The 72089-nt window shown below is 46.4% G+C and overlaps 1 protein-coding gene across 3 annotated transcripts; it reads left to right on the forward strand.

The window, feature by feature from the left end:
- Nucleotides 1–52208: 52208 nt before the first annotated feature.
- LOC123069463 (uncharacterized) lies at nucleotides 52209–57226 on the forward strand. Of its 3 annotated transcripts, none has more exons than XR_006432564.1 (4): nucleotides 52209–52629; nucleotides 52715–52821; nucleotides 56719–56777; nucleotides 56876–57226. XR_006432564.1 is itself a non-coding variant. In XM_044492330.1 (4 exons), exons 1-4 carry the CDS (start codon nucleotides 52567–52569, stop codon nucleotides 57129–57131), a joined length of 435 nt encoding a protein of 144 aa, XP_044348265.1. In that variant the 5' UTR covers nucleotides 52209–52566; the 3' UTR covers nucleotides 57132–57226. The 3 variants fall into 3 exon arrangements, 2 of the variants coding, with proteins under 2 accessions (XP_044348265.1, XP_044348266.1); XM_044492330.1 differs by having other exon boundaries at nucleotides 52715–52771; XM_044492331.1 differs by having other exon boundaries at nucleotides 52715–52771; nucleotides 56719–57226.
- Nucleotides 57227–72089: the final 14863 nt, after the last annotated feature.

Raw genomic sequence — 72089 nt, forward strand, 5'->3', positions numbered from 1 at the left:
GTCTTTGTATAGATTCCACCATGGACTACATATGGAGCAAAATGAGTGAATCTACACTCTAAAATGTATCTAGATACATCTGTATATGATCCATAGTGGAAATCTCTACCAAGACTTATATTTTGGAACGGAGGGAGTATGCTAGTAGTACAGTATGTTCCTTGTACTGAAGATGAGCAGGGACATTTGCAGTGTAGAGGTCTATATGGTCGGTTGTGATGGACACTTTGAGCCTCTTTCATTCGTAGGATCTTGTAAACAGAGGAATAGGATTTGTAGTGGCCTGCCCACTTGAATCCTATAAGAATAGCAAGGAAATGCGCAGAGCTGTGTCGCCATTGAGAGTTATACTGATATGAACAGTACCGCACCTTCACTTGAAGAGAGTTGGTATCCGAAGCCTTTCTAGCCGTACCGGCAATACTAGCACATATATTCCAGCAAGTTCCACTTTGCTGATTTTACTCTGATGCTTAAGGTTTTCCCGTTATATCTACACTATGATCTGTGTAGCTGCTTTGTGTCACACTAGCAGCAGTCCACTCTTGAAACTAAACACTGCAATGACTTACAAAATTGGCACCAAGGCATTGAGTGTCATTGTGGATGCAATGAAACTCATACGCTCCCCACCTATTGACTCTTGTTCAGAATATGATCCTAATGACTATTCTAACCTCGAGGAGTCAAAGGCAGATGGCCTGTCCTGTTCACCCATCAAGGTGCCTGTTCTAATTTGGCAATGTTTTATTAATTGCGGGTATCTTGCATATGTTGTCTTGCATTTCTTCTACTTTGTTGCACCACCATTTGCTTAGTTTACTCATCATATATGTCGAGATGCCATGCCATCCATTATCAATACATATTCCATCTGTCATCATACCATGTTTTTCCACTCAAATGCAGTTCGTGTGCATCAGACATCAAAAACGAAGTGGGTGATTGCTGAACCTGAAGGAGCACCATCAAAGTCCTTGCAAAACGTGGTGGTGCCGGAGAAATCAGACAGCACCCCACTTATATTGGTTGTACAACCAGTGACACAAAACATAGGACCGACTCCAGCAGACTGTACCCAGACTTCACTGGCCACACCACTAGCCCCACCACACAGGACCTGCACTCCAGCAAAAGGTATACCGATTTCATTTGCCATAGCACCAGCTATACAACAGAAAAATCCCACTCCAGCAAAAAGTACAGCAAGTCCACCGGCCGAAGACCTATCCCAACTGCAGAGACGGCCAATTCCTGCAGATTGGAACCTCATTCCATTTATTCCCAGTTTAAAAGACAATGCTTTCAATGTTGTTAGGGACTACGTGCATATACCATCATGGGAAGATTATTGTGAAGACAAACACCATTTTCACATCTTCCTGTCCAACTTACGTGTAAGTGCTATTATTCATGGTTATTATTTTCCTGTTTTCTGCTGATTGAATGCATCAATGATTTACATTACATTGTTGTAACTAGGCGAGGGTCAATCTGGATAGTCATGACGAGCAAAGCTTGCTTGTGCTTTTCAAGGAAGCATTGCAGCAGTATCGGTGTTACCCGAGGAAATCACACTTTGGTGACAAATCTATAAACGAATTTCCGGTGAAGTCTCCTGTGCTAAATTTAGAAGACATTGAATGGAAAAACCTTGTTATGCACTGGTCTCGTTCCCAGGATGAGGTACTGTCTATGAAATCACATGACAATTTGAACTTCTACTTTTCCGCATGTGCCTTACGGATCTTATTTGCAGGAAATCTGCTCGAAGAAGAATTCTGGTTTGAAAAGAACGACAGGATATCGCAAATATGCTGCCCGTTGCTTGGCTCTTGTTAGTACCTGTTGTCTTGTATCACTATACTTGCATACATACCTGGTTCATTATGTGACAGCAGTATGCATGATAGCTTGCTTATCAATTGTTCGCTCCAAATTATCTGATCTGTATGAATGGTTACATTAGTGTAGAATATATCCAATGCCAATGTTTTTTTAGCTCTCAATTGTTCTTGTAAGTACATGCTGTCCTTTATCAGTGTACTTATAATGACAGGTAGTTGTTCATGTACCATCACTCTGCAGCTTATTTTCCTTTGCCCTCCATTTTCTACACATCACATCTATATTTACTCTTACCATAAGGTTGGTACTGAAGAAGTTTAGCTGTGCATTGCTCTTGGCTGTACCTTTTGCCTGTATTGCTGCACTTACATTTATAGCTACTTGGTTATGTAGCATCACTCTTCATCTTATCTTCAATATTCTCCATTTTTTCGTATATTATCACATCTATATTTACTCTTAACAAAATGTAGAATAAAGGCAATGCTTATGAAGAAGATTCTGTGGTAAACTTCTTGAATTGCCCCCCCCCCATCAGCATGGACAAGGCCTTTATAGAGCCTGTCTTCACCAATATTGTAAGTTTGTCCATCTCAAGCCTTCAAACTTTGTTGTATATATTTGGTTAGGCATGACTGCAACAACTGTTTATTTTTGGTGTTTGCATCAAATTGCATATTTAAAGTTTATTATGTAGTTCATCAACAAAAGTTTGTCCTTTCTCATTTTAAGTTTTCAGTTGTACAACCAAGTTCCTTATTCATACCATGTAAATTAAACTATACAGAGCAAGTTATCTTCTTTTGCACTGCATGTATGCTTCTGTTCTTCATCCGTAATCCAGTGGTGTGGTGAATCTACCCACTACAGCACAATGTCATATTTTGCAATGTCTTAACTATGAACAATGTCATATCATTCTACTACATTATTTAAACCGTCTCTTTATTTGCCAATCTGAAATGGGATAAATTGATAGCACGCTAACCATTGATACTTATGAGTTCTTGATCTGTAATCCAGTGGTGTCGTGAAGCTGCCAACTCCTTCACAATGTCATTTCCTGCCATGCCTTGACCTGAACAATACCATATTATGTTAATGCAATTTTAAACTATATCACTTTATTCGTCAGTAAGAAATGTGATGAATTGTCAGCATTGATACTTTTATGTGCAAAACCTGTCATCTGTCTGCTTGTTTATCTTTCAGAGTGAGCAAGATTTAAGTGTTGAACAAGCGCAGTCTCATCATCTTGCTCAGCTGCTTGCGCTGTAGCTCCCCAGTAGGGCTAACCTTTCTTGAACTCTATTGAAGTGCTGTTGGTTTTGTATATTATTTTGTCGGCGTGTTTATTTGCACTGGTGGCGATCTTTGATGCCCAGTGTATGTAATCTGTTGTCTGCTTGTGCTTTATTATCATAGTGGCGAACTTTGATGCCCAATGGATGTAATATGCTATAATTTCTTTATTGTATAGTCTAGGTTTTTTCTTATTCATGATGCTGCAGTTATTTTACTGTATATATATCATGTCTTCGCAGTAAACCGGCCAAACCGTAAAATTACGGTACATAATCGGGTCGTCATGCAATCACGATGTAGGTTGGGCCTGAAACGTGTCGAACAGCTAACGGGCCGGTAGCAGCCCGAAATGAACCCCGGCCCATTATTGTGCGAATCAAATCACGGGCTTTTAACAGGCCAAAATTGTCTTGGTCCTTGTTTGGCCCAATCAGATATCGGCTACGAGCAGGCCGGATGCAAACCGAGCCGTAGTTAGGCCCAACTATATGACGGGCATTTAACAGGCCGAAATTAATATATGGCTGAAATGTTAAACGGGTCCTTAAGAGGCCAAAACTAATGTCAGGACGAATTACTAAGTGGGCCTCTAGCAAGTGGGCCCAAAAGCATAGTGTCCAGTTGACGGGCCGAATCTGATATAGGCCATAATTGAGCCCATAGCCTCTTAAAGGGCTGTACCTGATCTGGGCCGTAATTTGGCCCAGAACGTGGTAGGCTTTTAACGGGTCGGATCTCATATGGGCCACTATTAGGCCCGGAATGTGGCAGGCCATTAATGGACCGGGTCAAATCTGGGCCGGGATTTGGCCCAAAACATGGCAGCCAGTTAATGGGCCAGCCTACTAGGGACCTCAAATTCTTGTGGGCCTAAATCTGGGCCGGCCCATTAATGTTGGCGAAATCTCGTGGGCCTTTAGCCGGGCCGGCCCATTATGATCCGCAAGAATCTTGTGGGCCTTTACCTGGGCCGGCCCATTATGGCACACAAAAATCTTGTGGGCCTTTACCTGGGCCGGCCCATTATGGCCCGCAAAATCTTATGGGCCGTTAGCTGGGCCAGCCCATTATGGTCCGCAAAATCTCATGGGCCTTTAGCTGGGCCAGCCAATTATGGTCCGCAAAATCTTGTGGGCCTTTAGTTGGGTCGGCCCATTTAAACTTGATGGGCCGGTCCATGTGTCAACATATCATAGGCGCGTCTCGCCCATTGGATGAGTGACACCTGTGCCAGCGCGGACCTAACACGTGTCTCCTCCAGCCAATGATGATTTTACATGTGGAAAATCCCCATTACACGTGGAAAATCTCCAAAACCCGACCCGATAGCTTAACGGCGTTCCATTACAGTGGATGCCACGTGTTGGTCACCCTTGATGAAAGCACTTCTGTGACGCGCGATTTATAGTCATGGAAGTGGACACTTCCGTGATGATAATTTTGGTAATGTCATGGAACACTTCTACGACAGCACAGGTATGACCATCTTGATTCTATCATAAATTTGTCATGGATGTACATGCATGACAAAAATCGCGACCTACTATGACAAACACGTATCATCACGGAAGTGTATTTTTTTGTAGTGTGTATGGAGGTGGTCAGGAATCGGGAGACTCACGCCGGTCGTAGCGCCGCAGTTAAAATGATAATGGCAAGTCAAATCACAGGGCCCCACCTATCCAGCAGTAACTCGCTGTCAAATCACACAGCCCTACATTTGCAGCAGCCTACTCCCTTGTCTTCTCACGTCCCTGTCAAACTGACTAGGCGGAACTGCCCACCTACCGCGCAGGAAAAGCCCCGTTGTCGACTTTTAAATACAACTACTCCCTCCGTCTAGGTGTGTAAGTCATCTTACTAAAATCAAATAATCTCAAAATACTAAGGCGCGGTGCATTAACTTCTACCTTGTTTCTTGTTTCTTCACATATCAACCAATAGTAATCCAATGATATACTTTTTGTGACATAGTAACTCATATTTAGTTAGTCAAATGGATGACCTAGAACTATGTGCAGGCCCTATAAACCGAGACGCCTACAAATAAAAAACCGAGACGGAGAGGGTAGTTTAGCATGTATCTTTTTAGAACAATATAGTCGGGATTCACCAAGGAGAAAACCAAAGTGGTAGGCTGCTCCTGTCGTGTTGGCGTAGCAACTCAAGCAGGGTCAATCCGCACATGAAATGGCAACACACTTAACAGGACCCCTTTGGCAGACATGTGGCTCATCCACCGTCTTGTTCCACGTGCGATGCACCAAATTACAGTTCGGAGCAGCGGTTGGAATTGGAGGCACCCCGGTCGTAGCGCCGTAGTAGTAGAAAATGAGCGATGAGGGGTCAAATCACAAAGCCCCACCTTTCCCGCATTAAGCTGGACAGACGAAGCAACCATCATTTCACTCTAGGGCACAAGAGCATAAAGAAAAGAGAAAACAATGATACGTGCGGCACCTACCTATGGCACCCTAGGGTAGGGGTCTCCACTACATATCCTTTTTTTATAGCGCCTCCACTACAAATCATCTTCTCCGTCGTCCTCTTGAAGAAAACCGATGATGAGTGCGGTGGTAGGGTTTGTAGGAGTACTACGGTATGCGGGGCCACGTTGTAGTAAACGGGTTCGAGTCGATGCCTTAAATATGTGTGGGCCGCTTGGGTTTACGGGAACAAGGTAGCATTTTGGATTCGGGGACCAGTGGAGATATAGTACGTACAAAAAATTGTGGACGTAGGTTCGACCGAAAGGCAATGATGCATGGGCCCTGCATTTTGATATACCCGGGGCCGCGTGAAATTTGCTACTCTACTCAAAACTAGTAAGGTACACATGTATTGAACGCATGAGATTTTGAAACCAAATTATGAATAAATACACACTATAACATGTAGAGCTTTGAGTCATATATGCATGATGTAGATGTTCGTTTAGTTCTTATAGTTCATCTCATTCAAAATCAATTAGTTTTATAAAAATGTTAAGATTCATGGGGTTGTGCATTGTAAATCATAAAGTAAAAAACAAATAATGGCAATTCATTTAGAAAAAAATAATCAATTATGATACAGAAGATTCTAGAACAAAGGAGAAGTTCTTGTGTTTTGAGGTTTGTGCATTATGCTTAAGTTCAACCATGGAGTCTTCTAAATTGTACATGTGGCAGATCTAGTGGAATGTTGATGATATCCAACGGCCAGTAGTGCTCGGATTTGCCCATCTCTGCACTGTCGGGTTAGCTTCATCCAGCGACCATCTTTCAAAGTTATTGGCACACTATATAGTTCTTGTGCCATAGTTGCATGTTTTCGAATAAAGCTACTAGTGGGTTGTACTATCTATTTAGGAATAGAAGATGTATACATGGAAGTTGTAGGGAAAGAGATGACATGGAGCATCTCAATTCCTATGAGTAGGGATTGGAAAAGAGAGGTCATTTGGTTCACATCATAGGAACTTTTCTATTGAATCTAGAGATGACATGTATCTCAATTCCTATGAGGAGGGATTAGAAAAGAGATGTAATTTGGTTCATATCATAGGAACTTTTCTATTGAATATACGCTAATGTTTATTTTCCTTTGAAATTAAGGGAGTATAGGAATCCATTCATATGAACCAAGTGGCTCTAAAGCTATAGAAATGATATCGTTTTTATTTCCTTTGAAATGTAGAGTATATGAATCTATTCCTATGAACCAATTGGCTCTAAAGGAAAAAATCCTATAAAAATCATATCATATAGATTTCCTATGATATTACTCAACACTAAAGGATGGTTGAAATTGCTACGGGTGATACGATGGTCTTTCTTTGTAGACTCCTCACCCATCTTTATAGTTACCTCTTGAAGATGAATGAAATGATATATATACAGGGTATTCTACATGTGCAATTTGGTACACGAAAACTCGGTAAAAGTTCGCGAGGTTCACGTTTTCAATAAAGCTATATGCATTGCATTTCGAAGCGGAGGGAGCATACGACAGTTGCTAACACTCACGTGGAAGATTTGTGTGTAGGAGGAGTGGCTGTTCTGTTAAATGACATGGCAAAACTGACAATGTCGGATGCCGATCTAACGGTTGTTATGGCGTTCGTCAGGAAAAGGCTTGTGGCGAACGTTTGTCGGATAATGATTATGGACACATGCATTGCATTGATACGCGCCCCCCTCTCTCTCACGCACACGCACCCTCACGAGTCACGACTCTCCCGAGTCCTCTCGCAGACTCGCACGTCGCACCCACCGTCTATCTACAGGTAGACGTCACGCACATATGGTGCTCTTCACACCCTACCCTCAGAACTTCTAAAAAACAAAAGACGGCGCGCACATTGTATTTTAGCTCACACGTCACACACTTATACTATTACTCTTGTGGCGAACGTTCTTTGGGCATAGTATATTGTACTCTCATGAAGAGAAGCGGTGCACGCATGCACTAGTTCTCTCACACCCACTCGCGGGTACACGTAGGAGCACATTTTTTTGAAGCTGGTACAACAAAATCACTCCACTATATATAAAAGCAGGAGCCTTAGCGCTTGCTTTACTAGGGTTTCCTCTCGTTCACTCTCTCATGCTCTCCAGATCTAAGCAAGACATAGGTGGCCACACTTTCTCTCTCTCAGCTCACGGCTGGTTACAAATCCGGCCAGACAACCTCGACCGGGGCAGGGGTGTAGGTGCATCGTTCACACTCTCGTCAGCAGCGAGGGAGAAGACCAATGGCTGCCCGTGTGTCCCGATCGGCGGCCGTGCCGTTCTCTCCGAGAGAGCGCCGGCTCGGGAGAGCCTCCGACCCCTTCTTCCTCCCTGCGGTATTGTGGCCAAGATGCGACCTCCCGACGCCGTATTTGCCACATGCCGATGACCCTTAGGTATATATTCCTTCGAAACCTGCCATGCTCTACTGCCCTAGCTCTTCTCCCTTCGTGTGGATCCTTTTCTACTTCCGTCCGCTGTTCCAAAGCCACCTAGACTTCTACTATTATTAGAAGTAAAGCTAGTTCATACAGTCGACTCAAAGCGTCGGCTCAAACAGGGAAGAAAGTGGGAAAGTTGTAGCATGAATCTAGGACTTGGTTCTAAGAGGAAACGGGGGGAAGTAGTAATATCTGTCACTGTTTAAATAACCGTATTTGGTATTGGTGCAAACAGGGATGTCTGTCTCCATATCATTTCGGGATGTCTATCTCTGTATCGTTTCTATCCGCGCAATCAAAAGCACTCACCTCAGTTTTAGTACAACTGCGCAAAATGAGATGGCTATCCCTTGTTGCCGTCGTCTAACCTCCCGTCTTCAAGGTATCCCTACATTGGTAGTAACTAAGGTAGAATGACCAACCCAATCTAAAAGAAGCTGATTCGTACATTTTACTTCCTGATTGCAGTGTAGGGACGAGCGAAAACAGCTGCATCCTAGTCCGGAATGCACTTTCTACCAGTTCATCCATGGACCAAGGACTAGCTGGCACGAATGCATGGCGGTTTTTTGGACAGGTGCACGGACAAGAGGCATTGTGATCTGCTTATTTTTGCAAATAATGGTGCTTAAATTTAGTGGAATGAACGAGCATTTCAGCTGGTCAGTACACTGCATGGTTCAGTTCAGCATTCCAGCTGAGACCACAATTATAATTGGTTATTCTGGAATGAGAGAACCTAACCCTGGATGGTGGCAACAAGAAAAAACCAGAGTGAACTCCAGGAAATTTAAGCCTACCGGGAGGCCCTTTGCTCAGAGAAGCCTTGCTTGTTTTTTCCTGATTTGTAAACCTTCTCACAACTTTGTCTTTTGATGTGAACTAGTATATATTTGTTATGTTCTACGAATCATTGAGATGTATGAAATTTCTTAACTTATGCTTTTCAAGTTTTTTATGAAGACGAGTTTAATGTGAGTGTTCCACATGAGCGCTGGACTAGCGTGTGAACGTTTGGAATTTATTAAATTTTGGCCTCAATTAACTGCATGAACCACTGTAACAAGATACATAGTTGCTTATATGTTAGATAACAGATTGTTGATTGTTAGCTGGTCGATAGCCTAGTGTTGAAGCGAGCTGAGCCAATGTGCAGTGTTTTGCACAACTGCTTACAAGTGGGGTAGCACCAACAGTGTTTACAAGTACTTATGTATACGTCGGCGCACGGTTCTCAAAATATTGTAACAAATCCCAACCAAGGGAAATAACATCACACTCACCGGCTGCTTGAGCTCACTGTGCATTACAGAAGCCAAGTGATTAGCCCCCACCAGCACCCACAAACTTATTTCGAACTAGCACATCAAATGGGCTATAAATTTTCATAGGAAAGGTTGCATGACCGTGACAGATTTGGATTCTGACATTTGGGACCCGCGAGGAAATAGCCTATCCAAGGTGGTGTCGACTTACTAGCCAGTCAACAAACGATTCAGCCTACCAGCCGTTGGATTGACATCCAACATCTGTCGTGTATCTTCTATCTCTTGTCTTCTTCTTCCTCCAGCCACCCAAACCAAACCAACCCGTCGGCTCTGCCTGCTCCCGCCTCCCATGGCTGGCTGTGCCTCCGCCGCCCTACCGTATGTACCCTCCAACGTTGGCCAATCCCTCCCTCTATTCCCCCACACATCCTGTTATTCTCCGGCGATGTCAGCCCCAACACGCACCCACGCCCGAACCAGTCAACCCTCGTACTCCCCTCCGCCTGCGACTGGACCGGCGCATCTTCAACGGCTCCTGTTCGTTCCGTCCGAGGCCTCTCCGTCATCCTCCGCCTTGCGGCCTTGGTTCGCTCGCCGTGCGCCACCCTCTTGCGTTGTCAACGTCGTCAACAACCGAGAGGAACAAGGAGATGACTGTACGTGGAGAGGATGACAGTAGGGACCCACCAGCATCATGGCCGTACGCAAGCAAGTGCCTCTATAGTACAAGCCCAAAAATATGGTTCCTCCTAATGGTTGGACATCTGGGGCTCACGCCATTGTCAACATAGTCAATAAACGAGAGAATTAAACTACGAGCGGCTGACACCAGGGACCCAGCAAGTCGTGAAGTTTTTTTTTGAGGAACAAGCAGTTATTATTTATACTAGTTTTAGCGACGGATCAGGGTAACAATGGGGCTGTGCGGGGGCTGTGGCCCGTCTAGCCAGGGTTTTATTTATGTTTACCACATCATGAGCCCAGTTGTGTTTTTTTCTTGCTGAAAATGGCTCGCCCAGTTCTATTTTTTTAAAGAAATACCCAAACAAGGCCTACTTGCTTTATCGGCCCTGCTGGGCTGCAAATCTTTCAAGATGAGGAGAGTTTCATTCGGTTTGCCCAGAAATGGGCTGTACATTTTCAAAACACATCAAACCGGGAATTAGTTTCAATTTTTTTTCATTACAAGATCTTAAATTCCATTGATTTTTATGTGTGGACAATTATTTGGATTTTATATTTATATAAATTATTTTTCAAAATAGTTTGAATGTGAATCGATATTTCTGGATTAAAAACAGTTGAGCACATTAAAATATGCAAAATTTCGTATACTTTTTAACCGTGGCCACAATATGGGGTGTAATGCTCACAAAAAGAAGATGGGTTCCAAAAAAATTCTTAAGAATTAGCAAATGGGCTGTACATTATTAGAAATAATGGCAGATGGGATGTATGCTGTTTTCCACAGATTTGAGGCTGACTTGTGCACCTACTACAGGTTGACGCGTATGCTTTCATAAAAAAAAAGGTTGACGCACACGCAACGCCCTGCTAACTTAGTCAACACACGAGTCGTGCTTCTTCAATCTCTGCTCTTCATGCTCCAGCCGCTCAAACAAGCGCCGGCGAGACTGCCTGCTCCCTCCTCCCGCAATCGGCTATGCTGCCGCGCAGGCCTCACGGCCCACCATGCTCCCATCGTTGGCCTAGCCATCCCTCTACTCACCCACACATGTTGTTATTCTCCGGCAACGGCAGACGAACCAGTAAACCCTCGTACTTCTCCGCGTGGGAAACAACTGCTGAGCATTCCCTGGCTCCGTGTCGTTCCCTTCCTAGGCCTCGCCGTCGTCCACCGCCCTGGTGCTCTCGGTGCGGCCTAGTCAACGTGGTCAATGAACGACATCCATCGGAAGTGAACTGTACGTGGAGAGGTTGACAGCTGGGTCCACGTCCACACGCAAGGAAATGCCTCCTTATTACGCGCAAAATAATGATTCCTCCACCTGACAGCTAGGACCCACAGGAAGGGCCTTTGTATTTTGTGAAAAAATGTTCCCCCCACTGACAGGTCAGACCCACCAGCTATATCTTTGCATGCAAGGAAGTGCCTCCTTATTACGCCCAAAAAAATGAATACCCCCTGCTAGCTGGGACCCAGCATATTGTTGGGATGACTTGTGGGCCTACTAAGTTGATGGGGACGGAGGGCTTTGTCAACTTAGTCAATACTCCAGTGACCGTATGATGTCCATCCAATGGCCATAGTGCTTCTTCAACCTCTGGTCTTCTTGCTCCAGCCGCCCAAAGCAGCGCCGGTCATGCCGCCTGCTCCTGCCTCCCGTGGCCCGGCTCCGCGTCGTCCCCTTCCTAGGCCTTGCCGTCGTCCACCACCATGGTGCTCTCGGCGCGGCCTGGTCAATGTGGTCAACGACCGACTTCCATCGAAGAGTACTGTACGTGGAGAGGCTGACAGCTGGGTCCATGGAACCCGCAAGGAAGTGCCTCCTTATTACGCGAAAAATAATTATTCCTCCTCCTAACAGCGGGGACCCACCGGACGGGCCACCAGTATTTTGCGAAAAAAATTGTTTCCCCTGACTGCTAGGACCCACCAGACGGGCCACCGTATTTCGTGAAAAAAACGTTCCCCCCGCTGTCTGCTCGGACCCACCGGAAGTGCCTCCTTATTACGCACAAAAAAATGAATACTCCCCTGGCTAGCTGGGACCCACCTTGGTGGGAGGCTGACTTGTGGGCCTACTAAGTTGATGGGGACGAAGGGCTTTGTCAACTTAGTCAATATGAACGATTCTAGCTCCAGTGACTGTACGATGTCCATCCAACGGCCATAGTGCTTCTTCAACCTCTGGTCTTCTTGCGCCAGCCGCCCAAAGCAGCGTCGGTCATGCCGCATGCTCCTGCCTCCCGTGGCCGGCTGTGCTGCCGCAGAGGCCTCACCGCCCCCTACTATTCCCACCGCTGGCCAGGCCCTGCGGCGACGGCAGCCTCACACTGCACCCGAACCAGTGAATCCGCGCGGGTTTCCACTGCCGCATCTTCCCCGGCTCCGCGTCGTCCCCTTCCTAGGCCTGGCCGTCGTCCACCACCGTGGTGCTCTCCGCGCGGCGTGGTCAACGTGGTCAAGGAACGACTTCCATCGGAAAAGTACTGTACGTGGAGAGGCTGACAGCTGGGTCCACGGTCACAGCCCAGTTTTTTTGTGATTTGCCAAGTAAGTCGCTTTGTCTGGCCTGTTGGGCTGCAAATCTTTCAAGACGAGGAGAGCTTTCATTCAGCTGGCCGAGAAAATGGCCCAACAGTAATGAGAAATGGGTTGTACATTTTTAAAACACATCAAACCGGCAATTACTTTCAAATTTCTTTTTTTTTCATTTCAAGATTTTAAATTACATTAATTTTTATGCGTGGAGAATTTGTTGGATTTTATATTGATATACATTAATATTTAAAATCAGTTTGAATGTGAATCGAAATTTCAGGATTAAAAACAGTTCAGACCGCACCGAAATATGCAAAATTTCATATAATTTTTTAACCATGGGCACAATATGGGCTGTAATGCTAACAAAAAGAATATGGGCTCCAAAAAACCTTAAGAATTAGCAAATGGGCTGTAAATTATTAGAAACAATGGCAAATGGGTTGTATGCTGTTTTCCACAGATTTGAGGCTTTCCTAAAAAAGAAGGTTGACGCACAAGAAGTGATTATTGGATGTCCATCCAACGGCCGTCGTGCTTCTTCAATCTTTGCTCTTCCTGCTCCAGCCGCTCAAACAAGCGCCAGCGGGACTGCCTGCTCCCTCCTCTCCGCGGCCGATTGTGCTGCCGCGCAGGCCTCACCACCCCACCGTACTCCCATCGCTGGCCTAGCCATCCCTCTACTCACCCACACCTGCTGTTATTCTCCGGCGACGGCAGACGAACCAGTAAACCCTCGTATAATCGTACTCCCCTCCGCGTGGGAAACAACCTCTGAGTCTTCCCTGCCTCCGTGTCGTCCCCTTCCAAGGCGTCGCCGTCGTCCACCGCCGTGGTGTTCTTGGTGCGGTGTGGTCAATGTGGTCAACGACCGACTTCCATCAGAAGAGTACTGTGCATGGAGACGTTGACAGCTGGGTCCACGGCCGCAGCAAGGAAGTGCCTCCTTATTACGCGCAAAATAATTATTCCTCCACCTGACAGCGGGGACCCACCAGACGGGCCATCGTATTTCACGAAAAAAACATTTCCCCCCTCTACTGGGACCCACCAACTACACCTTCGCACACAAGGAAGTGCGTCCGGGCAAAAAAAATGATTCGCCCCCTGACTACTGGGACCCACCAGCTACATCTTCGCACGGAAGGAAGTGCGTTCGGGCAAAAAAAATGATTCGCCCCCCTGACTGCTGGGACCCACCAGCTACATCTTCGCAGGCAAGGAAGTGCCTGACAGTCGGGACCCACCTGGTCGAAGCATACGTAGCCTTGTCATTCTGGTCGCGAACGTGTACGTACATACTAGTCGATGTAGAGGCGCACACGTGTCGTAGTAGAGGCGCGCACGTAGCATGTACACGTACGAACAATGGCGAGGGTGCAAGAAATAAAATACGGCCACGTATGTACATACGGGCAGGGTCTCGAACGCCTACTCGCGCATACGTACATGGCTCGGTCGAAGCGGAGAAACAGCGTTGTCGTCGTGTTCATGGGGAGCCAACCGGCTGGGTCGAAACGGAATGCGTGGTCGTGTTCATCGAGAGGGCTTGGACGGAACAGGCAATGGAAACGAGGCCTGGCGGACCTCCTACATTCGGAACGAGGTCCTGTTGATCGGGAGGGGTGTGGCGTATCGCAAAACAGAGGAAACAGACCTCCTATGGTCGAACAGGAGTCCTATTGATCGGGAGGGGTGTGGCGCACCGCAAAACGGAGGAAATGGACCTCCTACGGTCGAAACGGGGGTCCTGTTGATTGGGAGGGGTGTGGCGTACCGCAAAACGAACGAAACGGACTTGTGTTGGAGCGCTACGGTCGAAACGGGGGTCCTATTCATCGGGAGGGGTGTGGCGTACCGCAAAACGGGACTCCACGGGATACTGTTCGTCTCCACCGTCGACCATCTCCAGCCTCCACGGGCTACCGTCGACCTCCTCCAGCCTCCACGGGCTCCTGTTCATCTAGCCTCCACCGTGCGCTACTCCACCGGCTCCTGTTCAACCACCCCTCCACGGGCACCCCTCCACCGTCTACTGTTCATCCAGCCCTCCACACCACGGGGTCCTGTTCAACCACCCCTCCACAGGCACCCCTCCACCGTCTACTGTTAATCCAGCCCTCCACACCACGGGGTCCTGTTCATCCAGAGGCAACGCCACTGCTCACTTGTTCATCCAACCCCCCCCCCCCCCCCACACACACACACACAATGCTCACTGTTCATCCGTGAGGCAGCATCGATCGGCTTAAGTTAGCAGCAGTAGCGAAGGAATCGCTCGATCGGGTTCAGTTAACAGCCATCGATCGATCGCTCGAGTTCAGTAATGCGTAGCCTGCAGTGCAATCGCTCGAGTTCAGTTAGAGCCCAACGCCTCACTCAGGTTCAGTTAGAGCCAACGCCTCGCACACACGCGCGTACGTGTATGAGAGAAACGTGCATCGCTCGGCCCCCGACCTCCCACCGTAACCGGCAACTCCTCGAAATTCCCCCCAGGACGGTTTTTTCCGTCATGGATCACAAATAATGTCATGCAGCTGTGTCTCCGGCCCGCCAGGACGAAAAGCCCATTTTCTATCATGATATTTTGTCACAGAAGTAGGAGCCCACGACATTTATGATGATACCGGGTTTTGTCACAATTATCGTCATAGAAGTGTCATATGTATGACAGAAAAAAAATTCGTTCGGCCCAAAATTTCACGGATGTGTCTTTTTTTGTAGTGTTTGGGCAGCTCAGGAGGCCAGGCACCACGTGGTCCTGGCAGAGATGGAGATGGTCCTCAAGGAACCTCCTGGACCCCCAGAGCCTCCCAAGGCTCAGGGCTCCGGTGGCTCATGAGGATCGGCCTCTTCACCGCGCACCTTCAGCTACTCCAACATCCCCTCTACAATGGTATCAGGTGACATCTTTCGAGTTCATTTCAACTGGGAGCGCCCTCAGGGCTGCATCATTCCCAGGTCGTGTGGGTCTGTCCCTGCGGCATGTATCCCTTTTTCTTATGTCTTTAGTTTACCTTGTTGGGGGTGCCCCTCGGGCTGCATCATCCCCAAGCTGCTCAAGCCTGGCCCAGTGGAATGTATCCTTCCTGCATCTATCTAAGCCGATTTGCCTTTCATGCTTAACCTGTCTGTGATAATCGCCTGCCAGATTGACACCTACCTTTGGAGCCCCTTGCGCTGGCACGTCGCTTGTGCATGGGTTCATCCCTGCAACGTCGATAAATCTGAGTGGTCGAGCTTTGGCCCACGGCAGCCCCGCAAGTGCCACCTCACCAGGTCCTCAGTGCCCTCACCACACTCTCGGAGCAAACAATGGCCGGCTGGCAATCGTAATGGCAACCCGTACTCTTCTCGTGTTGGTTTACAGGACTTCCTGAGGAGTAAAACGGGAGGCATCGCGAGCTCTCTCTCTCTCTCTCTTGACCGCATGATCCGCTTGCACGTTAAAAGGGGGGCTCCTGAGCATCGTGACTTAGGAGCTCTTACTGGCTCTCCAGCCCTCACCCCTGGCCTTGTTAACGGCATCGCGACCTAGCATACCAGTGGCAGCTGAGCTCGCTCGAGGGCCAGGACCTAAGGACGTAGAGCACTAAGGAGAGCGTAGGGAAGATAAGGGAAGCTCACGAGGGCTTAACCCAGCTGCATCCCAGTCGCTGACATCCAAGTTCGGCGTAGCACGAGGAAACAACTCCATGCTTTCGAGATAAGTCTCGCCCCTGGAATAGCTAATTGGCGTGACACAAAATCTCCACCTGATGCGACTCTGTGACGGCAACGTTGCCTTCCTTTCTCATCTTTCGACGGCTGCTTGACCGCTAAAGGGTACCTCCTGAGCATCGCGCCTCAAGGGCTCTTACTAGACCTCGAGTCGCTCACCTCCTAGGCTTGACCACGGCATTGCGACCTGGCATACCAGCGACGGCCAAAGCCTGCCTGGGGACCAGGACCTGTCAGCGTAGAGCACCAAGTCGTCACGAGATTAGAAAGGGGGAACCGAGCCAGGACAAGACAAGCATTTTCATCGCCTCATAATAAGGATAATATCTACAAAAGACATCGCGGACCCTTTACATGCCCCCACGGGGTGTTTTCTCGATTCCTCGCAGGGAACTAAAGACGCGAATCCTAAGGAGCCCTAACTATGGGTGCCTCCACGGCCAACGCCATCATCAACAGTGGGCCATGGCAGGCCGGCGCCAACCCCATCCAGATCAGCCACGCCGGCGTCTGGATGCAGCTGCCTTGCTCCGAGCACGGCGCGAGCTCGAGGGCACGTAGCTGTCGTCGCTCGTCTCCGGAGTCGCAAAGAGCTCGGGAGATTCCCTGGACTCCCAAGCATCACCACTGCTGCTAGAGGAGCCGTTGGGGAAGCGAGTGGCAGGCCCAGCCCTTGCCACATTGATGTCCTGGCTGCCTCCTCCGAGGCAGCACTCCAGCCAGCGGCCTTCTGCATCGAAGACCTTGAAGAGCATCAAGGAGGCGCCATCGTATTTGAAATGGATCACGAGGGCACCCCCTGTTCAGCAGACCCGGGCGATCTCGCCCCAGCCTCGGGTCATGTAGACCTTGCCCGGAGCGACGACCTCTACCTCCGCTCCAGTCGCCGGAGTATCGCAGTCGGTGTGCTGCAGCCAAAGCTTGAGAGGCCCCGTTGGCAGCATCTCGAAGGCGAAGAATGGAGGGAAGCGGATCCAGGAGCTTGGAGGCATGGCGGCATGGAGCACAAGCTCGTGAGAGGAGTCCGCGGCGTGGACTCCAGGAGCAACGGCTCGCACCGCCATGGCACGTCGACCTCGCCAGCGGTGCGGACGACATCGCTCATCGTCCCAGGGCCCTCGGCCCAGGCGTACAGGTGTAGCGGAAACCCAGGAAGTAGCCGCTCGTACCAAGGCCTAGTCATCTCCGGCCTCGCAACCTCGTCGCGGCGGACGGGGACCGGCTGTTTCTTCGGCGGGAGCGGGTCAGGCCCCTCCCGGGGGCCTTTCCTTTCTCTTCGGCTGAGAACCGGCAGATCAGTGCCATTGGCGTCGAGAGCAGAGGAGGTGCAAGGGAGAAGAAGCAGGCGGAGCAAGAAGAGATGGGCAACGGGGGCCAACTGTCAGCCTCTCCGTACTTATAGTCCTGAGGAGGCCAACCGTCAGCCTCCATGATCGCAGGTAATCATGACTCTTTTTGCATGCAGCAGGGACTCGTCAAATCGGGCAGTTGCCGAGGCAGCATGGGGAAGCGGAAACGCCCACGTCCAATCAACCGCCATGCTGCAACCAAGGCCGCAGGCTGTTGGGGCCCTCGGCGCTCCGCACTTGCCCTTTGGCTTTGCTGCTAAGCCAAGTCCGAGCATGCCTTGGGGACGGGGGCTACTCTCGACGTTCTGGGAACGGTGGTCCCCAGACTTGCCTGCCTGCGGCCTGCAGCGTGGCATAGCGGTGGCCCGTTACGGCCCGTCTTCATCAACACACGCTCAAGGCCCTCGCAAGGGGCCAAGCCTCGCGGGACGGACGACGCAAGGCCACCTCAGGGGCGGCCTCACCAGGCAGGCTCGCAAAGAGGCGGAGAGATCAAGGCAAGGAGTACCTCGCGAGGTGCTCGTGACGCAAGCCATGACGATCAAGACTAGGCGGGCGCCAGCCTATGAAGTGTCCTCGTTTCCTGTTTGGTGCAAAGGGGGCAAGCACAGGCGTGGAGTATCGAGGCATCAGGCAAAGGTTTCCATATCGGTGCAACAAGACCAAGACCAGCAGGACGGCAGGACGAGGTCACCGTGGAGCCCAAGACGGTGTCATCGCCAGTGCCTTTGGTAGCCAAAGACCACCTTTAGTCAGGATAGCTTGTACTAGTTGTCCCCTTTCAAAATGGCCGTTGTTGGCTCCCTTCCCGCTCAATATTTGTGAAGAGGACCAGGGCCTCTATAAATAGAGATAGCCACCACAGTAGAAGGCATCTGGATCTCATCTAGAGCCAACAGAGATGGATCAATTCCTCTCCAAGCACACCACCACAAGAACACCCCTCGCGAGGTTGTCCTTCCTCTGTAATGTTCATCATCAGCCCCAGAGGCAATCCACCACACCACACACTGGATTAGGGTATTACACCACAATGATGGCCCCAACCAGTATAAACCCTGTGTCTCTTGTGTTGTTCATCGTGCTAGCTTAGATTCACGGTGAGGTTTTGGGGCGTGGATCTGTAGGGAGAAGATCTTCGTGCGCACCCAGAGTTCGAACCTTAAGGGTTTTGCCGGAACCCGATATCCGACAGTATTAAACTATTGCCGTCACGGGTAATGCACGTACACCCTTGAGCACCTTATTGAAGCATTCTGCCATATTGCTTGTCATTTGACCGTACCTCCAGCCATCTTCATTGAAAGCACGTGCCCACATATTCCTTTCAACAATGTTCCTATTAAGAAATTCAAGACCACCGGGGTCAAGTTTCTTGTGTCTGAGCAATGCATTGAACAATGTGGCAAACCGCTTGTCGGAGAAAGCGAGACAACAATCTTGAAGATCATCGGCCAACTCCTTGATACCACATGCCCTATAGAAGTTTGCACAAAAGTGCCTCATGAACCACCGATGGTGCAACTTTGTATGTCTCGGAATGTCAACCACCACCGCATTTAGAATTCCTGGATGGCGATCTGATATGACACAAATTTCCCTTTCAGTCGGTAATACCCTTGTTCTCAATTGATGCAAGAACCACTCCCAGTTATCATTGTTCTCCACCTCAACCAAAGCTAAAGCCAAAGGCAACACCCGGTTATTGGCATCAGTTGCTATTGCAACCAATGAAGTTCCCTTGTATTATCCTGTCAAGAATGTGCCATCAATGGCGATGACGGGCCGACAATGCTCAAAAGCCCTCACGCATTGCGCAAAGGCCCAAAATGCACGACCAAATGCTCAGACGGTCCTCCCGTTGTGAATCAATGTTTGGTGCCCATGAGGCTCAACCACGCGAACCATGCCTGGGTTTGTGGCGGCCATAGATAACAACAACCTAGGGAGTCGGTTGTATGCTTCCTCCCAATTGCCATACAACATCTTGAATGCGGCTTGCTTCACCTTCCATGCCTTGCCTTACTTCACCTTGTAATGAAAGATGGCTTTCAAAGGTCAATGACACTCTTGATGCTCATTATTGGAAGTGTGGATATTTGGTTGGATAACCTGTAAGCAATGACTCGGATGTGAGTTGTCTTTGTTGTTGGTCCACAAGCTCACCATCCGCATTCTTGTGTCGGCACATGTGACTTGGCGTACAACTCACTATGCGCCAAGTGGGACCTCCTTTCCATGGCCTTGCACGCACAATCCTTAGACGTCTTGGCACTTCACATTTAACCGTGTCACACACATTGACGTCCGAGCTGACCACTTTATGTGGACGATAATGCATAACTGAGTAGTTGTCGAGCCACATCTTCAATTCCAAGAAGGATTGAAACTCACCATCGGGATATATCCCGTTCTTGCCGTCTTCCAAATCATGGTGAGAACTTGGCCTAGCTCCAAGAGATATACATTTGCCACCATCTACAATGGCTTCATTCGCGAGACTAAGATCCTTGAACAATGGTGTCTTGTGATCCTGCCCGAATACCTTCTTAAATGCTTAGGCCTCCTTGGGCGTGAACCCCTCCTCATCAACTTCTTCATCGGGACCATTGTCATCGGAGTCCAATGCATATGCACTAGAAAAAGGGATGGATTGGTCCATTGTCTCTTGCACATGATATTGCTCGAGATCACCCACATTGTTGTCATGGAGATCAACTTCGTTGTCATCCTCCTCGTACTCATAATTGTCCTCTTCAAAAGCTTCATTTTGGTTATTGGAAACCGGGCTCAATGTTGGCCAAACTTGTTGCGTCAAATGAGGTTCACTAACTTGATCTTGGTTCATGGGTGGGGGAGTACTAGCAACCAACGGGCAGGGGTTCCGGTTCAAATCCAAATGCAAACCAGACTCAACCTTCTTGGAGGCAAAAAACTGAAGAGCCTTGTCTAGAGATTCTGCAACTGTCTCCTTGTATGCAACCCAATGTTGCTCCGAGTTCACATGCATTGTCTTCCAATGGATGTGCATTCCAAAACCAACATTATGCCTTCCCTCAAACTCAACAACGTCACTTGGGTCCATCCAATTCAAATCCTTCCTCACTTGTTCCAAGACATCCGCATAGCTAGGACTACTCTCAAACACCATGTCAAGCTCATCCGGGTCCGGCTCAACATTGCCTTTCAAAAAGGCCTCTTTATCCACATGATGAGCATAAAAACATGTTCTTCCCATCCCTAAAATAATCAAAAACACACATATATCAAGTAAGTACTTGACAAAATATTTGCACAAAATACATAAGCCCTAACATATATACGAAACAATAAGCCTAACCCCCACTTAACAATAACCACAACCCTAACCATAGCATAACCCTAACACCAACATCAAACACACATAACCCTAACCCTAGCATAGTATGAGGCCTAACCATACACTACAAAAAAAGACACATCCGTGACATTTTGGGCCAAACGAATTTTTTTTCCTGTGATACTTATGACACTTCTATGCCGATAATTGTGACAAAACCTGGTACCATCATAGATGTGGTGGGCTCCTACTTCTATGACAAAAAATCATGACAGAAAATGGGCTTTTCATCCTGGGCGGGACGGAGACGTAGCTGCATGACATTCCTTGGGCCATCCATGACGGAAAAACCGTGGTAGAAGCGAGGGCGAGGAAAATATCGGGGTGTTCCCGATTACGGTGGGTGGTCGGGGCCGAGCGATGGATGGAGGTTTGTGCATTTCTCTCATACACACACGTGCGTGGGTGCGAGGCGTTGGGCTCTAACTGAACTCGAGTGAGGAGTTTGCCTTCTGAACCTGAGCGATTGCACTGTAGGCTACGCGTTACTGAACCCGAGCGATTGATCGATGGCTGTTAACTGAACTCGATCGACCGATTCCTTCACTACTGCTGCTAACTAAAGCTGATCGATGCTGCCTCTGGATGAACAGTGAGCATTGCTGGGGGGTTTGGATGAACAGTTCCCGGTGGGGGTGGATGAACAGGACCTCGTGGTGTTGCCTCTAGATGAACAGGACCCTGATCGATCAATCCGGTTGGGGCTGGATGAATAGGACCTCGTGGAGGGCTGGATGAACAGGACGACCCCGTGGAGGCCTGGTTGAACAGTAGCCGTTGGAGGGCTGGATGAACAGTAGCCCGTGGAGGGTTGGTTCAACAGGAGCCCGTGGAGAGGGCTGGTTGAACAGTAGCCGGTGGAGTAGCGCGCGGTGGAGGCTGGATGAACAGGAGCCCGTGGATGAACAGTCGCAGGTGGAGGCTGAAGGAGGTCGATGGTGGATGAACCGTAGCCCGTGGAGGCTGGAGGAGGTTGATGGTGGAGATGAACAACATCCCGTGGAGTCCCATTTTACGGTATGCCACACCCCTCCTGATGAACAAGACCCCTGTTTCGACCATAGCGCTCCAACACAAGTCTGTTTCCTCCGCTTTGCGGTAAGCCACACCCCTCCCGATCAACAGGACCCCGTTTCGACCGTAGGAGGTCCAACACAAGTCCGTTTCCTCCGTTTTGCGGTACGCCAGACCCCTCCCGATGAACAGGATCCCGTTTCGAACATGGCCGGTCGAACACAAGGCCGTTTCCTCCGTTGTGGGGTACGCCAGGCCTCGTTTCCATCGGTTGTTCCGTCCAAGCCCTCCCGATGAACACGACGATGCATTCCGTTCCGACCCAACCGGTTGGCTCCCAATGAACACGACAACGATGTTGTTTCTCCATTCCGACCTAGCCATGTACACGAGCCCTGGCCGTATGTATGCGCGAGTAGGCGTTCGAGACCCCGCCTGTATGTACGTACGTGGCCGTATTTTCTTTCTTGCACGCTGGCCGCTGTACGTACGTGTACATGCTACGTGCGTGCCTCTACTACGACACGTGCGCGCCTCTACATCGACCAGTATGTACGTACACGTTTGCGACCAGAATGACAACGCTACATAAGCTTCGACCAGGTGGGTCCCGACTGTCAGGCACTTCCTTGCATGCAAAGATGTAGCTGGTGGGTCCTAGCAGTCAGGGGGAGAATCGTTTTTTTCCCGGATGCACTTCCTTGCGTGCGAAGATGTAGCTGGTGGGTCACAGCAGTCAGGGGGGAAACATTTTTTTCATGAAATACGGTTGCCTGTCCGGTGGGTCCCTGCTGTCAGGGGTGGAATAATTATTTTGCGCGTAATAAGGAGCCAATTCCTTGCGGCTGCCGTGGACCCAGCTGTCAGCCTATCAACGTACAGTACTCTTCCGATGGAAGTTGTTCCTTGACCACGTTGACGACGCTGCGCCGAGAGCACCAGGGCGGTGGATGACAACGAGGTCTAGGAAGGGGATGACGTGGAGCAGGGGAAGACGCGGTAGTGGATGCCCACGCGTAGAGGAGTATGAGGGTTCACTGGTTCGGCTGCGGTGTGAGGCTGTCATCACCGCAGAATAACACGGGGTGTGGGTGAGTAGAGGGATGGCCTGTCCAGTGGTGGGAGTAGTAGGGGGCGGTGAGGCCTCCGCGGCATCACAGCCGGCCACGGGAGGCAGGAGCACGCGGCATGACCGGCGCTGGTTTGGGCGGCTGGAGCAAGAAGACCAGAGGTTAAAGAAGCACTACGGTCATTGGATGGACATCGCACGGTCACTGGAGCTAGAATCGTTCATATTGACTAAGTTGACAAAGCCCTCCATCCCCGTCAACTTAGTAGGCCCACAAGTCAGCCTCCCACCAAGGTGGGTCCCAGCTAGCAGGGGGAGTATTCATTTTCTTCTGCGTAATAAGGAGGCACTTCCAGTTGGTCTGAGCTGACAGCGGGGGAAACGTTTTTTTCGTGAAATACGATGGCACGTCCGGTGGATCCCCAGCAGTCAGGGGGGAAACGTTTTTTCGCGAAATATGATGGCCCGTCCGGTGGGTCCCTGTTGTCAGGTGGAGGAATCATTATTTTTCGTGTAATTAGGAGGCACTTCCTTGCTGCGTCCGTGGACCCAGCTGTCGGCCTCTCCACGTACAGTACACTTCTGATGGAAGTCGTTCCTTGACCACGTTGACCATGCCGCGTTCCATTGCATGCATGCGTCCATGGGCGTGGGGCGTCCCCACTATCAGCCTCTCACGTATAGTCATCTTCCGATGACTCTCGGTTGTTGACCACGTTGACCACACCATGCCGAGCGCACCAAGGCCGGTGGAAGACGGCGAGGTCCCAGATTGGAACGACCCGGAGATGGGGAAGATGGGGCAGTGGAGTCGCGGATGGAGAGGAGTGGGAAACTTGACTGGTTCGGGTGCGCGGCAGCACAGCCGCGGTGCCGCCCACGGGAGACAGGAGCAAGAAGAGAGGTTGAAGAAGGAGCACGGCTATTGGATTAACATCCAATGGTCCAGCTGCTAGAATCATTTGTTGATTAAGTTGGCAAAGCCCTATGTACACGTCCGCTTAGTAGGCCCACAAGTTATCCACCAAATTTAACGGGTCCCAGCTATCAATGGGAGGAATAATTTTTTCGCATAACAAGGAGGCACTTCCTTCCGTGTGAAGATACAGCCGGTGGGGCCTAGCTGTCAGGTGGAGGAAACATTTTTTCCAGCTTAATAAAGAGGAACTTCCCTTGCGTGTGACCATGGACCTCGTGGGTCCCAGCCGTAAGGCTCTCCATGTACAGTCCTCTTCTGATGACTCTCGTTTGTTGACCACGCTGCACCGAGTGTAGCGAGGCGATGGACGACGGTGAGGCCCTGGACGGGAACGACTCGGAGATGGGAAGACGCGGCAGTGGAGTCGCAGATTGAGAGGAGGAGAAGGGTTATAACTGGTTCTGATGGGGCGTGGGGCTGCAGTCGGTGGGGAATAATCGGAGGTGTGGAGGGGTGGAGGGATAGCCTGGCCGGCGGTGGGGTAGCGCTTCGCAGTGATGCTTGCTAAGCAGAGCCGCTAGCCGCCGGAGGCTGGACCAGGTAGTCCCGGTGACGCTGGAAGAAGAAGACGAGAGATTGAAGGTGCATGCCGGCCGTTGGATGTAAATCCAATGGCTGTGGATGTATAATCATTTGTTGACCAAGTTGACAATGCCCTGCGTAGGCTTTGACCTATTGGCCTACATGTCAGCCTGCAAAAATGTGGCATATATTTAACCCATGTTTTCTAGAATGTACAGTCTATTTGCTGGGCTGGGTGAACAAATAATTTCGCGTCAATGCGGCCCATTTATATTTTCTAAGAAATCCCAGCCCATTTGCACTTCTTTGAAATACACGAATTAGCTGGGCTCGTTATATATATAATGTTATGTTAGAAGGAGCAATTAATATCAAAAAAATAAACCGGAGAAGCACATTTTATATATATATATAATTAAAAAATTAGCGAGTTATTGCTCAAAATAAAAATGAGCGTGTTATTATTACCTTGGTCCTTAAAATCTTCGCAAGCTTTTGTACGCAATCACCAGGATTTTCCTTGCCTGCGAGTAAAAAACAACCAGGATTTTCCTTGCCAACTTCTGTTAAACATTTACTTTTATAAGTTAATAACACGTGGGATGTTTTTATAATGTATATATAAGTCTCTATAAAATATACGATAATAGTAATAATATAAATATATATAATGTAGTTAGAAGGGAAAACATAAATTGGACACAACATTATTATTCTTATATATAGATAAATAGAACAGAGACTTGCATTTTATTAAGAAAATACATTGGGCTACCGATCTTTAAGAAAAAGCCCATAGGCCGGTATGGACCTCAAAAAATAAGTTGAAACCACTGTCTCCATATGTCGTGGGGTACGCATGTTAAAATACAAAACCTAGGCCTAGCTGATACTTGTTCGCCCTCTGGAAAAAATGATACCAGATCCCCGAGCAAATTGGATTAAAGAGGGGGCCGGCGGCACGACTGAAGAAGCACATCAGGAGCGATTTTTTTCTTCAGTGGATGGCTCTCGATGGCGTTTTTTACTTGCCTCTGCACCATACATCTTGTATTTTTAGCCTCCCAGTCTGTGGTGGACCAGCAACCCATTTGCTGGGCGGGCCAACCTACAAAAACCAGGACTCGATTTTTCATCAAGCCCCCAAAACAACGCAGTACTATGTTTGTTTTGAGGCCGAAAACATTATGGAAGGGGTTGAGCAGGGGAGGGGGGAAGACCGAGCAAAAAGATTAAAAAGAGTTGATGCGTCGTTGCTACCCTAACAAAGCAGGTGCAATTCTTCTCGGGAAGAAGGTGTGCCGTTGACACCCACACGTCACATACCCCATAGTAGGCATACTAACAAGTTCACACGCAAGTACAACAGAAAAGGTAAACATTCATATCAAACTTAGGTTCACAGGACACATTCATATTCATAGCCAACATTCACTATCAACAACTCAAAATATTCATATATACACAAGTTCAGCATGTCTATGCATCCAAATGATTGATAGAGCACACGACAATATTCATAGATAATTCACAAAAAGATTCAGATATACACATGTTCAGTATGTTTATGCATCCAAATGATTGATATCACAACCAATATGATCCATGGACGAACTTTAATTACCTAGGGTATAGACTAGCAAATGGTGTTCAGTCGGAGGTACTTCTTGCTAAAATTAATGCTTGTATGAGTAAACTTTCGAGTTCATAAGAGCAGCATAGACAATCTGAACTTTGCTTGTAGGTTTATCCTCAAATAGTGGCCTCGTGCCAAGGGAGGTTTGAGCAACTTGGCCACTACTTTCATCCAACTAGTTTACTAGCTCATCTTGGTCCTGTAGCTCGCCAAAATTCTACATTGCAGACGAGAAAGGAGGCGGTTGAGAAAATGAACCACCCAAATTTTTTGTGCAGTTCAACTGAAATGGAGCATCCCTGGCGTGTAGACTGATTAAGTGCCAGATGAATATATGCGTCAACCAACTTATCTGGAATCTTTAGACTCCATGCGATATAGTTCCCTACGATATCTGCCGATAACCAGAAGGCACAAGTTGGGACCAAAGATTGGACTGTGTTTTTCTGGGCTATGCACCAAGCAATATTTTTGGCATGCGCTCTCCTAATACTTGGGAGTTTGAAAATTGGTTGATGTCGGTTGACACTCGAATGAATATAGGCACTTCTAGTCAACATCGATGTTTGTCTGAGTGAACTTTGGAGTACATAGCAGCAACATAAGTATCTGTCCATTTGATCTTTTTGTGTAGTTCTACTGAAATCACCCAATGCAATAATTTGCCTGCGAGTTCAAGCTCCATGTTACTCCCTTCATAAAATCGGCAAACAGTAGCACAATACCAAATTACCAATACATGACAAGCACAATGATCAGGATAAAGACCAGTACCAACCTGTGTGAGGTAGCATATCAATTACTATTTCCTTTGACTGGAAGCCGAGATAAGCGAATCGACTGACATCAAAGGAAGAAAGTAGGCCTAGATTAGCGACTGTCAGGAAAGGACGGAAGCTGTCAAGGCAATGAAGCACCCAAAGTTTTTGTGCAGTTCCACCAAAACCAAGCATCCCTGTTGGCACATATAGTGAGAGAGTGAGATTACTATAATAGTGGGACTAGTTGATGAAACATACACTAACAAATAGAAGCACCCTCATTATCTTAATGGGTAAAGTTAGCAACACATTAGTCTTGCTTAAAGAGAGGTATTAGTTTATTTAATCAGTGCCAATTAGCTCAACACTCAAAGCATTGCCATGTATCATAGGTTGCAAAACTTTAACATGCAAAGATAAAGGAGTTTCTCATGAAAGTAGCATGATACAAATAGAGATGAGATCAAACTAATATGGATGAAGGCCTTAGGCCCATACCAACCTGAGGAAAAAAGCTTATTCATGTAGTCCCATAAGAGATGATAAAGCACTCACTGGAATCACTCAATAGTATATATTTTTGTGCACTTCAAATGTATGGTTGAAATCACTCTTGTTTACCAGTGCTGAGATTATATCAAAAGATTGTCAAGAACTTCCAGCAGAGTTAAAGCACTGGCTGGGATACAGTTCATTGTATTGTCTTGTGTAGTTCCACTAAAATGTATGATTGGCACAACATGATCCCTGTTTTCACAAGTAGGAACAAGGTGAAACCTTCATTAGCTTAGTGAGAAAGGATAGAAAGACATTAGCATATTAATCTAACAGTAGCATAAAATTCATGATGGACAATACGCAAAACATTGCCTCATTGAACCAATGGCAATAAATTGACATGCAAAACAATAGCACTATTATGTCATGACACTAATATTCCCTCCCTGCCCCACCACATGATTCACCTCCATAGACAAACATACACATGTACATGATTCAGCATAGGGTGCTACTAAAGATTTGTTTAACTCCGACAGGAAAATTAGGAAGCAATAAATTAGTGGTACTTAAGTACTCCTAATTAATTAAGTGAGACAGCAGAAGTGGAAGTCCCTAGAGGATTGTCTCACATGTAAGGTAGTCATTGCCAGAGCCCTTGAATGGCCTCGACTGAGGCCTCTGGCTTCAGCAAGATCGCCTTGGCACTGTTTATTCTTCTTCTTCCTCCTCTTCATGATTTGTTTCTCTTTCTCCTCACCAGTTGGTGAAACCAAGTACATGATTGGCCTTCTATTTCAGAATTGGTTTTGTCAGCGAGGGAGTACAAGTGTACTATTAAAAAATAGCATTATTTTCTCATGGCAGTCGCAAAATAGAGATGAACGCATGCATTAAATATCATTCTTACCTAAAAGGAAGGTTATGGCGCCAATATGGATGATGAGGATTGGAACACAGATCTCCCTTTGGTGCAGTTCCACCGAAATGAACCAACTGTTCCATTCTGACATTCCAGTTAAACAGCACAAAAGTCACTTCTTTTAAGAAGAGTTTTGTGTAGTGCACCAAAAGGTCACAACAGCAACCAGGTGAAATGGATATCCCTGTTTGCACAAAAAGCTACAGAGGAAACAGTCAGAGTCTCAAACAATTACAGGCAATAATATTTGGCTAAACTTGTCATGGCTTATAACAGTGGCATGGCTTCATTTTTACCAGGGGCATTAGATTAAGAACATCTACATATTTGGTAAAAGGGCATGGGACAGTGGGTGCACCAGCAGTCCAGCACCATGTACCTAAATAGGGGCATAAAGTGGTGATTCATAGTTTGTTGCCCCGAGAAACAAACATCCAAGAAACATATCTGTGTTGGTCCCATTTTTGTTCACTCTAGCCACCTACTCCTATGTGTGGATAGAAAATCTAGTCCTAGTCATACCACTTAGTACAACATTACCCCTATATTTCCCTTTTCGACCAAGAGACCGGTTGGATGACCAGTATGTACTACTTTCACCCCCTTTCCTTCCTGTTTGTACCAAGTCCGGTGTACATACTAAATTCCCCCACCCCCACTTTATTTCTTGTTTGAACCAAGTGCAAGATTCGACTCCATGAAGTAGCTTTACCTCTAACAATAGAAAAAAGGTGACATTGGACCATCTGATCAAGAGGGGCTGAGAGGTACAAAATGATGCACATGCAGCGACGTAGCAAGCTATGGAAGTAGAGCTAAGGCGGTTTCGAAGGAAGATATACCTGAAGGTCATCGGGATGTGGATAGGTGGGCGGTGGGAGGCCGGATCTGCACACACTAGGGCAACGACGAAGGGATCAGAGGACCTCCCTGCCGGCGCTCGGCCAGAGATAACGGTGCGGCCGGCAGTGGGTCTCCTCCCTCGCTATCGACGACGGCCTAAACGCTGCCCCTCCTCCCCTTCACCGGCGGAGGGGGATACGTCCGGATCTATAACCAGCGGTGAGGATAGAAAGACAGTGTTTTTTGAAGGGAGAAAGATAGTGTTACCACCCCTATCTTGTTTAGATCTGGAGAGGATGAGAGTGAGTGAATAGAGCAACCCTAGCAAGCAAGCGCGGAGGCTCCGACCTATATATACGTAGTGGGGTTGTTTTCGTTTTTCACTCCATCAAAACAATCGTTTAAAATTGTGTACTACGTGTAGGTCACCATTTTTTTAGTTGTTGATTGTTTTTTGAGATAGCTACCCGCTTGTTCCAAGTGGTGTTACGGTGTGCCAGGTCGCACTTTGTATCATTCAAGTCTGGTACAAGTCCCTCCATTAAATTAACAACCATCCCCTCGTAAAAATTGTGAACAAGCCCATAGCTAAAATATCGGAAACGTGGGTTGCCCCAACATGCATTATTATTTATATTTTCTACTCCCTCCGTTCCTAAATATAAGTCTTTTTTATTAGCCACACCTAAGACAAGAATTTTTTTTATTAGCAGTGAACCCCACATGTCATAGACACAAAAAGTGTGGCAAGATTCCCTTAGGCAAGCCAAAGTGTGTCTAACAATTTGAGCAACTCAAGTTAGGCAAGTTAGGCAAGTGTGGGAAAAATAATGTGGCAACATAAGACAAACATAGTCACAATCAAAACAGCCCAGTAATTTCTTGTGACATGCATGAAAATTTGGTTAGTTAAATTTATAGTAAAAATTAGGCAAGGTGCATCAAATCAACACACGCAAGTATCAAAAGGAAAGTCATGGCATGCATGCATGCATTGTACTCCCTCCGTTTCCAAATATAAGTCTTTTTAGAGATTGCAACAAGTGACTACATACGAAGCAAAATATGTCTACATACATCCGTATGTTGTAGTCCATTTTTAATGTGTAAAAAGACTTATATCGAGTGCAGTGCTTTGATGTGTCGCGTCAACTCATACAAGACCAAGAAGTTTGATTACTACAACGCCCTCTCCCTCGTGGACTGAGCTCTAGTGCCTTAACTGCACCCGCCTTTGGCTTCATGACAGGTGGGCCAACCACCTATTGGGCCCACCTGTCATAGACGCAAAGGCAAGAGCAATAAGTCAATGAAGTTGCGTCCCTCCCTCGTGCATGAGCGTGGTGGCTGGCAGGACTAGTAGAAGCTTTCGCTACACGCTATCCCTCCTGCACGAGGTGGATGGACATGCAGCAGTGGATTCGATACTGTAGAAGTAGGAGTAACATCATTGTTCGTCTTCTCGAAGAGGCGAAGAGCCAAGCGCAACCCGAACGTGGCAGTTGCGAACACTCGCGTGGTGCGGTGCCTTGGAGCACGCATATAGCCAGGCTCTTGCATGAGACAGAATTGCTATTTGAGACCACTATTATAGTACTAGTACTTGCTAGTATAGCCCTGTAATCCGGAAAGTAGTATTTGCCTTTCTAGAGATTTCAATAAGTGACTAGACTACACCACGTGCACTACTCCCTCCCTTCCGGTTTAGAGGGCTCAAATCTCAAATCTCATCAACCAAGGCATTTTGCGATTGGAGGAATGTATCTCGTACTTTACAAAACTACCCTAATTAAACTCATGCATTAATTATGTAGTTTTCTCATTTTTCTCTCCGCCTTGGTCGCGGTGAATAATATTGAGCACTCCTATATGACTAGCCGCTCTACCTACATGCGGGACATCAAAGCATCCGGGCTCGCATGCCATCCACCAAATCACAGCGAGGTGCTATAGTTGAGACTCACCGGTCACCCTGGTGTGGCCGTCATGATCCGTCATATCACAAAACCCACACCTTTACCAGCAGTGGTAAAGTGGCCTCGAAGTTGGACTGGACGAAGCAACCATCATTTCACGGGAACGCTCGTTGAAGCCCTTTCTCCCCTTTCTTGAAGAAAACCTTACTCCAGGATACTCACTTCTGCCTCTTTAATTTTGTACCGACTGTCACACGCTAGCTAGTTCATGCATTAGAGTGCTTGCATCATGTTTATCTTTCATCAGAAACTTGAAATGGGGATGACAGAACCCCCAGCACCCCCTGAAACCAACTAGGGTTTACTAAAAATATTTTCAATGAACCTGAAATGCCCTTCTAAAATGTCCATCATCTTTGCCTTGGTCTTAAACCACTGCCAAAAATGGTGCACCAATTTCTAGGTCATCTTAAGGTCACTGGTTTAAATCATTAGTTATTTGAATTTGGGCATTTAAATACTGTAAAATATTTCAAATGCTCAAATAATCCCAAACTAAAATGTTCCATGTTGGATATAATCCAAACAGTGGCCATGTGCAGTTTGGTGATTTTTGAAGATGTCTAGGTAATTTTAGAAATGCAACAAACTTACAGAAAATAAAAAAACAGAAACTAAAATAAGACAGAGAGAGAAAGGCCAGAGGCCACTTACCTGGTTGGCACGGCCTGCCTGGCCCGTGCCAGTCACCACCCACCTCAGCCAGTAGGCAGAGGAGGGACACCGCAATGCTGCCAAGCTCGCCACGCCACCTCTCTGCTTGCCTGCCCTCGCCCGCGCCAGCGCAGCGCCTCGAAGGGCCTCCTCGGCGCTGCCCCGTGCCCCTGGACACCTCACTTTCCCCCTGCCCTCTCTCTGGCCCTCTCTTCACCATTGCTGACGCAGCCGCGCTCGCGCCATCATGAAGTCATAGCCACCGTCGCCTCCTCGTCGCCCCGCCGTGTCCAGCAGCTCCGCCGTCATCCGCTTCACTGAGACAGCCGAGCCCCGAGCGCTCGCACTCCTCGGAGACGCCTCCCCGACCCCTCCTTCACCGCTCGTTGCCGGAGATCCCCCTCGCCGCCCTGACTGCTCTAGCTCTTCCCCGACCTCGTTGACCCGCTCGTTCAGAGCGCTGTGAGCTGCTGGCCATGTCCCCCCTCTCCGTTCTCTTTTTAGCATGCCATAGCGACCGCAACGAGCTCAGCCGCACCCGCCGCCGCATGTGCTCGCCGCCGACGTGTCTCTTGCCACGCAACGGTCCGGCTGACTTGTCCACCTTGCTCACCGCATCGCATAGAGCACGTAGGTGCTAAACCCATGCCGCCTCGCTCGTTGTAGCAATGACCCCGAGCTCACCCGAGCTCCGGCAGCCGCCCCGAGCCCAACCACCGCCACCACTGGATGCGGCTCGTCCCCAGCTTCACGTAGATAGCCTCCGCCGTCCTTTTGGTCGCCGGAGCGCGAAGCCCGCACCCCTCCGGCGCGTCTGCTGCTGCCGGCGGTTAAACTCTAGTGGTTAGCCCCAGTTTGACCAAGGGTTTGACCTCCCCTGGGTCTATGAGAGGTGGGGCCCAACCTTGCTAATTAACCTAGGTTAGGGCTAACTAAATTTAGTTAGTTTATTTAGCCACTAACACGCGGGACCCACTGGTCAGTTTGACCTAGACCGGACCCGTTGACCTGGTGACGTCATCATGACGCAATGCTGACGCATTAAAGAATTTTCTGGATTTAAATTTATTCCAGAAATTCTAGAAATTGTTACAAACTTCAAAAATTCACAGAAATTAATCTGTAGCTCCGAATGCAAAGTGTCATATATGAAAAATGGTCAAAAAAATCCAATCTATCCATCTGTACTAGTTTCATGCGTGTTCGAACAAGATAACTTGCTGTTTAGTGCAAAACATGTCAAATCACTATTTAAAATCACATATGAGTTTGGAATTTGAATCTTTGGTTCAAAATGGCTCAAACTCATCTGGTCATAGTTGCATTAGCCCAATACACTCATTTTTCCATGTCTCATGCATGCATCATATTGTTGCACTTTGATTGGTGTTGTTTGTATATCGGTGCTCTCTGCAGCAGGTTCTGCCCCGGAAGAGTATCACGAGTATCCAAACGAGGAGGAATACCAGTCTACGGACCCGCAAGGCAAGCAACCAACCATTTGATCATATCGATACAAACCCATGTTCTCGCTTTTGCTCTCTTTTACTGCATTTAAGACAACGCGATTCAAACTGCTGTGTGCTACGGTAGCTGAACCCATTTCCTCTGCATGACCTGTCATTGCCACAGTAACTAGATGAAACCCACTAGCATGTGTAGGAGTTGATTGAGCCATGTGTATGTGTTTCCTACCTTGCTATGCCTGCTATGCTTAGAGTCGTGTCAGGTCTGGTTCATCTGTGTGATGGGATAGAGTGAAATGATCACGTCGGTAATGAGAGTGATGTGTTGAACACGATTTGGTAAAGGTATCGATGAGAGGCCATGTAGGAGTACATGGTGGGTTGTTTAATTGGAACCGTCCTAAAGCACTGAGATCTGTATGTGTGATTTAAGAATCAACTACTACCATACTTTGGGATCCTTAATTGAATTTCTCGACTTCTTATCCACCCTAGTCCTCTGTCCAGGAGTTGCAAGTAGTTTCTGGTGTTTGTAGCTTACTGGAGGCGGTGGGTAGCACTGACCCTTGGGGTGGGCTGTGATGCGGTAGGTATGTGGCACGGTGTATCGGATGCCCGTTTGGTATCTCGGGAACCCTGCACACATCGTTCGGGGCCGTATGTGGAAACCTCGGCTGGATTCCCTACGGATGGAACCTGGATAGGTGATAAAGATGGACTAGAGACTTAGGTGTTTAGGTAGGTCGTGGTCTACACCCACGTTGGCTGTTGTTTGAAGCCTGCCGAGCACATGTCGTGTGCAGACACTAAGTGGCGGAAACATGTATGAAGAAGTACACCCCTGCAGGGTAAACATCATCTATATAAATAGCCGCGTCCGCGGTAAAGGACTACTTGGTTTCCTATAAAGTTCATAGACAAGTAAATGGATACTATTAAAAGCCTCAAGATAAGCGTGAGTGCCGAGTATGGCTCTTCCGTAGGATGAAGGAGGTGGATCCCCGGTAGTGTATTGTAGTGGTGTGTAGTGGAATCGAGTGCGCAAAACAATTTCAAGTTGGTGTCTCGTAAGATAGCTTAGCCAAGAGTCAAAGCTAGCTTGCTGCAATAACACCACCATCCCTTCTTGATAATGTGCATGTATGTAGGATCTAATATAAGTCTTGCTGAGTACCTTTGTACTCATGTTTGCTCATTTTACATTTTACAGAAGATGTTGCAACCCCTTCTGATGGGTTCTTCATAGACGTCGATGTCGACGAGTACGCTGGAGCCCAGGTGGTGATCCTGAGCACACGATGGACCGTGTAGGATAGCCAGGCTTCCTCAAGACTCTTTTATTTTCTGGATGTCTGTACTCAGACATGTTACTTCTGTTGTTGGCTTGTATGTTTGTATGACTTGAATGTTGGGTCGTGTGACCCGTACTTGTGTGTATGATCTGTATGGCTCTCTGAGCCTTTAAATAAAGTACTTGAGTTGTAGAGTCATGTTGTGATGCCATGTTGTATTTGCACATATCGAGCATATTGTGTGTATAATTGAAATGCTTGGTATGTGTGGGATCTGACTATCTAGTTGTTTATCCTTGGTAGCCTCTCTTAGCGGCAAATGTCTCCTAGTGCTTCCACTGAGCCCTGGTAGCTTGCTACTGCTCCGGAACACTTAGGTTGGCCGGCATGTGTTCTTCTTCGTTCCTGTGTCTGTCCCTATGGGGAAATGTCACGCGATGACCACCGGAGTCCTGTTAGCCTGCTACAGCCCGGTTTACCGGAGTCCTACTAGCCCAGGTTCTACAGCACGGATTCACTCTCTGATGACCGACACATTTGTTCCTGGGTCACGTATGCCTGTCCCTGTAAGTTAGTGCCACTTTGGGTTCACGACTAGCCATGTCAGCCCGGGCTCCTTATCATATGGATGCTAGCGACACTATCATATACGTGTGCCAAAAGGCGCAAACAGTCCCGGGCAAAGTAAGGCGACACCCGTGGGAATACCGTGTGTGAGGCCGCAAAGTGATATGAGGTGTTACATGCTAGATCGGTGTGGCATTGAATCAGGGTCCTGTGAGCATTGGCGTCAAAGCCGGACTGCCTGTAGGTTCTTCAAGCCAAACTGGTCGATGTTGAGTCTAGAAATGCTTTAGTTATATGTAGAGGAATTGATTCTGGGATGGAAGTAAGGTTCTTTTTACTCCTTTGCCTCATGGCATTCTGATTTGAGTCAGTCCATTCTTTCCACCGGGGGTTAAGGACTAGGATCTCCTCTCTTTATCAGGTTCACGTGTTACTAATCAGTAGTACCTTATAGGACTGATGGTTACAAGCCTAGTTTAGTTCTACTACTCCAATATGTTGACAAGTTGGACCCAGAACCTTGATATGATGTTGTTGAGTGTCTATGCAATCCTTTGTAAAGTGTCTCAAAATCCTTTTTGAGCATCTACAGCCGTTATGCTGTCCAATTTCTACAAGAAATTCTAATGTCTTTGATTTGTTGGTGTTCCAGGTGTCGACTCGCACTGTTCACCAGTTGGTTCGCCTGACCTGCGACATTGACGTGCCAGGGCATACAGCCATGCTAGTACGGGTGATGACTAAGGTCGGTTATCGATGGTATCCTGAGTATATCGTCGAAGAGCAGTTCCGCGACTTCAACCAGAGTCAGTTCATCTATAGTGTGAGGATTTTTCCAGCCTATCCCGGTTCTACTGACCCTCTGCACTAGTCCTATGGACTCGGTATCACCATAGAGATGTCTGTGCAGGACGCTGCTTACTCGATGATTTCTATCGTCCGAGCTGGGTATGCTTCGTTGAACGATACTGAGTTTCACTATCTGCCAGCGGCACGCACTAGTTTAGAGGGCTATTACACCGGGTTCTATGCCGATGCTGCTCACGAGGAGCCACTTCTGCGCACTACTACCGAGATGCTAGAGGAGAGAGATCGTGAGAATCGTGCTTTACGCATGGAGTTGTACAACACCCGCCAGGACCACTGGGCTACGCTAACGCGGCTCGCACCAGCCGTTTAGACAGGCTACCTGGATATGCATGACTTGTACCCTGTTCACACACGTCTTCCGGCTCGCATGGATTATGCAGACACTGGAGGTATCACGCCTCCGCGCGGGTGCCATCTTCCACCCTTCATGGGGCCGAGGCCTCATCCGAGCCCGTATGGACCACAGTCTCGGTGTGATCGTGAGTTCCCGGATCCACACATGCCACTTCGAGGCTATGCGGGGGATCTCTACGAGGACTACTATGGAGCTGGAGATGACTGAGCCAGATAGCAACACTAGTAGTTTGTAGTAGTCGTATTTCCACATTCCTGCATGTCTTGTGGAATATGATGTAGTTTGTATCAAGTTCCGGAGGTGTAGAAAAATAATGTATAGGAGATTGGGATGCCTCCGATGAGATGTAACCTTCCCTTCACCGCAGTTGTACTCAGTTTGGTCTTGTACTAAATCTTGTATGGTGTGTATGATGATGGAATAAATGTAGTAGTTTCTGTATTTACCATGTCATACGAATGGTCATCTTGCATTCCAAGTTATCCATTACATTCTGCACTTCTATACCAGAATTTTATCATCCTGGTCTAAACCATTGTCCTGTTTTCCTAGGATGGTCAACACCTGCAACAACCCTGCTCCCCCGGAGCAGGCTGAAGGCAGTGGGGCTAGGGATGCGAACCTGCCTCATCCTCCTTCTCTGGCTGAGGTCATGCTGGAGGCCGAGAGGAACAAATGGGAGACCAACCGTTTGCTGGAACGCATCGAACAGAACACATCACTGCGCCAGAGGAACAACTTGGTGTCTCTCAGCGACTTCATCAAGTTACACCCACCCACCTTCCATCACTCTGTCGAGCCCCTCGACGCTGATGATTGGCTTCGCAACATCACCCACAAGCTACGTTCTGCACTCGTAGCCGAAGCTGACAACGTCACATATGCTGCTTATCATCTTGAAGGCCTCGACAGTCTCTGGTGGGAGAACTACGAGGCCATCGCCCAGCTGGCCAGGTCACTACCTGGGCAGAGTTCAGTGAGGCTTTCCATGAACATCACATCCCGGAAGGTCTTATGGATTGCACGCATGAGGAGTTCTGCAGTTTCACCCAAGGTAGACTCACTGTGGATGCATACAGTAGGGAGTTTGGAAACCTAGCACGATATGCAACTGAGGAAGTTTCCACCGATGCCAAGAAGCAGGCAAGGTTCCGCAAGGGACTTAGCCCCGAGCTTCGCCGTGATCTCCGTCTGCACGAGTGCACTTCCTTTCAGAAGCTTGTGAGCAAGGCTATCAGTGCTGAAACAGGTCAGACTGATTTTGAAGCAACACGCAAGCACGGCCGTGACACTGATTCCATATCCGGTTCTGGCTCTCAGAAGCGCCGGGTGTCGGTGCCTAACACCGCCCTGCCACCCAGGTTCACACCGAGGCCATCCTATCAGGCCCCTCGTCCAGCCCAGCAGTATGCACCATTAAAGTCTTATGGTGGATCAACCAACAATGCTCCTCCACGCACCAGCGCTGTGACATGTTTCAAGTGTGGAGAACCAGGTCACTACATGTGAGAGTGTCCCCAGACCAATCCCAATCCCAACCAGTCTGGAAAGGCTGTTGGCCGTGGCAAGCCAACAGGGAAGGTGTACTATTCCAAGCCGGCCACCGCTACACGTGGCCATGTGAATTGTGTCTCAGCTGAAGAGGCTCAGGAGGATCCGAACGTCGTTCTCTGTACGCTCCTTGTTAATTGCCATCTGGCATCTGTTCTTTTTGATACTGGAGCATCTCATTCATTCATATCCGAAGGCTATGCTTGTTTGCATAACACCACATTTTGTGATATGCCCACCTCCATGGTAATTCAAACCCCGGTATCCAAATGGCAAACTTCTAGAGTAAGCCATGGGAATGAAATTAGGTCCATAGATTTGTTTTCCTCGCATCTTTGATATCTCTCAAATCCTCGGATATCAATATCATCTTGGGTATGGACTAGATGTCAGCCCATCATGCTAAAATTGATTGTTTCTCTAGGACTGCTCAACTTACACACCCATCGGGAGAGGTAGTAAATGTCTTGACCTGAGTAGCTAAGCGACAGCTATATTCTTTAAATGCCAGTCCCTTGCCAGACCTCGAAGACGTTCCAGTAGTCCGTGACTTTCCGAATGTCCTTCCAGAAGAACTGCCAGGTGTTCCACCTGACAGGGATGTCGAGTTCGTGATAGATCTTATCCCAGGAACTGTCCCAATCTCTAGAAGACCCTATAAGATGGCACCACTAGAACTAGCCGAGCTTAAGAAACAACTCGATGAATCCTTGAAAAATGGTTTCATCTTGTTGGGGAACGTAGTAATTTCAAAAAAATTCCTACGCACACGCAAGATCATGGTGATGGCATAGCAACGAGAGGGGAGAGTGTTCGTCCATGTACCCTCGTAGACTGTAAGCGGAAGCATTAGCACAACGCGGTTGATGTAGTCGTACGTCTTCATGATCCGACCGATCCAAGCACCGAACGTACGGAGCCTCCGAGTTCAGCACACGTTCAGCTCGATGACGATCTCCGGACTCCGATCCAGCCGAGCTCCAGAGATGAGTTCCGTCAGCATGATGGCGTGGTGACGATGATGATGTTCTACCGGCGCAGGGCTTCGCCTAAACTCCGCGACGATATGACCAAGGTGGAATATGGTGGAAGGGGGCACCGCACACGGCAAAGGAACGATCCGTAGATCAACTTGTGTGTCTATGGGGTGCCCCCCGCCCCCGTATATAAAGGAGGGAGGGAGGAGGGGGCCGGCCTAAGGGAAGGCGCGCCCTAGGAGGGGGAAACCTACTCCAAGTAGGTTTCCCCCTTCCTTTTCCTAATCCAAGAAGGAGGGGGAAGGAAGGAGTAGGAGAGGGGGAAGGCAAGGGGGGCGCCGCCCCCCCTTCCTTGTCCTATTCGGACTCAAGGGAGGGGGCGCGCCACTTGCCCTGGCTGGCCCCTCTCTTTCTCCAATAGGGCCCATCAAGGCCCATTACTTCCCGGGGGTGTTCCGGTAACCCTCCGGTACTCCGGTTTTCACCGAAAACTCCCGGAACCTTTCCGGTGTCCGAATATAGTCGTCCAATATATCAATCTTTATGTCTCGACCATTCTGAGACTCCTCGTCATGTCTGTGATCACATCCGGGACTCCGAACAAACTTCGGTACATCAAAACTTATAAACTCATAATAAAACTGTGATCGAAACCTTAAGCGTGTGGACCCTACGGGTTCGAGAACTATGTTGACATGACCTAGAACTATTCTCGGTCAATAACCAATAGCGGGACCTGGATGCCCATATTGGTTCCTACATATTCTATGTAGATCTTTATCGGTCAAACTGCATAACAACATACGTTGTTCCCTTTGTCATCGGTATGTTACTTGCCCGAGATTCGATCGTCGGTATCCAATACCTAGTTCAATCTCATTACCGGCAAGTCTCTTTACTCGTTCTGTAATGCATCATTTCGTAACTAACTCATTATCTACATTGCTTGCAAGGCTTATAGTGATGTGGATTACCGAGAGGGCCCAGAGATACCTCTCCGACAATCGGAGTGACAAAACCTAATCTCAAAATACGCCAACCCAACATGTACCTTTGGAGACACCTGTAGAGCACCTTTATAATCACCTAGTTACGTTGTGACGTTTGGTAGCACCCAAAGTGTTCCTCCGGTAAACGGGAGTTACATAATCTCATAGTTACAGGAACATGTATAAGTCATGAAGAAAGCAATAGCAGTATACTAAACGATCAAGTGCTAGGCTAACGGAATGGGTCATGTCAATCACATCATTCTCCTAATGATGTGATCCCGTTAATCAAATGACAACTCTTTTGTCCATGGCTAGGAAACATAACCATCTTTGATAAACGAGCTAGTCAAGTAGAGGCATACTAGTGACACTATGTTTGTCTATGTATTCACACATGTATTATGTTTCCGGTTAATACAATTCTAGCATGAATAATAAACATTTATCATGAAATAAGGAAATAAATAATAACTTTATTATTGCCTCTAGGGCATATTTCCTTCAGTCTCCCACTTGCACTAGAGTCAATAATCTAGTTCACATCACCATGTGATTTAACATCAATATTCATATCTGTATATGATTAACACCCATAGTTCACATTGTCATGTGACCAATACCCAAAGGGTTTACTAGAGTCAATAATCTAGTTCACATCGCTATGTGATTAACACCCAAAGAGTACTAAGGTGTGATCATGTTTTGCTCGTGAGAGAAGCTTAGTCAACGGGTCTGTCACATTCAGAGCCGTATGTATTTTGCAAATATTCTATGTCCACAATGCTCTGCATGGAGCTACTCTAGCTAATTGCTCCCACTTTCAATATGTATCCAGATTGAGACTTAGAGTCATCTAGATTGGTGTAAGTGCTTGCATTGTTGTAACTTTTTACGACGGGCTCTTTTATCACCTCCATAATCGAGAAACATGTCCTTAGTCCTCACTAAGGATATTCTTGACCGATGTCCAGTGATCTACTCTTAGATCAAAATTGTATTCCTTTGTCAAACTCAGAGCAAGGTATACAATAGGTCTGGTTCACAGCATACTTTATAGAACATATGACTGAGGCACAGGGAATGACTTTTCATTCTCTTTCTATTTTCTTCCATGGTCGGGTCTTGAGTCTTACTCAACTTCACACCTTTGCATTACAGGCAAGAACTTTTTCTTTGACTGTTCCTATCTTGAACTATTTCAAAATTTTGCCAAGGTATGTACTCATTGAAAATCTTATCAAGCGTCTTGATTTATCTCAATAGATCTTGATGCTCAATATGTAAGCAGCTTCACCGAGGTCTTTCTTTGAAAAACTCTTATTTAAGTATCCTTTCATGCTTTGCAGAATAATTCTACATTATTTTCGATCAGCAATATGTCATTCACATATACTTATCAGAAATGCTGTAGTGCTCCCACTCACTTTCTTGTAAATACAGGCTTCACCGCAAGTATGTATAAACCAATATGCTTTGATCAACTTATCAAAGCGTACATTCCAACTCCGAGATGCTTGCACCAGTCCATAGATGGATTGCTGGAGCTTGCACACTTTGTTAGCATCTTTAGGATTGACAAAACCTTCTGGTTGCATCATATACAACTCTTCTTTAATAAATCCATTAAGGAATGCAGTTTTGACATCCATTTGCCAGATTTCATAAAATGGGGCAATTGCTAACATGATTCGGATAGACTTAAGCATCGATACGAGTGAGAAAAACTCATCGTACTCAACCCCTTGAACTTTGTTAAAAACCTTTTGCAACAAGTCGAGCTTAGTGGATAGTAACACTACAATCAGTGTCTGTCTTCCTCTTGAAGATCCATTTATTTAACATGGCTTGCTGGTCATCGAGCAAGTCAATCAAAGTCCATACTTTGTTCTCATACATGGATCATATCTCAGATTTTATGGCCTCAAGCCATTTCGCAGAATCTGGGCTCATCATCGCTTCCTCATAGTTCGTAGGTTCATCATGGTCTAGTAACATGACTTCCAGAACAGGATTACCGTACCACTCTGGTGCGGACCGTACTCTGGAAGACCTACGAGGTTCTGTAGTAACTTGATCTAAAGTTTCATGATCATCATCATTAGCTTCCTCACTAATTGGTGTAGGAATCACTAGAACTGATTTCAGTGATGAACTATTTTCCAATTCGGGAGAAGGTATAGTTACCTCATCAAGTTCTACTTTCCTCCCACTCACTTCTTTCGAGAGAAACTCCTTCTCTAGAAAGGATCCATTCTTAGCAACGAATGTTTTGCCTTCGGATCTGTGATAGAAGGAGTACCCAACAGTTTCCTTTGGGTATTCTATGAAGACGAACTTCTACGATTTGGGTTTGCGCTTATCAGGTTGAAAACCTTTTTCATATAAGCATCGCAACTCCAAACTTTAAGAAACGACAACTTGGGTTTCTTGCTAAACCACAGTTCATATGCTATCGTCTCAACGGATTTAGATGGTGCCCTTTTAACGTGAATGCAGCTGTCTTTAATGCATAACCCCAAAACGACAATGGTAAATCAGTAAGAGACATCATAGATCGCACCATATCCAATAAAGTACAATTACGACGTTCGGACACACCATAATTTTGTGGTGTTCCAGGTAGCGTGAACTGTGAAACTATTTCACATTGTTTTAGTTGAAGACCAAACTCGTAACTCAAATATTCGTCTCTGCAATCAGATCGCAGAAACTTTATTTTCTTGTTACGATGATTTTTCCACTTAACTCTGAAATTCTTTGAACCTTTCAACTATTTCAGACTTATGTTTCATCAAGTAGATATACCCATATCTACTCAAATCATCTTGTGAAGGTCAGAAAATAACGATACTTGCCACGAGCATCAACACTCATTGGATCGCATACATCAGTATGTATTATTTCCAATAAGTCAGTAGCTCGTTCCATTGTTCCGGAGAACGGAGTTTTGGTCATCTTGCCCAAAAGGCACGGTTCGCAAGCATCAAATGATTCATAACCAAGTGATTCCGAAAATCCATCTTTATGGAGTTTCTTCATGCGCTTTACACCTATATGACCCAAACGGCAGTGCCACAAATAAGTTGCACTATCATTATTAACTTTGCATCTTTTGGCATCAATATTATGAATATGTGTATCACTACGATCGAGATCCAACAAACTATTTTCATTGGGTGTATGACCATCGAAGGCTTTATTCATGTAAACAGAATAACTATTATTCTCTGACTTTAAATGAATAACTGTATTGCAATAAACATGATCAAATCATATTCATGCTCAACGCAAACGCCAAATAACATTTATTTAGGTTTAACACTAATCTCGAAAGTATAGGTAGTGTGCGATGATGATCATATCAATCTTGGAACTACTTCCAACACTCATCGTCACTTCCCCTTCAACTAGTCTCTGTTTATTCTGTAACTCCTGTTTCGAGTTACTAATCTTAGCAACCGAACAAGTATCAAATACTCAGGGGCTACTATAAACACTAGTAAGGCTCACATCAATAATCTGTATATCAAATATACCCTTGTTCACTTCGCCATCCTTCTTATCCACCAAATATTCAGGGCATTTCTGTTTCCAGTGACCATTTCCTTTGCAGTGTAAGCACTCAGTTTCAGGCTTTGGTTCAGCTTTGGGCTTCTTCGTGGGAGTGACAACTTGCTTGTCTTTCCACTTGAAGTTCTTTTTCTTTCCGTTTGCCCTTCCCTTGAAACTAGTGGTCTTGTCAATCATCAACACTTGATGCTCTTTCTTGATTTCTACCTTCGTCGATTTCAACATCATGAAGAGCTCGGGAATCATTTTCGTCATCCCTTGCATACTATAGTTCATCACGAAGTTCTAGTAACTTAGTGATGGTGACTAGAGAATTCTGTCAATCACTATCTTATCTGGAAGATTAACTCCCACTTGATTCAAGCGATTGTAGTACCCAGACAATCTGAGCACATGCTCACTAGTTGAGCGATTCTCCTCTATCTTTTAGCTATAGAACTTGTTGGAGACTTCATATCTCTCAACTCGGGTATTTTCTTGAAATATTAACTTCAATTCCTGGAACATCTCATATGGTCCATGATGTTCAAAACATCTTTGAAGTCCCGATTCTAAGCCATAAAGCATGGTGCACAAAACTATCAAGTAGTCATCATATTGAGCTAGCCAAACGTTCATAACGTTTGCATCTGCTCCTTCAATAGGTCTGTCACCTAGCGGTGCATTAAGGACATAATTCTTCTGTGCAGCAATGAGGATAAACCTCAGATCGCGGATCCAATCCGCATCATTGCTACTATCATTTTTCAACACAATTTTCTCTAGGAACATATCAAAATAAACATATGAAAACAACAACGCAAGCTATTGATCTTACAACATAATTTGCAAAATACTACCAGGACTAAGTTCATGATAAATTTAAGTTCAATTAATCATATTACTTAAGAACTCCCACTTAGACAGACATCTCTCTAGTCATCTAAGTGATCACGTGATCCACATCAACTAAACCATAACCGATCATCACGTGAGATGGAGTAGTTTTCAATGGTGAACATCACTATGTTGATCATATCTACTATATGATTCATGCTCGACCTTTCAGTCTCCATGTTCCGAGGCCATATCTGCATATGCTAGGCTCGTCAAGTTTAACCTGAGTATTCTGCGTGTGCAAAACTGGCTTGCACCCATTGTAGATGGACGTAGAGCTTATCACACCCGATCATCACGTGGTGTCTCGGCACGACGAACTTTGGCAACGGTGCATACTCAGGGAGAACACTTCTTGATAATTTTAGTGAGAGATCATCTTAAAATGCTACCGTCAATCAAAGCAAGATAAGATGCATAAAGGATAAACATCACATGCAATCAATATAAGTGATATGATATGTCCATCATCATCTTGTGCTTGTGATCTCCATCTCCGAAGCACCATCGTGATCACCATCGTCACCGGCGCGACACCTTGATCTCCATCGTAGCATCGTTGTCATTTACGCCATCTATTGCTTCTACGACTATCGCTACCGCTTAGTGATAAAGTAAAGCAATTACAGGGCGTTTGCATTTCATACAATAAAGCGACAACCATATGGCTCCTGCCAGTTGCCGATAACTTCGGTTACAAAACATGATCATCTCATACAATAAAATATAGCATCACGTCTTGACCATATCACATCACAACATGCCCTGCAAAAACAAGTTAGACGTCCTCTACTTTGTTGTTGCAAATTTTACGTGGCTGCTACGGGCTTAGCAAGAACTGTTCTTACCTACGCATCAAAACCACAACGATAGTTTGTCAAATAGACTCCGTTTTAACCTTCGCAAGGACCGGGCGTAGCCACACTCGGTTCAACTAAAGTTGGAGAAACTGACACCCGCCAGCCACCTGTGTGCAAAGCACGTCGGTAGAACCAGTCTCGCGTAAGCGTACGCGTAATGTCGGTCCGGGCCGCTTCATCCAACAATACCGCCGAACCAAAGTATGACATGCTGGTAGGCAGTATGACTTATATCGTCCACAACTCACTTGTGTTATACTCGTGCATATAACATCAACGCATAAAACCTGGCTCTGATACCACTGTTGGGGAATGTAGTAATTTTAAAAAATTTCCTACGCACACGCAAGATCATGGTGATGGCATAGCAACGAGAGGGGAGAGTGTTCGTCCACGTACCCTCGTAGACCATAAGCGGAAGCGTTAGCACAACGCGGTTGATGTAGTCGTACGTCTTCATGATCCGACCGATCCAAGCACCGAACGTACGGAGCCTCCGAGTTCAGCACATGTTCAGCTCGATGATGATCTCCGGCCTCCGATCCAGCCGAGCTCCGGAGATGAGTTCCGTAAGCACGACGGCGTGGTGACGATGATGATTTTCTACCGGCGGAGGGCTTCGCCTAAACTCCGCGACGATATGACCGAGGTGGAATATGGTGGAAGGGGGCACCGCACACGGCTAAGGAACGATCCGTAGATCAACTTGTGTGTCTATGGGGTGCCCCCCGCCCCCGTATATAAAGGAGGGAGGGAGGAGGGGCCGGCCTAAGGGGAGGCGCGCCCTAGGAGGGGGAAACCTACTCCAAGTAGGTTTCCCCCCTCCTTTTCTTAATCCAAGAAGGAGGGGGAAGGAAGGAGTAGGAGAGGGGTAAGGCAAGGGGGGCGCCGCCCCCCCTTCCTTGTCCTATTTGGACTCAAGGGGAGGGGGCGCACCACTTGCCCTGGCCGGCCCCTCTCTTTCTCCAATAGGGCCCATCAAGGCCCATTACTTCCCGGGGGGGTTCCGGTAACCCTCCGGTACTCCGGTTTTCTCCGAAAACTCCCGGAACCTTTCCGGTGTCCGAATATAGTCGTCCAATATATCAATCTTTATGTCTCGACCATTCCGAGACTCCTCGTCATGTCCGTGATCACATCCGGGACTCCGAACAAACTTCGGTACATCAAAACTTATAAACTCATAATAAAACTGTCATCGAAACCTTAAGCGTGCGGACCCTACGGGTTCGAGAACTATGTAGACATGACCTAGAACTATTCTCGGTCAATAACCAATAGCGGGACCTGGATGCCCATATTGGTTCCTACATATTCTACGAAGATCTTTATCGGTCAAACCGCATAACAACATACGTTGTTCCCTTTGTCATCGGTATGTTACTTGCCCGAGATTCGATCGTCGGTATCCAATACCTAGTTCAATCTCGTTACCGGCAAGTCTCTTTACTCGTTCTGTAATGCATCATTTCGTAACTAACTCATTAGCTACATTGCTTGCAAGGCTTATAGTGATGTGCATTACCGAGAGGGGCCAGAGATACCTCTCCGACAATCGGAGTGACAAAACCTAATCTCGAAATACGCCAACCCAACATGTACCTTTGGAGACACCTGTAGAGCACCTTTATAATCACCCAGTTACGTTGTGACGTTTGGTATCACCCAAAGTGTTCCTCCGGTAAACGGGAGTTGCATAATCTCATAGTTACAGGAACATGTATAAGTCATGAAGAAAGCAATAGCAGTATACTAAACGATCAAGTGCTAGGCTAACGGAATGGGTCATGTCAATCACATCATTCTCCTAATGATGTGATCCCGTTAATCAAATGACAACTCTTTTGTCCATGGCTAGGAAACATAACCATCTTTGATAAACGAGCTAGTCAAGTAGAGGCATACTAGTGACACTATGTTTGTCTATGTATTCACACATGTATTATGTTTCCGGTTAATACAATTCTAGCATGAATAATAAACATTTATCATGAAATAGGGAAATAAATAATAACTTTATTATTGCCTCTAGGGCATATTTCCTTCACATCCGTCCTAGTTCTTCTCTATGGGCTTGTCCCATCCTCTTTGTCAAGAGGAAGGATGCTACGGATCGGATGGTTGTAGATTATCGACCCATCAATTTGGTCACCATAAAGAACAGGTATCCGCTCCCCAGGATCAATGACCTGTATGATCAGCTTGCTGGATCCTCAGTCTTTTCAAAGATGGATTTGAGGTTGGGCTACCATCAAATCAAAATCAAGAACGGGGACATTCCCAAAACGGCCTTTGTTACTCATTATGGCCAATACGAGTACATCGTCATGTCCTTCGGTTTAACCAACGCCCCAGCCACTTTCTCTCAGTTAATGAACTCAATCTTCATGGAGTATTTGGACAAATTCATCGTGGTTTACCTTGATGATATACTCATCTACTCCAAGAATGAGGAAGAACATGCCGAGCATCTAAGGCTATTGTTGTTGAAACTTTGGGAGCATCGCCTTTATGCCAAATTTTCTAAATGTGAATTTTGGTTGCCAGAAGTGACCTATTTAGGCCATGTAATCTCTGGTAAGGGTATTGCTGTCAATCCCGAGCGAGTTCAAGCTGTTCTTAATTGGACTCCACCTGAATCGGTCAAGCAAGTTCGGAGTTTCCTTGGCTTAGCGAGCTATTGTCGCCGCTTTGTCGAGAACTTCTCCAAAGTTGCTAAACCTCTAACTGAACTCCTCAAGAAAGATAAAAAGTTCGAGTGGACCCCATAGTGCGAGCACAGTTTTCAGGAACTGAAAAGACGCCTGACATCTGCTCCCGTACTGGTACCACCAGATTTCTCCAAGGACTTTGTTATCTATTGCGACGCCTCGCGACAAGGACTAGGTTGCATTCTCATGCAAGATCGTCATGTAATTGCCTACGCTTCACGGCAATTGCACCCACATGAGGGAAATTATCCTACTCATGATCTAGAGCTTGCAGTTGTAGTCCATGCACTTAAAACTTGGCGACATTTCCTCCTCGGTAATCGTTGCGAAATCTTCACCGATCACCAAAGTCTGAAGTACATATTCACCCAACCGGATTTGAATCTCAGGCAAGGACGTTGGGTCGAGTTGATCAGACATTTCGACTTAGGGATAACTTACACCCAAGGGAAAGCCAATGTCGTGGCTAATGCACTAAATCGTAAATCTTATTGTAACAACCTGATGTTACAACAAAGTCAACCACTTCTCCATAAGGAATTTCGGAAGCTTAATCTTCACATTGTTCCTCAAGGATTCCTCTGTACCTTGGTGGCGAAACCTACCCTGACGGATCATATCATAACCGTTCAGCGTTATGACAAGGGGATATCTCGGATCAAGGAAAGCATTGCTAGCGGAGTTGCTACATTTTTCTCTGTGAATGATCAAGGTGTCGTGTAATTTGGAAACTGTTTAGTGGTTCCCAAGAAGCGGCAACTACGGTAGTTCATCCTTAAGGAAGCTCATGAATGCCCTCTCACCATTCATCTCGGTGGTACTAAGATGTATCAGGACCTACGCCAGAGGTTCTGGTGGACTAGGATGAAGAGAGACATTGCTCAATTTGTTGCTAACTGCGATGCCTGTCGTCGTGTAAAAGCAGAGCATCAACGGCCCGCTGGCACCCTTCAACCCTTAGCTATTCCTGATTGGAAATGGGATAAGATTGGTATGGATTTCATCACCGGTTTTCCCAGGACCAAGAGAGGGAGTAATGCTATTTTTGTCGTTATCGATCGTCTTTCCAAAGTGGCCCATTTCCTACCTGTTTGCAAGAGTATAACCACTAGTCAGCTAGCAGACTTGTGTATCTCCCGAATAGTGTCTCTCCATGGTGTTCCATTGGAAATTAACTCGGACCAAGGAAGTCTCTTCACCTCTCAATTTTGGGAAAGTTTCAAAAACGCTATGGGAACCCGTCTTTCTTTTAGCACCGCCTTTCACCCTCAGTCAAGTGGTCAAGTAGAACGCGTCAATCAGATTGTAGAAGACATGCTTCGAGCTTCTGTTATCTCATTCGGAATGGATTGGGAGAAATGCCTTCCATTTACCGAATTTGCTTATAACAACAGCTATCAATCTAGCTTGGGAAAAGCTCTTTTTGAAGTTCTCTATGGACGAAGGTGTCGAACGCCTCTTAACTGGTCAGAAACCGGGGAAAGACAATTCTTTGGCCCGGATATGATCCAGGAAGCAGAAGAGCAAGTTTGCATCATTCATGAAAAGTTGAAAACAGCACAATCTCGTGAAAAGAGCCAATATGATTGTAAACATAAGGCTATGACTTTTGAAGTTAATGAGAAGGCTTACCTTCGGGTTACTCCTTTGAAGGGAACCCATCGCTTCGGTATCAAAGGCAAATTGGCTCCTCGCTACATTGGACCCTTTCGCATTCTTGCCAAACAAGGAGAAGTTGCCTACCAATTGGAACTACCTTCGCACCTCTCTAGAGTCCATGATGTCTTCCACGTTTCTCAACTCAGGCGTTGCTTCTCGGATCCTATCCATGTAGTGGACCACGAAACGCTTGATCTACAAGATAATCTCACTTATCGAGAATACCCCGTTCGTATCCTCGATCAAGCCGAGCGTACCACTCGACGCCATAACATCAAGTTTCTCAAGGTTCAATGGTTGCATCATTCCAAGAAAGAAACAACTTGGGAAAGGGAGGCCTGTGTGAGTCATGTCGGCAACGGGAGTCAGTTCATTGTCCACGACGGTGGTACTTCTGCGCTTGGCGTTGGCTTCCGGGAAGCAGATCCGAGACCGTGGAAGATGATGTCGGGGAAGAGGCTCCGTCTACGACGACGATGGTGGACCTGCTCCAGTGCGGCGTACGAGGTCGTCGATGAGGCAGATGCGCTGCGGTGGACGAGTGCGCCGATGTAAAGGGGAGGACCATGAAGGCTGCGGTGCCGTGGAGAAGTCTATTTTGCGGTGGGGATAAAATGGGGAGTATTCAGGTGTACTACTCTAGGTGCCGGGGTGGGGCTGGCTGGGTAGGGTGAACCTGAAGTTACGAAAACAGCCCCCTACCAAGCATCGTCCATAGGCCTGTTCCAAAGGCTATGATGGTAACTTCCCACTGCTCGAATCAGGGTCGCGGGAGATTTTCCCGCCGACCTCAAAATTTTGTGACACTGGACTCCCCGTGTGGCGTGTTGAGTGATTCGGCTAAGCAACTAGCGAGTAGTAGTAGTAAACTCTGCATATTAGGTTTGACCGAAGTCAAACTTCCTAAAGTTTGACCAAGTTTATATAAAAATATAAACATTTACCATAACAAATATGTATGATGTGGAAGTACATTCAATAATGAATCTAATGGTATTTATTTGTTATTGTATATGTTAATATTTTTTGTTATAAGCTTTCTGAGAGTTTACAAAACTTGACTTTGACCAATGCTAATACGCGAATTTAAATAAAAACGGAGGGAGTACACATTTGTTTTCTTAGTTTGTAGTGAACTAATCATTTGTTGAAATTGTGAAATAAGTATATTAGGCTATTGACTTCGAATGTAATGGTCTATACAATTCAATAGTTACAATCATTGTCGAATCCCAAGATGTATACAAGGTCTATAGTACTTCACAACATGCTCAAACTCACATAATCCCAGTCAAATGAGAATCTAAATGCATTTCAAAGTTATTATTTTGTAGGATGCAACAAAAACAACCAAAACTCTACATCAACCATTATAGAAGCAACATTTTGACATATCCCATTGTTTGAATGAAACGTGCATAGAGAGCTTTTGAAGATGGAGCAGATAGGGCGGGAAAGATTGTATGTATGTGGACGCGAGAGTAGGAGACAAACCTAACGAGAGAGAAAGAGAGAGAGAGAGAGAGAGAGAGAGAGAGGGGAAGAAGTTAGGTCTGTGAGAAAGATGGAGACATGTAATATATGTGATTCTGTATACATGGAAGGAGAAGAGACAACATGTTTGATGAGAGAGCTGGAAAAACATGGAGGAGAGGGGAAGGATCTCATGGGTTGAGGGATTGACAATTTTATGTGGGGGAGAGAGATTGGTAATTTTGTGCAAGAGAGAGAGGGTGGGGGGAGGAGTCAGTCAACCGTCGTCACATCACCCTGCTTCCAAATGACCCCGCATTCTCTAGCGCGGTGTGGTCGCCGTCTTCGATCTGCTCGATGCCCTCTTTGAAGATTGAGGCGTTGTGCATGTTGGGGTGCAAAGAAGCACAAGCGAGAGTGGTCGCCGTATAACCTTGGATGGGGATGAATTGTGTGCTCGGGGAGTGTGTGTGTGTGTGTGTGTGTGTGTGTGTGTGTGTGTTGTGCTGCGTGTGTGTGTGTGTGTGTGTCAGATATTGAACGAAAACAAACCTAAAGAGAGAAATGGGTATTCACGAAGAGATTGTGCGGGCCTTGAGGTGGGCAGGGGCCGAGTGAGGGTGTCAAAATGTGCGCGTTGATGCATATGTTGCATGCGATCGTGCGAGGGACAGACGAATCGAGAGAGATGGTTGTTGTGCTACGGATGCTCCTCTCTCTCTCTCTCTCTCTGTCTGTCTGTCTGTCTCTCTCTCTCTCTCTCACACACACACACAAGTAAACTAGAAGACCGTTCTCTCATGTGTTTTGCTCATCTAATTCTAACTAAATTTAAATACACATCAATTGTGTCTCCCGCAGCAACGCACGGACATTTGTGCTAGTCTCTCACTAATAATAAAGCACGGATTGGGTCTCCGGGTTCACCGTCGCGGCTGTTTTGCATAAAGGTCCCTGTGGTTTTTAGGAATTAAACCCGCCGTCCCTATTTAAGTGGATGTGGGAAAACGTTTCGGTTTTGCAAAACGAACCCTGCTCTTTTTAGTATGCCCTTTTTGAGTATTCCACCCGTGATCCTGCACGACCCCTCCCATCTCATCTCCACCTCCAGTGCGCCGCCACCCTCTGCCACGCTGCTGCGCCGTCGGACCCCGTCTCACCGTCGCGCCGCTGGGACCTGCCCCGCCGTCGAGCCTACCCCTACCCCAAGTGCCCCCTCCCGCGCGTCCTCCCCCCATCGGCGAAACTCGATGCCGCGGCGGCGACCGGCGTCACCGCTGCCTGTCGCCGGTTCTGGTGACTTCCTTCCGCGGGTGGGATCTGCTCCTCCTGCGGGTGTTGGTGAGGCGGTGGGATTTGACAGGGTCGTGGTGAGGAGGAGGCCGCTGGACTGAACGGGGATCTCGTGCCGCCGGACAGCCAGGGAACATGCGGCCGAGGTGCCGATGCGGGGCGTGCGAGCTCGGCCGCCGGTGAGCTCGTTCTCCTCAACGCTGGAGCTCGTCAAGGTCCCTCTTCTCTTCCCCGCCTCTCTCTTCCCCTCTCTTTGTTTCAATTCGGTCTCTCCCTGATGCGTTTTCCTCACGCACGCAGACCACCGTGTGCATCTTCACGGGACGCCTCTGCTCTAACGCAATGGAGCTCGTCGAGGTAGCGCCCCCTCCATCTCTCTCATGCTCTAGCTGTACCATCCAGCCGTGGTGAGTTTTATTCCTCACGTCAACTCAAACACTCTGATATGTAAATTCAGGTATATATATTTAGCTTGTACTACAAAAAAAGTAAAGCTAGAAACCTAGCAAGTACTATTATTTTTCAAGGACCAAAAACTTGAAAGAGGAATAACACAGAAAAAATGAAGAACATCTGGAAGCACTACATGCATTTGTGAGTCCAAGCATAGTATCTGCAAGAAATTATTCAGAAAATAAACATGCCTCAAAAATTTAGAGACCTCATCACAGGTGGACTGATGCCCAATATATCTTTAGATAAACAATGAGCATGTTTCCCCAGGTAGTCTGATGAATTGAAGCAAATTATCCGCAAGGAATAGAAAAGAAAATTAGTGGATCATCCAAGGAACAAATGGGCAAACAATAATATAATCTTGAAAAGAAACACCAATTTCAGTAAATTTTACCACGGAACAATTGCAGTTCTCTGTCACTTCTTTCCTTGTACCCAAAATAATTCCAAAAATACCATACCGCAAATTACAAAAATTCCACAGACCTCATGAAAGGTAACCTGATGTACTTTAGTCCTGGTATAGTGTTTCTACTTAGCCTAATAGGGGCAGTGCCATTCAAAAAAGTAACAAATCAAATCAATCAAATGCAAGATATTTGTTCACTGTAACTATTCCGCAAGACTGTGCTCAAATATAAGCTATTTAGAGGAGCACAACTATAGTACCATGCAAAATTTAGAAATCAGCATGTGTGCGCAAGTGCAACTCAATTGCATACCAGTTTCGTGATGGCAACTAAATCTGAAATCCAAAAGCTTAAGTAACCTCAAAGTTGAAATACCGCATCCTTGCAGCTATGTTTCCACTGACAAATTGACTTCTTGCTAATGGAGCAACCCAACCCAACAATTAGTCGTAACATAATAAAAATACTGCAATGATACATTCTTGTTGGTAAGAAACATAATTTCAGTGCAAGAGATAAATTATTTGTTTCACCGTGCTAGAGATAAATTCTTTGTTCCACCGAAATGACATAATTTTTATGTTCGGGAAACTTGGATGTTTTGGCAAGATCCTTGTGCAAGTGAACCGATACACTGATAAGACATTGATATTCTAAGTGAATAAGTAAAGCATATATAACCATAAAATGGTACCGGATAAAAGAAACTGACAATGCAATGAAGATAATAACAAAGAAAGGAACTCCAAACATAATCAACCAGCAAAAAACATTTAAAATAAATTTTGCAAAGCCCTTCGCATTTGTTTTTGTTTTGTGCTAAATAGTAGGTCTGGACCGGTCGGCGGACAGCCCGGATGGCAAAATATGTCCAAATGCATAAAAACATAGTCTGTCTAGGACACATCTAGATGTGACATTATGTCACATCTAACCTGATGTCCACTATGTTTGTGATCTATTTTTTTCTCAATTTTTTGTTTTTGTTTTTTGTTGTTGCGGTATTTGTGAAAGTTTAGATGTGATATCCTTAAAAAACTAAAAAAACATCTATATATGAATTTAACAAACTGTAAAAACAATACTCGGATCTGGCCCGATTCGTACGTCCACGGCCTCCAAGACCTGCGCATGCCCCCTGGTCCGGCCTAGATCCCTCATTTCCTTCTTGATTTTCGAGACCGCTTGTTGATTTTCTAGGGCGTACGTATGAACTGGTAAGATCAGATGTAAAGTAGCGAGGTGGGATTATTTGATGGAAGAAAGATTCTCAACACAGCTACGGAGTACATGTTATTATGGAAGAAATCGAGCTAAGTCTTTTTTTTTTAGAAAAAGAGATGCAGGCCGGCAATGTACAAAACATGAGCGCAAAGAACAAACAAACGATGGGCTAGAAGGCATGCAGCGGCAAAGAGCATATGGGCTGCTTCGTTTGTAGGCTCAACAATTAGGACGTAAATTCACGGGAAACCGAAAATTACCTAAGCAAAAAATTAGTACCACCTCGAATATGGTTTTTTTTTCAAAACTGAAAGTGTAAACTTACGGGAAGAAGCGTATTGTGACGGTGAACCCGGGGACCCAATCCGTGCTTTATTATTAGGGAGAGATAAAGCACGTATTAGGTCTCCGGGTTCACCGTCGCGTCCTTTTTACGAAAAAACCCTTGTGATTTTGAGTAGTTGAACCCGCAGCTCAGTAAATAAATAAGTAGAAAAACGTTTCTTACCGCTAATTTGGGACGAGCTGCGCCAGTATGCCGCCGCTTCCCTGAGCGCCCCCTCGAGCTCCCTGCTACGCCCGACCGCGTCGGCCGGACCTCCTCTACCTCGCCTCGCCGCCGACGAGCGGTCCCTCGCCGGACCATCAGTGCAGCGCATCTCTCTCTCCTCCTTCATCTCTCTACATCGCATCTGTCTCTCTCTCTTCAGGCCGCCAGGAACTCCACAGCCGCCGCCACGAGACGTCCATGCTCGGATCTGGCCGCGGGAAACCCATCCCCACCACTCCCGCGTTGGATCTGCACCGCCCCTCGCCGTCCCCGTCGGAGTTTGCCTCCAGCGCCGCCGCAAGCCACCTCCTGCCTATGCCCTGGTTCGAGGAGAACGACGACCAAGCCTCCCCTGCTCGCTCGTGTGGGCCGCGTGACCCTCCAAGGCCCAGCACAGCGCTCGCGCCCAAGACCAGCCTCCCTGGCCCAGCCGCGCAGCCACCTCATGCATGGCTCTTAATTAAAGCTGATTGGATTCTCTAATAAAACATGATTGTGGGTACGGCCTGGGATGGTGCTGCATTGGTAGCTGGTTTAAAAAAGTTCATGTGTACATCCAATATTTGGTAGGAAAAATGTCGCCTGTGCATCGACAAAAGTAGGAACAAATGCATGTGTGCGAATAGAGCAATGTCGCCACCAAAAAAGAAGAAGATAATAAACCTGAAAAATATGAAAATCCAAGTACATGCCAAATTTCATTAAAAGTAAAAAAAAATACAAAAATCCAGCGAAAAACAATTTGGTTTTCTGCATGTAGTTTGTCTTCCTTTTAATCTTTCGCATACAAACATGAATTTCGATGAAAATTCAAAAAACTAATGGATGCACTAAGGCGCGACTTACAGAGCATCACCCACGGCGAACACGACAGTAGCATGCAATAGGATCATCATCACATGCGCGGCCGGTCTCACACATTAAATGGTGTGGCGCCCATCGCGCTTGAAAGGACGATCAGACACATCTGTGCATTATAATTCCTGATAATAATATTAGACATATTTTATTAAATGGGTGGATAAAAATACAACTTCATTTACATCTGAATTGCAAAATAATAAACAAGAAGTAAAGTGTTAAATATATTTCTGTTATTTAAAATTAAGTTATAGGGCGTAAACATAAAATTTAACCAGTAAAACAGAACATACGATTAAAGTTGAAGTAAATTATAATGCGATTCCAATCTAATTAGAATATAAGTGTGTTGAACAACAATAAGATATTCGACAATGTTTAAATGAACATAAACCAAGAATTACTTCACCCCATATACAAGACCTTTGGTAATTATGCCCCAAAAATATCATAGTTTCTCTACATGCTCCGAGGCTTATTCAATTATTGAATTGATGAATTTCTTCTTTGTGTCTAAATCATCTTGAACCGTTTTTTTAAGCTAAATTGTGAGGTGTTGTGTTTAGGTGCACATGCCACGGGTGAACTACTTCTTTATATATGAATTGTTGACGTCAAAAACCAATATACGTTACTGTGAACTAATATTTGATGTATCAGAATTGTTCAACTCAAGAGAAAAATATTGCGATAACACATGCAAAAAAAACTATGTCTAAATCATAATAAAAACTTTTCATTATTTGTTGGTCATATGCTATATTTTTCTAAGAACAAAACAAATCTTCACTCTTATTTTTCAGCTCGACCCACTAGCGCCCGTCACCGAAGTACAAGGAGTTGGACTCAGAGTCCCTACTGTGTACGACACGAACTCCGCATTTTTCTCTGTTATATCAGCTAAAGGTGGTGAATCTTTGGACAATGCTCCTAATATTTATTTTGTTTCTCGTGTAGCAGTATGGAGGATTTCAAGGAGTTTATTGATGATGTCATGTCTGGTGATGGGTCATGGGGAGAGGAGGAGGAGATCTTGAGCCATTGGGTTAGTGAAGTGAGGTCATCTGTCTCCCGTTGCAACGCACGGGCATCCGTGGGTTCACCGTTACAATATGCCTCTTCCCGTGAATTTACGCTTTCAGTTTTTTTCATCTATATTATTTTTTACATCCGAGGTGGTACTATTTTACCTGCGTATCTTTACCTCTATACATAAGACTGTTTCACGTCCAACGTACGCAGGACAGACAAGCTGTACATGAGTACAACTCCAACCCGTACACGATTCTAATGTTAAAAATAATTCTGTAATTAGGGGAAAATCTCCCCTTGCCCAAACCGTCGTTGCGGTTTGTCCCGCAACTGACGCCTCCCTTCGATCTCCTGGAACCGACGCCTCCTCGAGGGATCGTCGTGTCTCTTCGGGAGATATAAAAGGGGACATGTAACCATCGTTGAAAGGATTCGATCATTTTCTGATTCAAAACACGTTATCACGCACGTAGAACAGCCAGCGAGAGCAAAAGGCAACAGAAAAAAGGAGAAGAGAGGAAGCACTCGCCGCCGGTGAGATGACAAGCCTCGTCTCCTTCTTCCTTCGTCTGATCCGCGAGGACGGTCGCCGCTACCGTCTCATTGCCCTTCGCCGCCATGGAGTTGGTGGCCACCGCCGTTTCCATCGCCGGATGCAAGCCATCCGTCGATTCGCCGCTGGACGTGGCGCTCCTGGCCACCACCGCGGCGCTGGACGTGGTGCTCCTGGCCACCACCGCGCCGCTGGACGCGCCCCCCGCAAACCACGTGATTGAGTACACCGCAAACCACGTGTTTGGCGACTTCGACTAGTTCCTCAATCTCCTAGTGATCTATTTAATTATGTCCATTTGTGATGGTTGTAATAAGAACATAAGTTTGTTGTTGTCTTTATATTGTATTGTATCAGCACATTTGATATAATAAAGATTGTATTCTATATATGACTATGAGGTTTTCTTATTGAAAATACTTTGTTTTATATAGTTTTCTACGGGGACAATCCGATGGAAAAGGAATTATGCCTTGTGGACAGTGGTACCACAAACTCCATACTGAGGGAGATGAAATATTTCCAAACTCTGAAAAAGATGAATGGAGATATTCTAACTATCGCTGGACGCGATACAGTGATTTTTGGTACTGGTCGTGCCATATTCACCCTCCCAAGCGGTACACAAGTGACGATTGAGGATGCTTTATTGTATCCCGACTCATCACGTACCCTGATCAGTTATCGAGATATCGTAAGAATGGTTTTCACATTGAAACCCATGAAGACAACAAAGAGGAATATCTACTCTTTACTAAAGATGACGGATATGGCAAAAAGGTACATGAGAAAATTCCTTCTCTATCGTCTGGTTTGTACTATACGTACATCAAACCCGTGGAACATGTTGCATACAAAGTAATTTTTCAGAATGTTAACGCATTCCAAACCTGGCATGATCGCCTAGGCCATCCTGGAATAGGAATGATGAGAAAAATTACTAGCAATTCCATTGGTCATAATTTGCTTGAGTCAAAATTTCCTCAATCTTCTGATTTTGTGTGCACATCTTGTGCCACGGGAAAGCTAATTTTGAGGCCCTCACACCTCAAAATACAAGCTGAACCACTTCAGTTCCTTGAACGTATTCAAGGAGACATTTGTGGTCTCATTCAGCCATTATCTGGACCTTTCCGGTATTTCATGGTTCTGATTGACGCATCTACACGATGGTCACATGTGTGTCTTCTATCCACACGAAACCATGCATTTGCCAAGATAATGAGGCAATTCATTAAGTTGCAAGCCCATTATCCTGAAAGTCGAATTAAGTCAATTCGAATGGACAATGCTGCAGAATTCTCCTCACGTGCTTTCAATGATTATTGCATGGCTTTGGGGATTGAAGTTCAACACTCTGTTCCATATGTCCATACACAAAATGGTTTGGCTGAAGCATTGATTAAGAGGATCAAACTCATTGCAAGACCTTTGTTGACGAATTGCAACTTGCCAACCTCTTGTTGGGGTCATGCTGTTTTACACGCTGCTGACTTGATACAATTGAGGCCAACTGCATATCACAGTTCTTCCCCTCTGGAATTGGTACGTGGAAATCCTCCAAGCATTTCCCATCTGCGTAAGTTTGGATGTGATGCATACATCCCGATCTCACCACCACAGCGGACATCTATGGGCCCACATAGGAAGTTGGGGATCTATGTGGGGTACAAATCGCCGTCGATTATTAAGTACCTGGAACCCCTGACTGGGGATCTGTTCACAGCCCGTCACGCTGATTGCATATTTAATGAGGAACATTTTCCAGCATTAGGGGGAGATTTTAAGTACCAGAAAGAATGCCCGGAAATTGATTGGAATGCTCATGCCATTTCATCCTCTGATCCACGTACCCAAGAGACCGAACTTCAAGTTCGGAAGATCATTAATTTGCAACATCTTGCAAATAATCTGCCAGATTCATTTACTGATTTGAAAGGTGTTACAAAATCCTTAAATCCGGCCAGAAACGCGTCAGAAAGAGTGGAGGTACCAATAAAAACCACTCAACTCCCTATTCCCAAAAAGAGAGGGAGTAGTACGGCCTCTGACCTGGAGCATGCTTCTAGAAAGCAGCAAAGGAAAGCGAGGAGAAAAACCTCGGAGTCAGTAAATGCAGGTGAACTCAATGTTGACAAACACCTGATGGGTAATATACACCCAGTGAAAGGGCAACTTCCACAACCCAGTTCCAGTATGCACAAACTGACTTGGACATTGGAACACCCAGACTCGATCGTATTGGGAAATCACGAAGAGTCATTAGGGGTGCAAGAAATTTTCATCAACTATGTTGATTCTGGAGAATTATTTGACCGTAAGACTATGACTGTCGACATATATTTTGCTGACAAGATTGCAGATACCCTTCTCACTGATCATGATCCAAGGTCTATCATTGAGTGCCAAAAGCGCTCCAACTGGCCTAAATGGAAGGATGCAATCCAAGCAGAAATTGCCTCGCTTAACAAAAGAAAGGCATTCACTGAAGCAATACCTACACCTCCCAGTGTTTTCCCTGTGGGATTCAAATGGGTTTTTCTCCGAAAACGGAATGAGAATAATGAGGTGGTGAGATATAAAGCAAGGCTCGTAGCACAAGGTTTCACGCAGAAACCCGGCATTGATTTCACTGAAACATATTCTCCAGTAATGAGTGCAACCACTTTCCGATATCTTATATCCTTGGCAGTGCAAAATCGTCTATCTATGCAGTTGATGGACATCGTGACCGCATACCTTTATGGGTCACTAGATTCGGACATATATATGAAGGTTCCTGATGGAATCCCTGTCCCGAATAAAAATGCAAAACGCAACATGTATTGTGTAAAGCTGAATAAGTCATTATATGGCTTAAGGCAGTCGGGACGGATGTGGTACAACCGACTCAGTGAGTTCCTTCTTCAGAAAGGTCACTCCAATAGTGCCGATTGCCCATGTGTTTTCATCAAGAAGTCCTCTACAGGATTTTGCATCATTTCTGTGTATGTTGATGATCTCAACATCATCGGCAGCACACCAGACATTGATGAAGCACGCAATCACCTAAAGATGGAATTTGAGATGAAGGATTTGGGTAAAACCAAATTTTGCTTAGGTATTCAACTTGAGCATCTTCCTTCAGGAATCATGGTACACCAATCTGCCTATATCCAGAAAATATTGGAGAAATTCAATATGGACAAATCCTATCCATCTAAAACTCCCATGGTGGTTCGATCTCTAGACGTAGAGAAAGATCCGTTCAGACCAAGGGATGATGGAGAAGAGGTGTTGGGACCTGAAGTTCCATACCTTAGTGTTGTTGGAGCGCTTATGTATCTTGCAAATTACACAAGACCTGATATTGCATTTGTAGTGAATCTACTTGCTAGACATAGCGCAGCTCCCACCAAATGTCATTGGTCTGGAGTGAAGAATATCTTTCGATATCTCCAAGGCACAAAGGATCTTGGCCTATTTTTCCAGTTCCAGAACAATCAGGACTCTGATGTGTTTGGGTATGCAGATGCCGGCTATTTGTCTGATCCCCATAATGCCAGATCTCAGACCGGCTTTGTGTTCCTACATGGTGGTACTGCTATATCATGGAAGTCTTCGAAACAGACTCTGGTGGCAACATCTACCAATCATTCTGAAATAATTTCATTATTTGAAGCAACATGCGAATGTGTATGGCTTCGCAGAATGATAAACCACATACAACAGTCATGTGGAATGGGTTCGATAAAATCACCTACCATTATCTATGAAGATAATGCAGCTTGTGTTGCGCAGATGCAAACAGGATACATCAAGAGTAATATCACCAAGCATATTTCTCCTAAATGGTTCTTTCCCCATAATCTTCAGAAAAGCGGGGAAATAAGCATTCTGCAAGTCAAATCATGCGACAACCTTGCTGATTTATTTACCAAGTCTCTACCAAATTCTACATTCCAGAAATGTGTTCATGGAATTGGTATGCGAAGACTTAGGGACTTGCAGGTGTCAGGGGGAGTCTCTTCTTGAGATATCCTCATTTTAATGACATCATATTATGCTATCTTTCTTTGTGAGTATATTTTTCAGGACCTCATCGAAGATTTTATGAAAAACTTTTGAAGGAGAATCTTTTGAGATGATAGAGCTTCCCGGACAATCGTGAAGATGATCTACATGGTCAAGCGTAGATTAGGGAGAGTGTTAAAAATAATTCTGTAATTAGGGGGAAATCTCCCCTTGCCCAAACCGTCGTTGCGGTTTGTCCCGCAACCGACGCCTCCCTTCGATCTCCTGGAACCGCCGCCTCCTCGAGGGATCGTCGTGTCTCTTCGGGAGATATAAAAGGGGACATGTAACCATCGTTGAAAGGATTCGATCATTTTCTGATTCAAAACATCTAATTCCACGTGAAGCAGAGGTAGGTAATAACAAAAGTAAAGTCCCTTTGGACTATCAACGCATCTTTGACTGTCCCAGGCCGCTCCCCGCAGACGATGGCTTCGTACTTGGTACGGAGGACTCGGCGAGACGACCCAAACCCATATTCTGCCCCAGGTCATCAACTTCTAGAGCGTCTCCGGCAGGGCCGCCGCCGCAGCCGTCACATCATCCATCAAGCTCACGTAGATTGCCTCCTGCTTTCGCACCGGGCGATGCCAATTTGATATGACCACCAGGCTCCACTCAACCTCCAATGCTGGGAGGTCAAAACGTGTGACCTTTGCTTATCCAGCCATGAGGTTGAGGGTCGGATGAAAAAGAAAAGACACATGAACCCTAGATTGAAACCCACACCTCCTCTGACGATGGATTGCTTGCATGTGTGCCGCCGTTCGGACTAGAGTTTCTGTCGTCTTACCTCCACGCTGCATATCCTCTCACAATTCTTCTTCTTTCGACTCAAACCCAAGAGACGCCATGCTGGCCGTGTTGTTGCAGGAACCACATGCGGGGAGTGCTGGTCCATGGACATGTTCGCTGGGGTTGCCTCCCCCTCGCGTGCACTGGCCTCCCAAACAATCAATTCCTCTCCGCTGTGAAAGCTGTACCGTTGTGGTGTGAAAACTCCGGATCACCGGGCAGCGCAATCGTTGGGTGGATTTGATAGTCATCAGGGATGAAGACCTCAAGCTATGGCAACGATGGCGCCAAATCTGTAGTGGCAACACAATGTAGAAACAGCCAGGGTTGGAGGACTCCACGTTGCCGCAGCTCCGCAATGGACGCAAGTGCGGCTGGAACACCGATTCTCTCCTCTGACGCATGAATAGCTGTGAGCTCATGGCTACCACGAGTAGTGCTGAAGACTTGCTGGTATTCCTCCTTTCCCCCCGATCAATATACTACATGTTCTTTTTTTCACTCAACATGAATCTTTCATACACATACACTACATGCTTGTGCATCGTCCCAATGGTTGTAGTATTTTTTTAGGATTGAACCTGCATGTTGGGCAATGTCATCAGTTCACGAGGTACAGTGAGGGTATGGTAATTTTGGAGTATAAGGCATTCTATTTCAAAGAGATGAAATCGATGATACTCAAACTCAACTAAGAAATTGTCATTTGATATGTACGGAATCACTTAATCTTTCAAATAGATTGACGCATGCCCTCTTGAGTCGTGACTAACTTGGAAGCGCTGCCAAACTTGCACAAGTTCACCTCCCAGTAAGTTCAATCACTGGTGGAAAAAGGGCCTTTGGTCGCGGTTCGCAACTGCCATTAGTCGCGGTTGCGCAACCGCGACCAAATAGGCGCGACTAAAGGCCCCCCCCCTTTAGTCGCGGTTTCTTAAGAACCGCGACTAAAGGCCCGTCCACGTGGGCGTCAGGCGGCCGTCGGGGCGGAGGACCTTTAGTCGCGGTTCTTCTGGCCAACCGCGACTAAAGGCCGCCGCAGGTTTAGGGTTTTAGCCCCCCCCCCTAAACCTGTTTTCTGTTTAATTTGTATTGTTTTATTTCTTTTGTGCTTTATTTTAATTTTAGTTTCACATATTCTACGGTACTACATACATGCATTTGAATGTACAATTTCAAACAAATTTGAAATTAGAACCAAAAAGAATTCAAGAGGAATATACAATATATATTCAATATCATCGGATGACCATATACAATTTTGAACAAGTTTCCATACATAATTTTATGCATATAAAGTTCTACGTCCTCGTAATGGTGTTCTCCTTTAGGATGGAGGACTTCCCTCCTGAACCATCCAGCTAGTTCCTCTTGAAGTGGTCGGAAGCGAGCTTCTGGACTAAGCATCATCCGGAGGTTATTCCTCTGAGCATTGGTATCACTCGGAACCCGCTCAGAGGTGTATCTCTGGATCATCTCACAGACATAGTACGCACATAGATTGGTCCCCGCTGGCTGAATATCCTCACTATTCTTAGCCTTTGACCTTTTGAATTCTAGCTCTTTTTTGAATTCACCGACCTTTGTATCTACGAACCGTCTCCAAACCCTACGAGGCAAAGAAAATTAAATGAACAAGAGAGTTATTAGTTACTTGATATTAGGAAATGAACAAAATAGGCCGATCGATATAGAGCGCAAATGAATGAAAATAATTACTTTGCAGCATTCTTCTCATGCCACCCCAAAGCTTTGGATCCTTATTCGGAGAGTCGTGGACGAGACATTCTGAGGTGTCAACTTTAATTACTAGCAGAATCCAGTGGAACCTGCGGATACGATACATGCACAGTACGTCATGCATAACTAATCGATTAGCCGGCCACATACCATGCATGGAGTAAACAAAAGAGAATGTGCTCAAGACAGAAACACTCACCCAAAATGGTAAGGAAATAGAATATCACTTTTGAGTTCCTGCTTTGTAAGAAACTGCCACAGGTCTGCCTCCATGTCGGCGGGGTGATGCTCCAACACATATCCATTAACGATGTGTGGGTCAATGAACCCAACATCATGGATGTTCCTTACTCTGCATTCCTTAATCTTCATTCTGCATGTATAATAGCGGACACAACAATATAGTTAGGACATATATATAGTGCAGGCAATATGAACGAGATGGGGTAGAAATAAATCACTTACAGAACGTAGCAACTGATGATAGATTTGTCGAGCTCGCGCAGATTGAAAAGCTGGAACAATTCACTTAGATGAATTTGTACATAGTAATGTTTGAAGTGATGCTCATATCTAACTTCCGCATAAATATATTCTTTGGCGTTTTTATTTTTTATGTAACCCTTGTACCATTTCAGCAGACCTTTCATTTGTGGAGGTAGATCCTCTTCCTGTGCAGGCTCGACGAGAGGCCCATTCTTCACATATGTAATTACTACCTCCTTCACTGGCGCCTCATCAAGGCCTAACAGTTCACGAAGAGTAATACCTAAGTTGTCCGCTTGTTCTCTGGCACTCGTTACAGTCAATCCATGTGCTGCCGCAGCTGCTATGATATCGGGGTCATCCGGACCGGCGGCTTTCACTATAAGCGGGGCAATCGATTGTTTACTTTGTTCCCCAAGCTGGGCAACTCGTTTCCCGCTTTTTTTACTTTCTAATTCCGTTTTCTCGGCCTCCTCCAAGGCTTTGTTCTCCTGGTTCTCCGCCCGCTCTTTCTTCTCCTTCAACATGAGTGCCTGCCTACGAAGTTCACGTGCATAGTCGTCAGGCAGATTCTTCGCGGCTTGGGACGGTGTGCTCAAAAATGACTGAGCCCACTTCTTTTGCTCATCAGAAAATACTGGCTTGGGCTCGGGCTCTCTTTTCTTCTTGCAGTCCGCCTTCCATTTCTCATGATCAGCAGCCGCGGCCGCGGCAGTTTCCTCGGCACTACGTTCCCAAGGCCTTGTGGGGAGAGGCTTCAGTGATGGCTCCGGTACCTTTGTGGTCTTAGGTACATAAGGGTCCGGGTTAATAATCCAGAACTGCTTCTGCTTCTTTGCCGGAGGTGGATTGGGGGGCGGCGTCTGATCACCCGCCGGACGAGGACTGGGGGGCAGCGTCTGATCACCCGACGGACGTTGTGGACTGGGGGGCGTCGGTTGACGTGACGGAGGTGTAGGTGAACCGCCACCACCGTAGGGGGGTGGACTTGTTGTCCTTGGCGCCTCGCCTGGAAACTTGATAAACTTCTTTTGCCATAGAATGAAATGGCGCTTGACATCTCCAAGTCTTTTCTCCCCTTCAGGTGTAGCAATGTCAATCTCCAGGTCCTCAAACCCTTGGACTATGTCCTCCACCGTGACACGAGCATAGCCATCTTGAATGGGGTTGTTGTGGTGGAGTGCTCCAGGTAAACATGGTAAAGCACTGCCGATGGCTACCTTCATGGACATGTTCCCGATAGGATAATACAGATGACATTCTTTCATCTCCTTTATATCGTCCACGGGGTAGCGAGGAGGCTCCAGTGCAGTAATTTCGACCACCAGAGGCTCCGGTGCAGTAATTTCGACCACCAGAGGCTCCGGTGCAGTAATTTCGATCGTCGGTGCATCTGCACCAGCCGGTGGGGCCTCCGTGGAAGCCACACTGCTTCTCCGCTGCTGGCTTCTGAGATCCGCTGGATGATCTTCATGCTGCGCCCGAGCTGCATCTCTTTCGGCTACTAGTACACTCACGGTTTTCTTCATCACATCCATTTCCGATGCCAACCGCGCCACAACATATGCTTCCCGATCCATCTTTCTCTTCCGGCTTTTGTAACCGTACGGGTCATCGTTCTGGGGGAACCCTATTTTCCACGGAATGTGCCCCATGCCTCGTACACGTCCTCCGTGTTCAGGATTCCCGAGGGCTTTTGTCAGTGCGTCGTTCTCTCTGTTGAACTTGATCTTCCCCTCTTGAGCATCCCTCATTGCGTCAATAAGGGCATGGGTGGGTTTAATTATTTTTCCCCGGTAAACACACTCCCCTGTCTCCGGGTTCAGCGTTCCCCCATGCCCGTACCACCAGCTTTTGGTCCTTGGGTCCCATCCCTCCGTACCTGGACGGATTCCTCGCGCCCTCAGCTCGTTCTCCATCTTCTCCCACCTAGGCTCCCAAAGGCGATACCCTCCTGGCCCCATAATATGATTGTACTCCTTCTTAGCCGCATTTTCCTTATTTTTTTCGATATTTGAATGAACTGCTCCGATTTCTTTTGCTTCACAAATTCTGGCCAATCATGTTTCAGTTTCTCATATTGTCCTTTGAAATCCGGAGTCTTGTTCTTCTTGACAAAGTCATGGGCTAGATTTTGCTTGAATTTCCGGAATGCGTCGGCCATCTTATGAAGAGCGAACTGTTTGACTAGCCTCCTCCTCTCCTTGTTTTCCTCAATCTTGTTACCCTCCTCATCGAATTTGTTGTATTCCGGAGGTAGAACGAAATGTTCCATAAGCTTCTTGAAGCAATCTTTTTTTGTTCTCTTATCGACAAAAGTGAAACCAGCAATTCGTGCCTTCTTTGGCTTATTCCACTCCTGGACGGTGATCGAGACGTTGTCTCTAACAACGGCTCCGCATTGGTTGACAAACTTGGTGGCGTTCTTGCGGGGCTCCAGCAGCCTGCCGGTTGCACTGTCGACAACCTCGATGGTGCATGTTTCTCCTTGTTTCATCGTCTTGGTTGCGCCACGCTTTGACGACGTACTCGATTGTTTCGACGATCCGGCCGAGGGCTAAAATAAGAAAGAGAGTCGCGCGCGTTAGTACACACATATTTATTCAAATCAGTTAGTTTGTATCACCAGAGGCTCAATGTATATATATACCTCGGCGCCGGAGGTGGTTGCTACTTCCATTTGAAGATCGTCGTTTATCGACGTTTGTTCGGCATAATCTTGCTGACGGCGCCCTTCATCTTCACCGTCAAGGTTCAGATAAGAAGAGATATCATCTTCTTCTTGTCCGGTCGGCACATATAGAATATCGTCGTTTATGATGACGAACATATGTGCTTCACCGTTCGGATCATAGTTGTCCATAATCGGGTCAGCTCTATCGTCCGTCATTATGTCAGTCCTGAAAACATGTAGTAAAAACAAATTAATTAAGTGAAGAAGGGGGGCGGTGGCGAAAGGGCGGTGGCAAAAGGAGGGGGCGAGGAAGGGGTGGGAGAGGGTGTCGCGGTAGAGCGCGAGACGGGGCGGCAGACGACGGCGTCACGGAGAGGGAGGCGAGGACAACACACATGTATACCCCTCGCCGCCCCCTCTCGATCCCAAAAAAAACACCACGCGCATCGCCGCCCCCCTCGCCGCCCCCTCTCCGTATATGCGCGGGGTCGTGTACATTTTTTTAAAGCGGGATCGTTGTACATTGACGCGCGGGGTCGTTGTATATATTGATTATCAAGTTTTACTTTTTTTGTTGTTAATTATCAAGTTTTATATATGTTTTTTTTGTTAATTATCAAATTTTACGGTTTTTTTGTTAATTATCAAGTTTTAAGTTATTTTACCGTTTTTGTTAAACTAATTAACTAGTTAAAATTAAAAAGAACAAAAAAAAGAAAAAAAAAGAAAAAATTCCGGTGGCCCGCGGCGCCCCTCTCTCTCTCCACGATCTCGCTCTCTGTCTGAGACCGGTGGCCCGTGCGCGCGCGGCAGTACCGAGGCCGGCCGGCTGCGTTGTGGGCGGGCGAGCGAGGCGGCGCGCGGCCGACGAGCGGCGCGCGGCCGACGAGGGCGAGCGAGCGGCGCGCGGCAAACATACAACGGGCGACGGCGGGCGGCGTCGAGGGCGAGGGCGACGGCTTGCGGCGTCGAGGGCGAGGGCGACGGCGGCAGGCCTTCGACGCGGTGTTGAATCGGAGAAGACGAGAAAGGGTTCGGGCCCTTGTATTTATAGCCCCCCCCTTTAGTCGCGATTGGGGAGGCGACCCGCGACTAAAGGGTAACCTTTAGTCGCGGTTGGGGAGGCGACCCGCGACTAAAGGGTAACCTTTAGTCGCGGTTGGCCAGACCAACCGCGACTAAAGGGTTTTTTGGCGGGTTTTTGCGTTCCCGCGCGCAATGACCTTTAGTCGCGGTTGGCCAGGCCAACCGCGACTAAAGGTATTTTTCAAAATACTTTTTCTTTTTCAAAATCTTAAAAATACAAATAATATATCAAAAAAATTGGAGAAATAAAACTAATTCAATTCAATATGTTAAAAACACAAATATTAATTAAAAAAATTCAGAAAAATAAAACTAATTCAATTCAAAATTCTAAAAATACAAATAATATATCAAAAAAATTAAGAAAAATAAAACTAATTCAATTCAAAATGTTAAAAATACAAATAATATATCAAAAAATTCAGAAAAATAAAACTAATTCAATTCAATATGTTAAAAACACAAATATTATATCAAAAAATTCAGAAAAATAAAACTAATTCAATTCAAAATTCTAAAAATACAAATAATATATCAAAAAATTAAGAAAAATAAAACTAATTCAATTCAAAATGTTAAAAATACAAATAATATATCAAAAAATTCAGAAAAATAAAACTAATTCATCAGTGGTATCTCGAATCATTCGAAAATGGACACCAAACACATCACGGGTAATATAATTCACATGATCCATTCAACAAAGTTTGGTACAATAAATTATTACACATCATTTCTTCCCTTGTGTCCCTTCTTGCTTACGATTGTGCCGTATCCATGGAGCATCCTCATCATTTAACTTAATGCTTGGGTCGGTGTTCACTTTGAAGGGCGGAATTTCAGCAAACATATTATAATCTTCTGACATGTCTGTCTTGTCCTCCACTCCCACGATGTTTCTTTTCCCTGAAAGAACAATGTGGCGCTTTGGATCATCGCATGATGTACTGATCGTTTTCTTATCTTTCCGTTTCATCGGTTTGCTACTCATGTCCTTCACATAGAAAACCTGAGCCACATCTTTCGCTAGGACGAATGGTTCGTCAAGGTAACCAAGATTGTTGAAATCCACCATTGTCATTCCGTATTGCTGGTCCATCTTTACCCCACCTCCTGTTAGCTTGAACCATTTGCACCGGAACAAAGGGACCTTAAAGGAGGGTCCATAGTCAAGTTCCCATATCTCCTCTATGTAACCATAATATGTGACCTTTTGCCCATTCTCGGTTGCTGCATCAAAGCGGACACCACTGTTTTGGTTGGTGCTCTTTTTATCTTGGGCGATCATGTAAAATGTATTCCCATTTATCTCGTACCCTTGAAAAGTCGTTATAGTCGAAGATGGTGTCTTGGCCAACATGTACAGCTGATCTACAACATCATTGTCATTCATTAAATGTTTTCTCAACCAACTGCCGAAAGTCTCCATGTGGGCCTTCCTAATCCAGGATTCAGGCTTCCCCGGGTTGTCCGAGCGTAAAATATTCTTGTGTTTCTCAAAGTACGGAGCCACCAAGCTGGAATTGGTCAGTACAGTGTGGTGTGCTTCAGTCAGAGAATGGCCGTCCATACATATCGTTGATTTCCTTCCGATCGTGCCTTTTCCACTTAGTCTCCCCTCGTGCCGCGATCGAGGAAGACCAATCGGCTTAAGGTCAGGAACAAAGTCAACACAAAACTCAATTACCTCCTCATTTCCATAGCCCTTGGCGATGCTTCCTTCTGGCCTAGCACGGTTACGAACATATTTCTTTAATACTCCCATGAACCTCTCGAAGGGGAACATATTGTGTAGAAATACAGGACCGAGAATGAAAATCTCTTCGACTAGGTGAACCAAGAGGTGCGTCATAATATTGAAGAAGGATGGCGGGAACACCAACTCGAAACTGATAAGACATTGGATCACATTGTTCTGTAACCGTGGTAAAACTTCTGGATTGATTACCTTCTGAGAGATTGCATTGAGGAATGCACATAGCTTCACAATGGCTACTCGAACATTTTCCGGTAGGAGCCCCCTCAAAGCAATCGGAAGCAATTGCGTCATAATCACGTGGCAGTCGTGAGACTTCAGGTTTTGGAACTTTTTCTCCGCCATGTTTATTATTCCTTTTATATTGGACGAGAATCCAGACGGGACCTTCATACTGCTCAGGCATTCAAAAAAGATGACTTCTCTTCTTAGGTCAGAGCGTAGCTGGCACGACCTTGAAACCATTCCGGATGCCGGTCATCAGGGTCTTTCAAACGTTGCTGGTCCTGCCGTGCTTCCTTTGTATCATTTGTCTTCCCATACACGCCCAAGAAGCTTAGGAGGTTCACGCAAATATTCTTCGTAACGTGCATCACGTCGATTGCAGAGCGGACTTCTAGGACTTTCCAATATTCTAGCTCCCAGAATATAGATTTCTTCTTCCACATGGCTGCGTGCCCGTCAGCTCCCTTCGGAACTGATTGTCCGCCAGGACCCTTTCCAAAGATGACTTTCAAATCCTTGACCATATCAAATACCTCAGCACTAGTGCGTTCCGCAGGCTTCGGCCGGTGATCCGCCTTGCCGTTGTAATGCTTGCCTTTCTTTCTTACTGGATGAATTTTCGGAAGAAATCGACGATGCCCAAGGTACACGTTCTTCTTACAATTTGGCAAATGTACACTTTCAGTCTCATGTAAGCAGGCCAATCGTTGATGGTTACGAAAAGCAACGCTCGTAGGTTAAATTCCTCTTTTTTGTGCTCATCCCACACACGGACACCAGGTCTGCCCCACAGCTGTAAAAGTTCATCAACTAATGGCCTTAGGTACACATCAATGTCGTTGCCGGGTTGCTTCAGACCTTGGATGAGCACTGGCATCATAAAGAACTTCCGCTTCATGCACAACCAAGGAGGAAGGTTGTAGATGCATAGAGTCACGGGCCAGGTGCTATGGCTGGAGCTCTACTCGCCAAAAGGATTCATGCCATCTGTACTTAGACCAAATCTTATGTTCCTTGCATCAGCTGCAAAATCTTTGAACTCTCTGTCGATCTTTCTCCATTGCGTTCCATATGCGGTGTGTCTCAACTCCCCGTCCGACTTATAGTCCTCTTTGTGCCATCACAACAACTTGGCATGCTCTTTGTTCCTGAACAGACGTTTCAACCGTGGTATTATAGGAGCATACCACATCACCTTGGCGGGAACCCTCTTCCTGGGTTTCTCGCTCTCAACATCGTCACCAGGGTCATCGCCTCTGATCTTATAACGCAATGCAGTGCATACCGGGCATTCATTCAAATTCTCGTATTCACCGCGGTAGAGGATGCAGTCGTTGATGCATGCATGTATCTTCAGAACCTCTAAACCTAGAGGGCAGACAACCTTCTTTGCTTCGTACGTACTGGCGGGTAACTCGTTATTCTTTGGAAACATATTCTTCAACATTTTCAGCAAGTTTTCAAATGCCGAGTCAGCTACACCTGCCTGTGCCTTCCATTTCAGCAAATCCAGTGTGCAGCCCAGCTTTTTCAGACCATCATCGCATCCGGGGTACAATGACTTTCTGTGATCCTCTAACATGCGATCCAAATTCTCCCTCTGCTTTTCAGTTTCGCAGCGTCTCCGTGCATCAGCAATGGTCCGACCAAGATCATCAACGGTCTCATCACGTGCCTCTTCTTCACCTTCACCTTCCCCTTCACCTTCCCCTTCACCTTCAGCATCCTCCATGAAAGTATCACCGAAATGAGCAAGATAGCTTTCATCGATGAA

The sequence above is a fragment of the Triticum aestivum genome, chromosome 3B (assembly GCF_018294505.1).
Source record: "Triticum aestivum cultivar Chinese Spring chromosome 3B, IWGSC CS RefSeq v2.1, whole genome shotgun sequence".
In the NCBI taxonomy this organism is placed as follows: domain Eukaryota; kingdom Viridiplantae; phylum Streptophyta; class Magnoliopsida; order Poales; family Poaceae; genus Triticum; species Triticum aestivum.

Excerpts from the sequence above, each read along its gene's own strand:
- LOC123069463 (XM_044492330.1), top strand. The coding sequence starts at position 52,567 with ATGCGGGGCGTGCGAGCTCGGCCGCCGGTGAGCTCGTTCTCCTCAACG. Across the intron at positions 52,630-52,714 it reads CAACGCTGGAGCTCGTCAAG|ACCACCGTGTGCATCTTCAC; the intron begins GTCCCTCTTCTC and ends TCACGCACGCAG. Across the intron at positions 56,778-56,875 it reads GGACTCAGAGTCCCTACTGT|TATGGAGGATTTCAAGGAGT; the intron begins GTACGACACGAA and ends CTCGTGTAGCAG.